Raw genomic sequence first — 72,089 nt, forward strand, 5'->3', positions numbered from 1 at the left:
GAAACCATAAAAGGCTCAATCTCCACAAAGTCTTTGCAAGCTCAAACTGGGTACGCAGCTTGAGCAGGCCATGTATTGGCACCCTTACAATTGAGATTATTTGAAAATTGAATGCCAAGGAACTCTCTAATAGCTTTCATGAACCACATTATATTCCCAGATAGCAAGGATAACTTGCCACAAATTTGAGGCAGTGTTAAATTGTAAGTCTTTTAACTTGCTGCACATTTTCACTGGCAAGTTGTACACTTGCAGAGCACTTAAAGCACACCTTCTAGTCAATACTTTTCCTAATTTGTAGAAAATTTACATGGCAAGTTTTTAGCAAGATCAAAGTTGCAGTGGTGAGTCTACAGCAAGAGCTCTGCAAGTCTACAGCATGAAAAATCAGCCACAGTGAACCCTGTGGTGGGATGACTATTGCACAACATAACTGAATCAGAACTTGCAGCAGAATTGCAGAATTTTTGCAAAGAAAATTGATCTGGAGTCATGCAATGCCGACTTGCTGCAATTGTGCAACAAACTTCTGAAGTCTAGCAATGGCTTAGCAAGTAATTTACAAACTCGCTGCATAATTCCTTTCTATCTGGGTATAGTTATACCCCCTGAGACTCAGAGCCACATTTATAGTTCTTGTCCCCCCCCCCACTCAACCAAAATTCTTGTGTTCTTCATATGCTTCTACACCTATTGACTAAGTCTTAATTTAACAGTCAGTTTTCCCACTCTGCATAGGGGAGAACTGTCACTCAATTCTGCTAGCAATTTATTTCAAGATGTACTGAGCCAGAATGGGTGACCTGTATGCACTATTTTGCTATTTTGGAGAGTGGATGACCTGCAGTGCACCATTTCAGGTTTTTAGGCTATTTGTGCGCAGACTGTGCAAGAACACCAACAATAAGGACTGGGACAGGCAGGGTGGCGGTCTAACCTTTTATTACACATGGTAATGTGTAAATGACAGCCATTATGTACAGACAGCTGTGTGTCGTGCCACCTTAGGTCATAGCCCGTGTTGGACTACACAGAAAAGTGGTCCTGTTAACAACATGAATGGCAAATAAAATTCAAATCTATGCTGCATGCGTTTTTGGGCAAAACACAGGTTAACTTTACAATTAATAAAGGATGCAGCATCTGTGGCTACTGATGATGCAGTCATAGATCACTTTTAATGTTCAAACTAGCAAGTCCCGCTACTGCCTTGGTGCCTAATCTGCAGCCCTTGGGCCCCAGCAGCAAGTGTGTCCCCTGCCTGCTTACTCAGGTCTCATCAGCATGTGACCTGGAATGGTATGAGAACATTCCTGGGCATCATGTGACCTAAAGCATTGCATCATGTGACCTAAGAGGTAAGTCTGGGAATTCGACCTTTAGTTTGCGCTAGATCCTGCGGTAATAAGGAGGTCAGAGAAAGTACTCTCTGTAGCACCAGAATTGCACTAAAAGAAATGCGGCAAAGTACTACAGTCCCTATAGTACTAGAGCTGCTGCTCCATGCTGCGGTATTAGCACTGCCAGGAACGGGACTACAGGCCAGTGAAGGAAATAATAGGAATTTTGACTTGCCTGCAAACTCCTTGTCTTGGAATACTGTACAGGACTGTTCATAGACCATGGGTTATATGTAGGCTACCTACATACTGCAAGCAATAAAGAGTGAATAAGACAGAGATGGGAGGGGTCTCTCAGATAACAGCTTGAAGCTTCTAAAACTGGCATCAGCTGAAGCATGAACGTCTACTTTTGAGAATGTGTGAACAGAAGACCAGGTGATAGCTTTGCAAATCTGGAATATAGATGGTTGATGCTTAAAAGCCCAAAAGGCACCAACAGCCCTGATGGAATGAGCTCTTATGGGGAAGGGAGGAACCCTCTCCCTAAGGACATAGGCCCTTAAAATAAGTTATCTGATCCAGCTGGCAATGGTGGAACAGGAAGCAGGATGCCCTTTATCAGAAGTTGGTAGGTAGACCCTGACAGCCCTGACCACAACTAAGCAGTGTACAGCCAATTCCTTGTCCACTTCCTCATAGAAGTGGAAAGAAAATACCATCTTGGGGTAAAAAGGAGATTTGGGTCTCAAGACCACATTGTCTATATACAAAACAAGACACTGCTTTCCTCTAATAATTTTCAAGACATGGCTCAATGAACACACAGAGCCTGGCTCGGCATTAGGCCTGCACAAGTGCCCCATAGCAAGTGGCTTACTATGAGGGCACTCGAAAGGGGAAAGGAGCCAGGAGCACCGTCAGTAGACTTCAGAACAAAAGGATTAGGGCTGCTCTGTGCAAAACCACTGCATAGAGCAAGAAAGTATTACATGTTTGTTATTGAAAAAAAATTACCTTTACAATCATTTTAAGCCTCTTCTTGGGGAGTGGAGATGGCTTTCCCTTACTGACTTCCTTGTTGAATTTATCAAAGAATTCACCAAATAGGCATTTAACATTAAAAGGCATATGTGAAGGATACTTCTTACAAGCAGGTTCAGCAGACCAAGCTTTTATCCTCAAAATCCTGCGCATATTTTCTAGAGCATCAAGAGCGCAGAATGGTCCTCAAGACAAATTTCTGGTCTCTGTTTATTTGGCTTGTCCAGTTAGCAATGGTCTAGCAAATAGACAAGGCAGCAGGGTTAGACCTGCAAGGGCAAAGATTGCTTTTAAAAGAGCTCATAAACACCTATCCACAGAATCCTTAAAATAGAGAACATCCTGAATAGGATCAATAGGAAGTGTAAGGTTTTTATTGAGAACTTAAAGGGCAATATCCACTACTGGATACATTGATTTCTCTTAAAATCTGTTTCCATAGGACACATTTCTGCAAAAAGCTTAGGAGAAGTAAATACCCACTTTAAGGATTGGAACAGTCATCATCAAGTGCCCATAGTGACTTGTTTTGGCAGTAGAGAATCAGATGCTGCTAGACAAAGACTAGTGTGCACTGCATCAATTAGTGTGTCCAGTAGCTTGAGTTTAATAAAATGCAGGGGAAGGAAAATTATCTGTGTTCCCCCCTACAAAATCAGTGTCCCCAATACTGTCCTCCAACCTGCAGTAAAGATAATTCTGCCTCTGATTCCTGAACAGGAAGTGTGGTGTTTCTGGCCTCCGGAAACCAAAGGCTCTAGAAGTGCTGAATGTTTTCCAAAGGATTTGGGGCAAATAAATGCTTTTACCCTGACCAATCACTTGCGGAAGCCCTACTGGTGTTTTTTTTTTTTTTTTATACAACTACATATATATATATATATATATATATATATATATATCTACACCTTTTTTCCTGCCATCTTCTTGCCGGTCCAATGATGTCACCAGAACTTATTCTTCCTCTGGCGGCAGTGGTGGGGGAGGATCGGGCATTCTTTCAGGACTGAGTGGCACTTAGTTCTGAAGTACTGTGTGCCCAGCCTGTGTGATGACACCTGACTTGGTCAGCAGTCTCTGACATTGCGCTACAGCAAATCCCCAGTTTCTTACCATGACTGTGGCATGTTTATAGCCTCTGATCAGTTCCTGCAGGATGTCCCAGTCTTTGGCAACAACACATATGATGAACATTATGTGTGGCCTTACAGTGATGTCAGGATACAACACACTTGAGTCCTCCTATATTACTGCCCGAGGTGAGAGTATGAACAACTAGTTAATGCATCATTGACAAAGCATGTGCGTTACTCAAAACTAAGCGAGAATCTCCCTCCGTTTCCCATTTCCAGTAAAGTTCACATGAAAGTCTATGTATTTCTTAACCTGTCATCCTACAGGAGGGGGGTGGGGGTGTGTTACATAAATGTATATACATGTGTGGGTTGGGCTGTGTGCTCAGCAGTTCTCAAAGAGAAGGACACATCTCCTATTAACTGCGAAAGTTATTGATTAACTCCTATACCATCAAAGATCAGGCTTCCGAATGAATTTGTCAGAAATATCTGAGAAGGGCAGCAGGTTCATTCACACATTCATCTTTCCATATGGGTCTTGCATTCTCCTTTTGGTATTCTGACCATACAAATTTTATTTTTTATGGATTCTTTATAATAATTTTAACCTAGATTGCATTTACTTACTCCAATTATTGTCACTGGGTTGAATTTTTCTCAAAATCTGACAACTGATGACTTTTTCTCTCCTCCCTCTTGTCTCTTCTGCCCTTTAAATTACATCATACATTGAATCCTTATCAAGTTGAACTGTGGGCTACTCACAACTAGTAGTGACAGGCTGGCATTTTGTAGCAGAAGAGACAACACAGAATCAAATGACCCTGGAGTTACACAACATATACTACACGCAGTCACATTATGAATAGTAAACGGACAAGACTCAACTAATACATCCTGGATGGACTAATTATTGGAGACACTAAATGTTACCAACACTTTGTATGTAGCACACATAGAGCACTCTTCAGACAAGAAAAGCTACGCTGTATACACATTGGAAACTGTTGACAAGGTGACAGTGTCACACACCTAAGTGTCTTGGTTGACCTCCCTGCATGGAAGACATGGAAAACAAACTGCATCCTGATGTAAGTTTTCGGATAAGATTTGTTAAGAAAATGATGGGGATGGAGGAGGGTAGTCGAACAATATTCTGTGACCTGTCTGAGATAGGATCCTTTTGTTCATTTGATATAACTTGTATAACACCAAGTGTAATACATGGTATAATAAATAATGTCTTGCTCTGTTATTTTATATTACAATCATACAATGCATGTGCCATTGAAAGTTCTTTTATTATTATTGGTGTTTTTTCTTATAAATACTAAAGTGTAAATCCAAAATCAATTCTAGTATGATTTTCATGATGTCACGCTATACAATTGTTTTTGTTAAAGCTGATCTTCATTGCATCTGAGCACCAAAAAACCAAAAACACGATTTATTTCATTTTTAATACTCCCCCATCCTTCCATGTCTCCATGCTTTATTTTGGTGAGAAATCACTTTGAAAAACACCCCCCTAGCAATTCTGCCCATGGCCATCTTGAGAAAGGGCAAATGATTCATGTAGCATTTACTTCCTGCCCTTAGCTCAAGTATGCATGCAGGAAAGTGTGCTGAGCTGTGAAACCCCTCCTTCCCTCCTAAAGACTCCTGGGATGTATGGCATAATTTGCCTAGGCATGAAACCAGGAAGTAACTAAAGAAATGTAAAAGAAAAGGTTTAAAACAAGTAAATATGATATACTTTCCTATCTATTTACTAATGCTAGCAGCATTGGGATACAAAATAATCAATGTTGATTGGAAGAGTGAAGTTCCACTTTAATCTGTTGCAACATTCCTTGACTGGAGAACAGGATTCCTTCTAGTAACAGCCCTTCCTATTGCAGACTGACACCGTTAACTACTGTTTTTACAATTAGCAGAAGCACTGTCGGTCTGCTATGTGCACTGCACTGCTTTGCTTGGCTCTTGGGCTGCCTATTAGGTCTATCAGGTTGACAGCTTAATGGCCAACTGATAGAGCTAGCAAGGCAGACTGACAACACTGCTGCTAATTGTGAGGCAGTGGCGTAGTGTTGTCAATCTTCACCAGGAAGTGCTGTTACTGCCAGGATCCCTAGGCAAGACACTTTGTAACAGATTAAAAAAAGAAAACAGCTGCTTAAAAAAATGTAGAGAGTGAGTGAGTGCCAAACATACTGTAAAATATACTTTTAAACTCACATACACTTTAAAGTAAGCCCATCATAGCTCATGGCAGTTTGTACTGTACTGCAAAAATCAGAGTTTACATTCGGAAAAATGTCAACATGTGAAAAATCTGAGCAAATCTAAAGATATAAGCTACAGAATATAAATGCAAATTCCACCGTTTCTTACGAAAACCTACTGTACGTAGGTACTGTACTGTACTGTACACAGTATATTCTGAAATTGTTCAAGTCTTTTATGACCTGCAGAATTTTGGTAGATTTAGAGTCTATTGCTGTCAGTTGCCATTGCTGTGAATGCACACGGGTATAGGATAACTGAAAAGTTTACCGCTCTTCTAGCTACACTGTAAAAGTGCGGGTGCACATCAAAAGGAATATTGGGAAAGCCCTTTGCAATGTATGAAATACAAAACAAGTAAAAATTATTCTGACATGCAGTCAGATTTAGGATCTTAATTTTTCTTTTCAGTGCCTAGTTTCCAGTTTGCTGTCTAAGCTGGCCATAGATGAATCAAATCTCAACTGGTTCAGCAGGGACAGGCCAAGGTTCAATCCATCTATGGGCAGGCAGTACAACCGGCCTGTTGGATTTTCTGCATGCGATCTCTGCCAGCAGGTATTGCCACTAGCAGTGACCATTGTGTTCTGCGGACCGGGAAATGCTCCCCAGAACACAATATCAACATCAACACTTACTATGTTGATTGTGGAATCAAGCAATTTTCTTTCCTTCCATCCGTGATGCACTTAGTATACACCACATTTGTGTACTATATGGAGGTTGTGTGTTCGTGCAGCAGCGTCTGGGCACCACAAACTGCCCACTAGAAAGCTGCTACTGCTTCAGATCTCTATTATTTCTTTAAAGTGTGTGTGACACCAAAACTTTTTTCTTAACCACTTTACCACTAGAGGATTTTGCTGTCTTACGTCTGGGCCACTTTTTGCGATTCGGCGCTGTGCGACTTTAACGGACAATTGCGCGGTTGTGGGACGCTGTACCCAAACAAAATTTACTTCCTTTTTTTCCCACAAACAGAGCTTTCTTTTGGTGGTATTTGATCACCTGTGCGATTTTTACTTTTTGCGCTATAAACAAAAAAAGAGCGTTTATTTTGAAAAAATAACAATATTTTTAACATTTTTTTTATATGAAATTCCCTCAAAAAAAAATGTAAAAATCAAAATTTTTTTAAATTTTTGGGCAATTTGTTTTCTGCTACCTATGTTTGGTAATGTTTGGTAAAAAAAATCACAATAAGTGTATTTTGATTGGTTTGTGCAAAAGTTATTGCGTTTACTAACTAAGGGAAAGATTTTTGTCATTTTTGGTGTTTTTTTATTTAACGAGTAATGGCGGCGATCTGCGATTTTTTTTGCGGGACTGCGACATTGCGGCGGACAGATCGGACCCTTGACTGACATTTTTTACACTTTTGGGGGTACCAGTGACATCACTGCAGTAATCAGTGCTATATATATGCACTGTTACTGTAAAAATGACACTGGCAGGGAAGGGGTTAATTTTATTGGAGAGGGAGGGGTTAATGTATGCCTGGTGCTTACTGACGTGTGTGGGGGGAAGGTGACTGAGTGAGTCAGGGACAGATCGGATGTTCAGCTATGCTGAACACTGCGATCTGTCACTCCCTGTCACTTAGGAGATCCGCCCGCTCTGTTTACACTGGCGGGCGGATCTCCAAACTAGATTCCCCGACAATCGGGGAAGAGCAGCGGCAATCGCCACCGCTCCTCCCCTGGCCCGACTCCCGCTGTGACTGAAAACAGTGGGAGCGCGCCTCCGGCGGCACGCGAGCGCCGCCTACAGGGGGAGAAGTCTAGCGACGTAGTACTATGTCGCTAGACGATAAAGAGCCACATTGCTGCAGTAGCAGCAACGTGAGCAGACGGCAAGTGGTTAAAGTGGTTGTAAACCTCTGAAATGAAAAATGAACAAAGCATATTGTTTTATAGTGTGTCTCCATCCAAAGCACATATCTGTGTATCATCTGGGGCTCTTCACTTCAGAAGTATGTGTAAGGGTTTACAACCAAGTTAGTCTTCAAATTGAATTGGGAAGGGCAAAATCCTTATCAGGTAATATGTACTTGCCTGTGTCCCACTGGAGAGATTTCCCCTAATTTCCTATTCTGAAGATGCAATTAGATCCTTTCATAGTGAACAGAATTTCAATCAAAAGTTGACCATAAATGTTTTGTTTTTTGCTCAGTAAATTGGGTTTCTAAAACAAATATACTCTATAATGGATCAATTTCCTTCTCTGCAAACAAAGGCCAAACACTGACTTTGTTGATGGGGGAATCCTTCCCGTGGAGCCATTGTGGTCTCCTGGTGGGAGGAGCTCTCCCCGCTGGGAGAACACAGTACATACTGCTACCGGCGATGACATCATATAAGATTTCTCTAGCCCCCAGGGCCCAATGAGAGATGTCCACCAATTCCCCCATCCATGCTAGGAACCCTCCCTGCCAGCGACTACTCAGCAGTCACTGCTCCAGTGACTGCTGAATATCTGTGTTTGTTTGATAGGTTTGTGCAATTTGAAGTTATCCATATTATCTAAGTAGATTTCAGTTTATGGCAGCAGTAGGGTTTTCACTCATACTTCTATGTTCTGCATCTCCGATTAAATGAAAATAGGAATAATAGACACCATCACAATGGCTGTGGCCTTTGGGCAGATATAATTACTGAGGTCCCATTACAAACCAGTGGGTGGGTCTGCCAGACAAAACTAATATAATAGTTTTAGTTAAAGTGAAATTTGAATATGAAGAAAAAAACTTATTGATGGGTTTTGAACCATGTACCCATCTAGATTTTCTTCTAAGTGTTGTCCTCGACATTGCTGCAAGTTTATCCTAACAGCCAACTGACAGTAATTGATCACACCCAGACGACGTCTTTTAATGACGAAATGCGTCGGTGGCACCAGACGCAATGTCCACACACCCCCCACCTATGCCGGCCCAATGCTTACATGCTGATTGGATACACTCGGGATGCCGCGATTGGACTCTCAGACACCATTTTTACATGCCTGCTTATATCGTCCTTTTGTGAGTAGTTTTTTTTAATAAATTCCTTTTATATGTTTACGGGATTAGGCTATGGTCTTCTGTTTATTTCCTTCATATATCCACTTGACCACCACGGAAATTGCTATGATGAATTCATCTGTTATGATACTGGCTTATTTCCCCTTGGAAGTCATTGATGCCTGTATGGATTGTTCCATTGCTTGGTGAGGCTTTCTCATTAAGTTGAGTAGCCATGGCGCTCTGGTAAGCTGCTTACTTACACCTGTGCACTGTGGTGTCTCCATTTATACACTTCCTTGGGTGTCATAAGAAGGATTTCTTCACGTTATTCCAGCTTGGATATCTTCTCCACAATTTTCTTTTGGACCTTTATTATTATTTTTATTACCTTTTGGGACTTTATTCACTATATTTCCCTAAGGTTTTTTCTCATTATTTATGGTTATATACTGTTATTGTATATCATTATTTTTATAATTAGCGCTACACTTCTATATTTTTGTTGTATTTTGATCATTGTCTGTTGATCTTGTGTTAGCTGCTTTTTTGCCTTTTTCACACTCATATTGATTATCACCCCTTTGCGCAGAAATTTCCCCCTTTTTTATTTCGTAATTGACCTTTATCTGGTTCTGTAAATGGTGCTTCAACTACATGTCATCTATTTCCTATTATCTGGTACTGAGTATAGTATGGAGGTTGTGACACTTGGCAAATTTAGCATTGAAATAGCTGCAAAGAGTGATCATTTCACTAAAAGAACCAGAATTCCTCATCTGGATAGGAAGCCCTTTAACATGTGCCTCAAACAAAAAAAAGAGAAGAAGGATTTAGTTTACTTTTATCCCAAAACTGAACTGCAGTCTTTTTGTTTGGCACTGTGAACTGCCACCTTAGGCATTCAATGTAACAAGCGATTTCACAGAAGTAATACAATAACCATGATTACCTTTATATAAATGATGAGAGTGTAGATTCATAAAGCTGAACTTGCACTTAGTATACACCACATTTGTGTACTATATGGAGGTTGTGTGTTCGTGCAGCAGCATTTGGGCACCAAAAACTACCTACCAGAAAGCTGCTACTGCTTCAGATCTGGATGTTTACAGCTAGCATCGTAATCATGTCACAAACCATTGATGGTTAGATGAACCACAAAGCCTAAGCATTCTCTACTGCATGGTATGCTTTAAAAGCATGCACACAGTGATGTTATTATTCTTATATAACCAAAAATATATTTGTAAATACGGTGTTGTATATAGGATTTTACTAGAGGCTACTTTAAAGTTAACCTCTAGGAATTCATCCACTTTCTAGGGTTAAGTCCAATGAGGTGCATGCTACCTCTTGGACTTATCTCTTCAAATTACAATTTTTATTTGTAATGAGAGCTGGGGGCATAGTTATCACTATACTCCCAGCATTCCAAAGCTGGAACATCTGGTCTCAACTCCTACAGCTGTAGAGTCATATGCAGCCACTCTGCCTGCCCCCTTCTCCTACCCAATCACAGAGTGCTTTGTATTCTTTAAATGTGCAGCAGAGGAGAGGGGAAAGGCAGAACCGCTGCTGCATGAGAAGAGTACAAACAAATAGCCACTGCCCCCACCAATTACTGGCTTTTGCAGCAAGGAGCACATGGAAGGGCGACGCATATCAAACAAAGTCAAGAAAAATTCCCAGCTCAACTTACCGACCAGCCTGTACCCAACTGAATTTTCCTGTCTAATAGTGTGGGTTAAAAACAGGGGTTTAGTTTGCACACATTTGCAAATACATGCGTAAGCTAGATGTCATTTCCTTTTTTCCCAGGCTTTACATTGTAGTGGGGCTGGATTGTGCAGCCATAGGGTTACAATGGTAAAATGTAAAAGGGGTTTTATATGAAGATGTGAGGCATCACAGTGCTGTGATATCTGCACATTTATAAATTGTTCACATATATATTAACTTTATTGAGATGGGTAGTACCACTACAGCCACCACAGTGAAGGGAAATTAAAGGGCTATCGGCATCTTAAAATAAAACTGGCCTAACCTCCTAAAAGATAAGGGCAATCAGCATCTTAAAATAAAACTTGCCTAACCTCCTAAAAGATAACAGAGACTTTCTGTTGTGTGCAAGTACTTGTTTAAATCTAAAGATTGACCCTTGTGTACAGAGGGGCTACCCTTTAATTGTAATCTTAGACTGTACATGGGGCGAAGTCAGTTAACTTTCAAATACCTGAGCCTTCACTGCCCACTGCCATTCTGGAAATTGACATTCCAGAGACCATATGGTGCATGAAATCTACACCAACAACTTCTCATGTGGATGAGATATGAATTATAAAACAGTGGTAAACTTAAATTATATGATGTTTGATCTGTCTTGATAGAGGCTTCCACAATTCAAAATGTAGCTGTATTTAGAGTTATCATCTTGATTTCACTATGTTAATTTAACAAAAGAATCAGTAAGCCTAAGAGGAGCCTGCAAAAAAAAAAAAATGCCCATTGATGGTCTGATCAGAAGAGTGCCCGGAGTGATAAGTCTCTGCAGATCGGACCACTGACTGTCTTTTTTCACAGATTCCTCTTGCACTTACTGATTCCTTTTACCCACCCGAGAACCCTACAGAGAACCCAGGATGGGAACTACAAAGGTATAAAGAGCGATCCTTGATCCTGCATGGAGACAGGTTTTCTCCATCCTTGTACTTGGAGTGATGCATTTTTCCACCCTTTTGGGTGCTCGCGGCCTCAACAGATGTAAGTAACTTTTCATCTCACCCCCTTCCCATTGTGGAACTACTTCCCATAGTTTTTACCTGTTTGAAACAATGTAACCTTTTTTTGAAGCAATTTACTAAACTATAGGACACGAGGCGATTGGGGGGAGAGGGCGGCGAGGGTAACAATGGCTCTAGGAAAGGTTATTTGGGGGGGGATTTGTGTTGAGAGGGTTGTGCTAGAAAAGGTGATATGGTAGAGGGGGAGGGGGATTTATGCTTGGAAGGTAATTTTTTTTGGGGGGGGGGGGATTTTGTTAGTAGGAATGATTGGGGGTATTTGTGCTAGGAAAGGAACTTACAAGGGGGAGGGGGTTTGTGCTAGGATGGGAAATTAGGGGAGGGAAATTCGTGTTCGGGGGGATTTGGAGTGAGGAGGTAGAGGATTTGTATTTTAGGAGGACATTTGAGGGGTGGTGGATTTATGCTAGGAGGGGGATAATGTTTTGGGGGGTAGGATTTATGTCAATATAAGGGTCAATATTAGCATGTGGTCCTAAAAGTATAAATAAAGATAGCTAAATGACAGGGGAGGAGATTTAATCTTCACGTGCAGAGAATTTGAGGCTCCTTGACCAGTCTGAACCCAGGAACCAAGGGGTTCCACAGGGACCAGAAGAAAGACCGACAAAGGTACTTGCAGGCACCAGCCTAGCTCTGCTGTTACCTTTTAAATGCTTTAGGCTAGGTTCACTTTAAGACTTGTCTCTGTTTGATTTGAGCCCTCTGTGCTGATTCCTCATAACACCTAACTGTAATATATACATTTTGTGACATAAGGAGATTACCAATTTTTTTACTCTATCCCACAGTGATCTATACACTGGTGAAGAATATGAGCGTTGATCTTGCTAGCTGTCAATAACGCATTTGATTTAATTTCTTCTGATGTGACTTACTGCTTTGGCAACATCTCCATTTTCCTCCAGTTTCGATAAATCAGGTGCTTTATGTCGAGAGCAATGGCCTGCAGTATTACACAACAACCAGCTTTCGGGTGAAAAAAAGATGATTTCTTATTAGCTACTATGGGATATTGCAGAATGCCCTTCTACACTAAAAACCTGCATTTCATGTATGCATTTATGCTATAAAAGGCAAAAATATGGTGATGTGTCAGCTTTTCTTCTAGCCAATGTGTTTGCACACTGTGCTGTGTCAATAGAGAAAAGTGGAGTGACAACTCTTATGTAAGAGCTTTTACTGTGGCCACATATACTTGAATTTAAGAGAAAATGAACAGTTACATTAACAGTATAGGTTGTATTTAATATATACCGTACATAGCTCTGTGATATATATATATTATGGATTCCAATGGCTTTGCAAGAAAATGCAAATGGTCTCCTATTTTAATTCTGTTAGAAGGCCTGTCAACTCCTATTACTAGATGTAACCCTAACTAAATGACATTTTGTTAGCTAAAGCTATGTGTATAATAAACAACTGCCATTTTTAAATTAAATATTTGTTTTAGTTTATATTATCCTTTTTACATCTTGCAGCCATTAATCTCCTGCAGCCTCTTTGCATCCTCATCTTGTCCACATGCTGTCTGGTGATGGTTACATGGCATTTCTCAGGAGGGTTCCTGATAGTGGCAAGAGTGGGCCATGCCAGAATAATGTTTGTAGCAATAGTCTTCATGACAGTTGATTGAGAAGCACAATTGTGAAAATGGGACAGAGCTCAGTAACATTATCCCAGGAAGTACCTTAATATCACTAGGGATTATTTTAGTTAAAGCTACAGATTGAAAAAGTCTGAGAATGAGCTTTGAAATCTGAAAGCTTTTATAAGATTTTATTGATTGGTTTACATATACTTTAGATCTCTGCCTAATTAGACAGAGTTTTTTTTTTTTTTTCATTTTAGTTAGATTAAGGGAGGTTTGTAGCCCCTGCCAGGTTTTTTGTCATCGGTGTCCCATTGGGGAGATTTCCCCCTCACTCCCTGTCCCATAGGATGTAAAAGGAAATCCCTGCAGGAAAAAGGAAGTAAAAGGAAATCCCTGCAAATTAAGGGAATCCCTCGGCGTCCCCAAATCACCAGAACTAGTGTTCCTATTGGAAGATTTACCCTCTCTTCCTGTTCTGGGGACAACCCAGAATTTGGGATTTTCTTTTACTTTTATTTTTAAATGATTCCAGTAAACAGGACAAATAGAGAGGGACACAGACAGCTATAAAAATCTGAAAGGGGTTCTAATTTATCTCCCCTCTGTCCAAACATTTTGCCTTTAGGTATGCTTTAGATTATTTTCAAAGCCAAACAAATATTGATAAGGAATTATAACAGTACATTTCTGGCATAGGGAAGGCTCACTGCAGACGAGAACCTTCCAATTACCATTTTTGACATGTTTAAAATTATCATCTTTATTACAAGTTACAGTGATTTTTAATAGATTATATTTTTTGGTATTTTAACATTTCTGTATTTCTATTTTAGGTGGAGCAGATGCTGGCGGAGTTCAGGCTTCATGAAGAGGACTTGCAGGTATTAGTGGGCAGGTTGCAGGCAGAGATGGAACGAGGCCTTCATCTGGAGACCAATGAAGAAGCTAGTGTGAAAATGCTGCCTACCTATGTACGATCTACACCTGATGGCTCCGGTGAGAAACCTAGGGTAGTTCCACACAGAAACTGCATGTCAATGCATAAATAAGTGTATTTATTGGTATGTACAGTTTATATCATGTACAATGACCTTAATTCAAAGGACCACTATATTTTATACAATTCCCAACTATGCACAGATAAGCCCCACTTTTGTAAAAAAAATTTATTTGACATTTATCATCATTAACATCAAGCAAAATGGCACCAGAAAGCTATGGGCATTTCATCTACTTGTTTACAGTACAGGAAGTCAACTATGTGTATTAAAAACAAAAAAACAACTTGCCATGCACCTTCATTTTAAAAGAGAAGTATGGCCAAAGCTATTTTAGGACTACGTCAGCCCTAAAGATCTCCTTGTATACTCCACAGCCTAAAGGCTTGCATTACCTGAGGAGAAAATTTGAACGAAGAGGATGGAAAAGTTTTCTTGAACAAACAAATTTCTATCAGTGAACGTGGTTTCTTTTGGGAAAGTCTATTAACTCCAAAATCAATTGTTAACCACTTGCCTTCTGTGCACTTACCCCCTTCCCATCCAGACCAATTTTTAGCTTTCAGCGCTCTCACATTTTGAATAACAATTGCACGGTCATGCTACACTGTACCCATATGAAATTTTTATCATTTTTTTCACACACATAGAGCTTTCTTTTGGTGGTATTTAATCATCTCTGGGTTTTTTATTTTTTACAAAAAAAAAGAAAAAAGACAGAAAATTTTGAAAAAAAAAAAAGTTTTTCTTATTTTCTGCGAGTAAATTTTAAAAATAAATACATTTTTCTCCTTCACTGATGTGCGCTGATGAGGCGGCACTGATAGGCTGCACTGATGAGGTGGCACTTATGGGCACTGATGAGGTGGCACTGATGAGGAGGTACTAATATGCCGCACTGATGAGCACTGATAGGCGGCACTGATGAGCACTGATAGGCGGCACTGCTGGGCACTGAGAGGTGGCACTGCTGGGCACTGAGAGGTGGCACTGATGGGCACTGACGGGCGGCACTGATGGGCACTGGCGGGTGTCACTGATTGACACTGACGGGTGGCACTGATGAGCACTGATGTTTAAAGACGGCCTCCCGAAAATGTGAGTCCGCGCTGCAGCTGTACATATGGAAAGAAGGGTACATTATGGCTACAGCGGACGTAGCGTCCCTGTATACCATAATTGACCACGAACAGGGATTAGAGGCTGTACAGTATTATCTAGATCTATGGAGCTCTCTACCCAGAGAACAGAAGAGGTTTATAGTAGACATTATCAAATTTGCGATGTCTCATAACCTCTTCTGGTTTAACAACACTTATTACCTGCAGAATAGGGGGGTCGCGATGGGGGCAAAATTTGCACCCAGCTTGGCCAACCTATTTATGGCCAAGTGGGAGGAGGATGTCGTCTTTGCGAACCGACCGCCACAGTTGATCCTGTGGTGGCGTTACATTGATGACATCCTCCTCCTATGGGATGGCAATGCCCCCTCGCTTGATTCCTTTATCTCCAACTTAAACATCAACAATAGAGGTATTAAACTAGATTATACTAGTAGCTCTACACAAATCATGTTTCTTGATCTGAATCTGGTGGTACAGGAGGACAAAATCATTACCACCACTCATTTCAAGAAAACGGACCGGAACAGCTTCATTCCACATGATAGTTGTCATCACCAATCATGGCTCAGTGCTGTTCCAAAGGGACAGTTCCTGCGACTACGCAGAAACTGCACCCAATTAAACGATTTCTTTCAACAGGCTAATACCCTTAAAATGAAATTTTTAGAGAAAGGGTACAACGTTTCCCAATTAGACACCACAATTAGGGACGTAGCGGCTGTTGACAGATCCTCGCTACTTCGTCCAAGTCTAAAGGGTAATGACAACCAAAGTTTTAGAAATTCTTTTATTACTTCATATTCTACCCAGCATTTTTTAATTAAAAATATTATTAAAAAACACTGGCCGGTCCTCAAAAATGACCGGATTCTGGGCCCTGTTTTATCTGAACATCCCAAGGTTATTTTCAGGGGAGTCCCATCTTTGAGACATAAAATAGCTCAAAACGTTGTTGAAAGACCAATCCAGCCCACTTTCTTTGGAGACTTTAGAGGTTTCTATCCCTGTCACAGATGCCAGATCTGCTCCCTCAATTCATTCAAAGGGAGAAAAATTTAAAAATTTGTTTCCTCCACGACTGGGCGAGAATACAAGATAGATTCTTTCATCACTTGCTCATCCACCAACGTCGTTTACATGTTACAATGTAAATGCGGTCAACAATACGTTGGACGTACCACGAGGAAATTACAGGTCAGGCTAGGAGAACACGTGGGCAATATTAGGAAAGGCTTCCCTGGTCATAGTGTCTCTAAACACTATGACCAATGCCACCACAATAACCCAAAAAATACACTCTTTATAGGGATAGATAGGTTTAAAGCTCATTGGCGAGGATCCAACGTGAGACGAGAGATTTCCAGGATGGAAACTCGTTGGATCTATTGCCTCAAATCCTACATTCCCTATGGGTTAAATGTGGAATGGGATGTAAACTGTTTTATTAATAATAGCTGATCTTAATTTTTTTAGCCGTTTATACCCTTTCTAATAAGTGGATGTTCATCTTGATTTATACAGGCTGGTTTTAAATTGTGAGGCTACATGTGATACACATTCCATTTAATATTTCACATTTTTCACATATTTTATTTTTATAATTTCACATATATTTATCACTATTTTTATTTTTATTTATTCACTTAATTAATTTTTTATGTAATTTTGGATACAGGGAGAGTAAGTAATGGGTTAATCACCTCACTATGTGTTCATTCACATGTTAATTCATATTATTCGACTAAAATTCACATTTTAATTTAACCCACTCCCATTCTCACTGTTTTCATTAACAGTGTGTTTTCATATTTTCTAATATAATTTATTCTTTCTCCTTTTTTGTGTCTTTATCACTTTCAGTGGTGTCACACTTATTTGGCCACTAGATAGCGTTTTACATTTATGGAATGAAATATCACAATGGCTAATTACTAAATGTGTAAAAGGAATTTGGTAAAATGTAGAAGGAATTAGACATCAATTCCTTTGCCTGTTTTTATGACCATTCAATATTCCATCTCACCCTTAGAGAGTTCTCAGTCTTAGTTATATACTTTGGTATATAGCTCTGTTTTTAATTGTATTGTGCTGTCAGAGCCTGCACCCTATACACCGGGATGTCAGAATAATAACGATGCTGTTAGACATACTCTGCTGACACCATCACCACTCCCTATTATAAGGGGTGTGTCTCCATTGACGATCGTACCTCCGACTCCGCCCTCGCCCTCATACCCTATCAGCTATGGGCGCGAGTGTGTCACTTCCGCCCGGATGACGATGAGTCATCAGAGGATACTGATCGTCACTTCCTGTTTACATCACGTGATGTGCATCACGTGACGTCCGTCTCCCCGCCCCTCTTACATGCTGGACGAATGGGCATTGAGAGAGACGGTGTAACGTGAGAATTACCTACCCCGTGAGAAAAACCTACCCTTGTCACTTCCGGCCAGAAATAGCTGAGCAGCGCAGCAGTGCGCATGCTCAGAGCCCAGGAAACATAATGGAAGAACTGAGGAGCTTACTAGTGCGCATGTGCACTAGTATGAAACGATCACGGTGTACCGTGAAAAAAACCTACCGACGCGGCGGTTACATAAAACAGCTGTGCTGAAATACGAGTCATCTCCGCTCCTGTCCCGGTCACTACCCTGCTCTCGGCTAGTAAATATAAAAGCGGCTCTCGGCTCTGTGATTTATGTTCTCATACACCTGCTGCCGCTTTTATATTTACTAGCCGAGAGCAGGGAAGTGGCAGGCACAGGAGCGGAGATGACTCGTATTTCAGCACAGCTGTTTTAATGTAACCGCTGCGTTACATACAGTGCCGAGCACCGGAAGGGACGAGGGGTAGGTTTTTCTCACGGGTAGGTAATTCTCACGGAACACCGGATTGTCACTTCCTAATCAGCATTACACCATGTGATGTGCATCACGTGATGATCGTCTTCCTGCCCTTTTTTGCCTGTTGGACGAATGGGCATTAAGGAAGACAGATCATCATTTCCTGTTAGCATCCAGTGTTAGCATCCAGTGTTACCTATCTCCAGACGGTCTCCTTTGACCTTTTACCTATGCATATTGGGCTACAAATATATCACTTCCGCCTTTCTGGGACTGAATACCAATTGGTTGAGGGGACTGTCATGAGACATAGGTGTGGGGGTATATAGGCGTGTGAGTTACGTCTGGGGTCACGCCCAGAAGAAGTCTTTCTTATGACGAAACGTTGGCGATCCCAGACGTAAACGTCCACACGCCCCCAAACGAAGCCGGCTGTTTATCTACATGCTGATCTGGAGACCTGCGGGACGCCGTGGTTAGACCCATGACCGGCGCATACTACATGCCTGTTTTTGTCTTTTAAATTGTAAGTAGTTTTTTAATAAATTTTACCTATTTGGTTTACGGGATTACGCTATGGGCCTCTGTTTCTTTCTACATATGGCTCTACGTTCATTGGAGTAAATGAAAAGTTCCAAGTGTGCCACATACTAATGAGATTGGTTTAACAACACACGGGAAACGTTTGTCAGCTTTGGAAGCCTTTGGAAACATCTGAGCTTGATATTGGTTGACCTACTGTTTTACTATCAGCTGGGAGAGGCTGTCTCATTAAATTGAGCAGCCACGGATTTCCGGTAAGCTGCTTGTTATACCTGAGCACAAGGGTGTCCCCTTCCTACACTTTTCCCTGGTGTCATTGGAAGAAAGTTATTTTGCACGTGGATTCACATTCCTGCACTCTAATATTGGGACTATTTATTTGGACACTACCCCTTCCTCCTGTTTTTTGTTTTCTTTGTACGTGCTTTTTAATTGTACACTGATTTAGCGCTGCACTTTTTGTTTTTATTGTATTTTTTGAATCACTGTTAGTTGATTTTGTGTCAGCTGCTCACTACTGCTTTTAATCATTTTGTTTTTCATCACTTTTAGCGCGGAAATTTTCTTTTATTTATAGCTGTACATAGGCTATAGCGCGGATGGGAGGAATTTAAAAGCAAACAAAATCCTTTGAATGACAAACAAATGTTCTGAAAATGTTCTGAGAATTTTTGTACAATTGTCCTAAGAATTTTCGTTCAAAATTCTGTCCATCTATGGCCAGCTTTAGCTCTAAAGAACGATATAATCATTAGACAGGATTTGACAGTGAATCTATCACTGGGCACAAGGCTTGTCACCACTGTAAAAACAAACACTGGCCTTGGTCAAACAGTGACTGCACTTCTACCTGTGTCCTTCACCCCCCCCCCCCCCCACCAGCACAGCGCCCTAATGATTCCTGTCCTCTTTATTCTTTACAAATCTTTTATTTACTGATGGGAAATGTGCTCGGCTGTGCAGTGGGAGTGCAGCCAGCAACTGAGGTTACACAATGTCACAGGTAAATAGCTGTGGGAGAAGTACAAGCATAGATTATAAACACTGGAATATAGAAAATAGTTGTTAGTCAATACTATATAGCATACTAAATGCAAGATAATATTTATGCACTTGCAAAAAAACAGTAACCTTAGTAAACCTTAGTGACCAAAAACATTACAATAAAAACTCAATTACATCTAATTATACAGTAGAGCAGCCTTTTTTCAGCCAGGGTGTCCAGGAATCCTGGGGTGCCTTGAGGTTTCTTCGGGAGTGCCTTGGCAAAATTTATAAAAAATTGTATACAAGCCAGCAGGTGGATCAAGCCTGCCTTTTGGTTACACAAAACCACAGGTTTTCATTTTGGTTCAATACGACTTTCAAAAGTGTTTTGAAGAAATACAAAAACACCATCAATCGCCCCTGGTCTGGAGCACCATGCAAGATTTGGCCTCATGGGGTAAGGATGATCATGAGAAAAGTGAAGGATCAGCCCAGAACTTCATGGGAGGAGCTTGTGAATGATTTCAAGCCAGTTGGGACCACAGTCACCAAACAAACCATTGGTTACACAATACGCCGCCATAGATTAAAATCCTGCAGCATCTGAAAGGTCCCCTCCTCAAGCAGGCACATGTATAGGCCTGTCTGAAGTTTGCTAACGAACATCTAAATGATTCAGAGAAGGATTGGGAGAAAGCGCTGTAGTCAGATGAGACCAAAATTTAAATCTTTGGCATTAACTCGACTCGCGTGTTTGGAGGAAGAAAAATGCTGACTTTGACCTAAAGTACACCATCCCTACAGTCAAGCATGGAAGTGGAAACATTATGGCAAGGGGTTAATGAACCCCTAATGTTCTTAAGCACTTGTATTCAACAGTTTTTGGGGCATATTGCAGTATATTTCCTTATATAATTTTGCATATGCAATTGTAACTTTTTCCTTGTCTGATTTGTTTAGAGGTTGGCGATTTTCTGGCATTGGATCTCGGTGGCACAAATTTCCGTGTAATGCTGGTGAAAGTCGGAGAGGATCTGGATGGAGAGTGGAGAGTAGAGACAAAGCACAAAATGTATTCAATTCCTGAGGATGCCATGACAGGAACTGCAGAGATGGTGAGAAAGAAGTATTTTGTTGCAGTCTGTCCCTATTGAGGAGATCTATTTTCACTTCCTGTCCCAACAGTAAAAAAGGGGAGATCTAATTGGGTTATATCGCAATCTCACTCTCAAAAAAAGAAGTTTGGGCTTAGGTTGGGCATGCGATTCTGTAAAGTGCATATTTGCATTTTATCGCCGAACGCTACGATGCAGCTGTATTGCAGTATGAATAGGATCACAGAAAAAACATTGTTTTCTGCATGTCCTACTGGTGACAGGTGTTTACACTGCAGTAAAGCACCAATCAGTGCACAGCAGATAGTGTAAATTGACCCTAATGGTGGCTAAACCTGCTTTCAGGCACCATGCACCCTGGATGTTTAGCCCTGATGCATAGGGATCTGACGTTTTGCATCAGGTGGAGAGAACAAATGTGCAGTCCAGCCCTGCTACAGGCAGACTGTAAGGGCTGATTCACACCAGCTGCTGTATTGCAGTACAGTGGTTGGTGTGCACTGCAGTGCGATTGGACTGAGATCAGGACAGTAATGGTGTGTTGAGCTCTGCAGATCACACGATTTTCTTTTTTTAAACAAACTTTATTGAGATGTCACACAGACAGTGGATTGCCTTGCGCTGTACGTAAATACTGCATGCGGTACTTTCTTTCAGCCCATTGTGCCTGCACATCACTGCATTGCAGTGGTGTATCCCAGGCACATAGGAGACAAGGCATTTTGCCTTGTCCATGTAGTGGGCCTGCACTGGAATAGCCGCCAAATACAGTCCCACCACATCTGGTGTGAATCTACCCCCAAGCACAATGAGAAACAGACAGCTGCTGTGGTTGGACAAGGCTTAACAGCACATCTAGCGGTATCTACATTTAGAGCAGTATGCACCCAGGGACAAACATCTAAAACACAGACTTAAGCTTGCCATACATGGGTCAAATTCTGAAATAATTTTCCTTTGAAAATTGTAACAAAGAATTTTCGTTCAAATTTCGCAGTTAGTGGGCCACAAATTTGAATGATCGGGCATGTTGGAAATTTTTAAAAAATGAAATTATTTTCTGTAACATGAGGTGAAAATGAAGGCTTGGTTGGTTACATTTCAAAATCAATGGTGCCACCATTGGATCACAAAATGCATGAAATTTCTGATTTTCAAAAGAAAAACCCATGTATGGCCTGTATTATTTCAACGCATGAAAATAGATTATACTTTGTTTTTAAAAATGCAGCACAATGAAATGCACAGAGCAATTGTTGACTGATAAAGTTGATGCTGTGCAGCCTTGAAACACTGCATGTCTTGTGTTGCGACTAAATGACTAAATAAAAAGCTCTTGTTTAGTAATCTCTGATGGGTAGAAGAAATATCTTGTCTTGGATGTACAGAAAAATGCCATTACCCAATAAATACAAGGTCTGAACATCATATGGAACGCAGATGGTGATTTTTCCTTCTCAGTATGTAAAAATAAATCTCCTGGACCTTTGGGGGCTCATGTATGGAAGATTATGAAAAAACGATTTTCTTTATAGAAAGCAGTCAATGTGTGAATAAATTAAACATTACAGGTTCCTATAGGCAACACAGACAGATTCGTAGTTATCACATTGACCAATTTCTCTCTTCCCAGCTGTTTGATTACATTGCTGAATGTATCTCGGATTACCTGGACCATCAGAATATGAAGCACAAGAAGCTCCCATTGGGCTTTACTTTCTCCTTTCCTGTCAGACATGAAGACATTGACAAGGTAACAAAACTAGAGCGAGACAACTACCTAAAATAGCAGAAACACTACAGTGTGCACAGGGTGTATGGATAGGCCTATTCAATAAAACATCACAAGAAGCAAAGTACAGAACGAACAGCATACCCAGACTGTGGGTTCAAACCCCTAAGCAAGACCTGGAATATATCCTGTGGTTCTTTAGAATCCAAAACAATATTTTATGAACTATATTTCTAAGGTCCCAAGGCAAAAAAACTATTGGTAGATACAGTATACATGAATGGATGCAGCTAATAATCAGTACATCAATAAATGTATTTTTTTTTTGTTTCCAATAATTTTTATTGGCAGAATTTAAAAGGTACATACAAAACAATTATAAATGGTTGAAAAAGCCGCTATCACGCATAATCAGCCAACAGAAAAATTCATAGTAGTAAATGACATATAAAGGATCGTTGCTTCTACAGCCCATTGATGGTAATTTTCCCTCGACTCCTCAGATCATTATCCATAGCTCATACGGGAGTACAAAACATCACATCCAAGAAGGATAGGAAAGAAGAAAGAGAGTATATAGAGTATTCTGTGCAATGGAAAAAGCTTAACACCAAGGTTCCAGGAACGAACTCTAAGTGTTTCCTTTAAAGATAGTTGATCCAGGGTTCCCATATCTTTTCAAACCAGGGTATTTTATCATTGAAGATGGCTGAAAGTTTCTCCTTGACCATTATCCAGGGGAGTTCGGTCTTAACCAAATCAAAGGGTACTATGGGAGATTTCCACAATCTAACTCTCGCAATACGAGCTGCTAAAAACACAAAAGAAATCAGCCTTCTTACATGACAAAAGTATTTTTTTTTAGTGCACAGAGTGCAAGGTACCGGAATTTGACCTTGTATGAGAATCTTGCAAACCCTGTATAGCAGAGCCGGAGTGTGTGAGGAAGTAGCAACACAACAAGCCAATCATTTAATGTGCTGACAAGAAGAATGCTGATAGAAGGAGCACAGGCGCGTGTACAGGGTGTGCCAGATGTGCCTGGGCACACCCTAATTCCTCCTGTTTAGACCCCTGATATTTCACCAAAGCCCCCTAACGGGGCTCCTAAAAATATTGTAAAAAAAATGTAAAAAACTGCCCTACTGACACCAATCTCTGCCCTACTGATACTGTCCATTGCTCTACCGACACTGTCAGTATATATACGCATGCACACACACATATTTGTTTGAGCTTTAGGGTGCCATCCTTAATGCAATAGGCTGTGCACACCTATGAGGAAGAGAAAGCATAGTGACAGAGAAATGAGCTTATCACTGTGTTACTTCTCTTTTCACTGTCCAGTAACCAGATGGGACAGGTCCTAGATGACCTGGGCTCAGAGGCAGTGGGTTGAATGGTGCTAGCTATTAGACTAAGGATATCTAGTGACAGAAAAAAATATTGTTGGGAAAATCTTTGCATTGAAACAAAATATTGCAGCAAAAGCTGGTTTTGTTCTTTTAACTTTTAATGGACTATTCAATTTATGTTGATACTTTTGGCTGGAATTCTACTTTAAATGGTTTAGAATAAAGACATACTAACATCTGCTCATTGTTCATGATAGTAACCATTCATTCTCTGTAGGGCATCCTCCTGAACTGGACCAAAGGCTTTAAAGCATCAGGAGCAGAGGGAAACAATGTGGTCGGACTGCTAAGAGAAGCCATCAAGAGAAGAGGGGTAAGAGACAATATTGTTATCCAATGCCATTGGCACCCAGTCATATTTTACATATATCACACATCTGCAATCACTTAGAAATGAAAACAAACTTCTCACTGGTTGGTGTGAAATAGCTCATGCAAGGGATCTTTAACAGTTTTTTAAAACTTTGTCAAGCTTTTATTGCTGTCTGCATCCACTCTGGTGAGATTTGCCCTCACTTCTTTTGTGGTCAGCAGGTTAGAAAGTGAAGGGATATCTCCAGTTCAGCATACAGCAACTAAAGCACTATTTTAGGTAAAGCAGGGAATGATCAGTTCTGGATATTTTTACTGTCTGTGTTCCCATTGGGTGTTCCTGAGGATTAACAGAACAGGAAGTAAGGGGGAATCTCTCAACAGGCATACAGTATCTCACAAAAGTGAGTACACCCCTCACATTTTTGTAATTATTTTATTATATCTTTTCATAAGACAACACTGAAGAAATAAAACTTTGCTACAATGTAGAGTAGTGAGTGTATAGCTTGTATAACAGTGTAAAAATAACTCAACACACAGCCATTAATGTCTAAACCGCTGGCAACAAAAGTGAGTACACCCCTAAGTCAAAATGTCCAAATTGGCCCAAAGTGTCAATATTTTGTGTGGCCGCCAATATTTTCCAGCACTGCCTTAACCCACTTGGGCATTGAGTTCACCAGAGCTTCACAGGTTGCCACTGGAGTCCTCTTCCACTCCTCCATGACAACATCATGGAGCTGGTGGATGTTAGAGACCTTGCTCTCCTCCACCCTCTATTTGAGGATGCCCTACAGATGCTCAATAGGGTTTAGGTGTGGAGACATGCTTGGCCAGTCCATCTCCTTTACCCTCAGCTTCTTTAGCAAGGCAGTGGTAGTCTTGAAGGTGTGTTTTGGGTCATTATGTTGAAATAATGCCTGTGGCCCAGTCTCTGAAGGGAGGGGATCATGCTCTACTTCAGTATGCAGGGCCGCCATCAGGGGGGTACAGCCCATACACATGTAGGGGGCCCGGGCATCCTGAGGGGCCCCAAACAGGGAATGGTTGCCACCTGTCCTCGCAATGCCATTCAATTGTATTCTCCGCCGTTCCCTTGCAGACTGGCACTATGTTGTGGGTCCTGTCCCTCACTAGCCCTCACACACAGCTGTAGGCCCTGCCCTCCCCTGTTCTACAGTTGTTCACCCCTGGACAGGAGGGGCGGCATTTACTAGAACCATTCACCTTTATTTTCCTGGGATGGAGAAGATGGGACTGGCAGAGGAGGAGGACATGGAATGCAGGAGGACATGGGACTGTAGGAGGACAACGACACGGTAGGTGGGCCCTGTGGAATGTTGGTGGTCAGGCCCGGGGGGGGGGGGGCCAGGCCAAAAACTGTGTAAGGGGCCCCAAAATTTCTGATGGCTGCCCTGTCAGTATGTCACAGTACATGTTGGCATTTATGGTTCTCTCAATGAACTGTAGCACCCCAGTGCTGACAGCAATTATGCAGCCCAAGACCATGACACTTCCACCATCATGCTTGACTGTAGGCAAGACACATTTTGCTACACTTTATATTGAAGCAAAGTGTCATTTCTTCAGTGTTGTCACATGAAAAGATATGATAAAATATTTACAAAAATGTGAGGGGTGTACTCACTTTTGTGAGATACTGTATGTATAAACAACAATAAATATCCAGGAAGGTTTATAACCACTTTCAAAAACTGATATGAAAAAAACAATTTTGTTTGGAAATCAACTTTAAAGCAGACCTAAATTTTAAACATGCCCTTGGGTCTGTAGATTCCCCTTTCTAAATACCAGTTACGCCCCTCTTCATCTTCACTTGGCGCCATGTGAGGCAAAGGAACTAATTGGCTGCTTAGAAAGAGGCTTAAAGTCTACATAAATCATATAGGAAATGTGCTACCAAGTCATAGTCAGTTGCTGCTTACTGTTTAATAGAATATGTTGTCTTTGCAACATATTGTATGTGTTATTGAAACACATATGTAGCACTTCACTTGTCCTAACATCTATTGGTAGCAGTAAAGCTTTGTTTACTGGTAATTATCATCCAGTCTATCAGTAACTTCATAATCTCATAATCAATAATCGTCCTCTGCTCTTTTCAGGATTTTGAGATGGATGTTGTTGCCATGGTAAATGATACTGTTGCTACTATGATCTCTTGTTACTATGAAGATCATTGCTGTGAAGTCGGCTTGATAGTGGGTAAGTGTACACTCACACTGAATTTCATGTGGGATTCCTGTTCGGGATATATGGCATAGTTTTTTTTTTTTTTATTGTATGAAAGCCACCTAACTTAGGGAAAACATAAAACTGCGTAGCTACATAGCTGCATTACTGCAGAACTAATAGTATAAAAACTTATGAACCCCCAAATAAGAAAATGCAAATTATATATATTCGGTGGAAAATGTGGTGTATTTTGAGTGATGACCCATTATGAGTTGGTTATTATAACCTTTGCTTAACTAGTTGCAAATTTTGGAGATGCTACACACCAAAAAGAAATGCCATCATTGTACACAAGACATATGTAGTATGTTCAGTTTCTCTGCCCTGCTTCTGGGACCCCCCTCCCCGCATACAGCAATTGTTGGCTTTGATTAATCAAAGCCAGCATTAAAGTGTTACTAAACCACAACAGTAAAATCAGTTTGTATATGCAGTACAGCATGCTTGCTATACTCACTGTGGAACCTAAGAGGCTAATCCTGCGCATTGTGTATAACGGCTGTTTGATCCTGTCTTCTCTGTCTCCCCCCCCCCCCTTCTTCCAATGTCCACAAACCATCTCCTGATAGAACCTGAGGATAGAGGACAAGCTGCACATGCTCAGTTTGGTGTGTATTGCTAGAGAGTTTTTTTTTTTTCTTGGGAGAGTGCATGTAATCAGCACAGGGCCAATCAGCACTATCCAGACAGAGGGTCAGGGGTCCTGCAGCCTTATAGTCAGAGGAGAATGAAAACTCCTCCTACAAGCTTTAATCAGACACTGATAGAAGTCACAAGACTGCTCTAACTGCTGATGTAAAAAGGTATTGAGCAGTTTATATTTACTAAACTACTGCATTTCCATGTTCTGTCTACTGTGGGAGACCAAATATAGTGAATGCAGGGTCCTGGGTTTAGTAACACTTTAATGTATACTCAGAGAAGGTGTCCCAGCTGTAGATGTCAACTGAATCACTGAATCAGTGTTTTTAAATAACACAGGTCCGAAGCCAATATAAAAAGATACAAAGTAATAGAGGTGCGCATCGTCACTGGTCTCACGAGTCGATTCGATTACGATTATCCTGTCAACGATTCAATTTGATTTGATTCGATTCCGCAATGCATCACAAAGCATCACAATTACTGCCTTTGGTTTTCGTAAAAAAATTCAAGCAATCAGATGAACTCCAGAACTCCTGCATGTAGCAAAGTCTGAACACAAAAGACAACAACAGTATTTATTTAGAACAGTAAATACTAAATGGCACAGCCCCCTTTACAATTCACAGCCCCCTGCACATTAAACAGCCCCCTGCACATTAAACAGCCCCCCTGCACAATCCACAGCCCCCCATTTACATTCTACAGCCCCGCATTTACATTACACAGCCCTTCCATTTACATTACACGGCTCCCCATTTTCATTACACATTCCATTTACATTACACAGCCCATCTATATTACACAGCCCCTCATTTACATTACACAGCCCATTTACATTACACAGCCCCCCATTTACATTACACGGCCTATTTTACATTACATAGCCGATTTACATTATATAGCCCCCACCCCCCTGCACTCCCAGGACAGCCCAGCCAGCGCACCCTAAAGTTAAAACAAATCATTGCCAGTCCCTCTGTTTCACGGATTCCTTCCTACAGTGTCAGGGTGCCAGGAAACCAGACCACATGGCGATGCAGGTATAATAAGGCAGTTTATTGGAGCAAACAACAATAAACGCACAGCAAGAGAAAGAAGCGAGATCAGGAACAGCCGGGGTCAAGTCCTGAAGCAAGTAGTCATCCAAGCCGGGGTCGAGTCAAGAAGTGGGTAGTCTGCCGATGCCGGGTCTTCTGTCGATGCCGGGTCATCTGACGATGCCCGGTGAAGAGCCAGGAGAGTCATCAGCCAAGCCAGGTCATACACGGAGGAACACAGTGAACAGAAGACTGCTAGCAGAGATTGAAGCACAAACACAAGGGAAAGGACTGCAACCCATCAGGTGATAGATATAGTCAGGTGTGCAGCATCATCACTGTGTGACACCCAGGCAGCAGGCAAGTGATGATGCAATCAGAGTTTATAGGAGGCAGCAGTCTGCACATGTCCAAGATTGCTGCCAACAGAAGGGCAAGGTAAGATCTTGACAGTACCCTCCACTCAATGGCCCCTCCTCCACAGGGCAAAAAACAGTTTCTGAGGAAAGCGAGCATGGAAAGCATGGAGAAGGGCGGCAGCATGAACATCAGCAGAATTAAACCCAGGAACGCTACTCAGGACCATAACCCTTCCAGTGCCCCAGGTATTGAACCTGACCTCGGAACAGACGAGAATCCAGGATGATGCTAACCTCATACTCCTTCCTCCTGATTTCCCACAGGAATGGGACGAGAATAAGGGAAGCGTGGAAGTATAGTGATTGCAAACCAGTGGCTTCAAAAGTGACACGTGAAAGACTTTAGAGATATGCATGCCAGGGGGAAGACCAGGGGGAATAGGCCACCGGGTTCACCTTACAGGGGATGCGAAAAGGCCCAACAAAACCCTGGGGTTGAGATTACGGGTCGAAAACCACAACCTCTCCCTGACCTAGTACGAAGGAGCAGATAAACGTCTCTGTTCTGCCTGGAGCTTCTGACGCTGTGCAGAGACCTGTAAAGACTCTTGAATCTGCACCAAAGAGGAACAGAGCACAAAGTTGATCCTCCACAGCTGGAATGTCCTGTGATAGGAATGACTCAGGCAACACAGCGGGTTGGAACCCATAATTATTCATAAATCTAGACATTCCGGAAGATGAGTTGATGGCAGAGTTCCTGGCAAATTCCGCCCAGGGTAGCAGATCAACCCAATTGTTCTGATGGTCAGAGATATAGCAGCAGAGAAATTGCTCCAGAGCTTGGTTGGAACGCTCAGCGGCATCATTGGACTGCAGATGGTAGGCCAAGGAGAAGGAGAGTCGAATACCCAACTGGGGGCAAAAGGCGCGCCAGAACCTAGAGACAAACTGGCTACCATTGTCCGAGACAATCTCCTTAGGCAACCCGTGTAAACGGAAGACCTGCCTGGCAAACATCAAGGCAAGCTCCTGAGTGGTAGGCAGCATCTTAAACTGAACACAGTGGCACATCTTGGAGAACCAGTCGACCACCATGAGGATAACTGTGTAACCTCGAGACGCAGGAAGATCCACAATAAAATCCATGGCCAGGTGAGATCAGGGACACTCCCCATTGGGAATGGGATGCAGTAAGCCCAATGGAAGGTGCCGAGGGAATTTGTTCTGGGCACAGACCGAAAAAGCAGCCACATACACTGCAACATCAGTGCAAAGAGGCAGCTACCAGAATTGACGGGAAATTGCCCAGGACATCTAGTTCTTACCAGGATGACCGGCAGTCTTGGAATTGTGGTATGTGTTCAACAGTCTGGTGCACAACCCACCAGGTACAAAACATTTTCCAGTAGGTCTCTCTGTGGGAGCATCAGGTTGAGCAGCCAAGATCTGCTCCCCAAGAGGAGAGGGTAAGTTGGAGCGGGTGGCAGCCAGGATATGATCTGAAGGTATGACCGATGTCGGCACAGAGTCCTCCCTGGACAACTCAGAATACTGGCGAGACAAGGCATCAGCCTTAACATTCTTGAAGTCGGGCAAATAGGAGACCACATAGTAAAAAAGAGACAAGAATAAGGCCCATCTGGCCTGACAGTGTGTAAGCCGCATGGACTCTGAGATATACATCAGTCTCTTATGATCTGTGGGAATGAGAACTGGAACCACAGAACCTTTGAGCAAGTGTCTCCACTCTTTGAGAGCCAGGATAATGGCCAAGAGCTCTCTGTCTCCAATCTTGTAAGTGTATGTATACTAGTGCACTTTAAGAAATATATAAGATAAAAAACATATAAATATGTGCAATCTTAAAAGATAAAAAAATAAATAATGAAAACATTAGTGCAACCATATGCAATTAGCAATAAAAAAGTGCATTGTGCTAAAGTGCATGACAATAATATCCCGGTGACACAAGTGATGACAGTATATAACAATACATAAATCTAAAACGTCATGGAATTCACTCCACCTTTACGTGAAAGTGCGTGATGCTTAAAAGTGTACGCAAAACAAAAAGTCTCTGAGTCCTTAATATTTTCAATTATATAACAATACAAGTTTGTTGATGTTGAATGGATTCACACTGCATGTGATATTCAGTGCTGCATGCAACCCCAAGGTGTCCACACACAAAGGTCAGGTGGCAGCTTATCAGAAAGAGGCGTTCTAATCAGCATGTATATCACAAGAACCCTTTATGTTGGATTGGCCCCCGGTATATGGAAAGATCTCTTTCAGAAACCAAAACCCTTCAGTTCAGTATGATAGATACAGGTTCCAGACATGGCAAATCGACCCGCTGCTCAAAACAAAGTATTAGACCATGGACACCCAGATGAAGATAGGCTCAAGCAGCATGTAATCCCCCTATCTGGAATGGTTCTTCAATATGCTCCAAACAATATCCGGTTCACATGTAAATAAATGAGAAGCTGGATAGTGCATTACCCTAAAACCACTTTATTAGAAGTAAATTGCACTTACACTTGAGATGAAAAGTTCCAGCATGTACAAGCCTGCGCTATCGCCTGCAGCACAGACCACGCAAAGTGACGATTCGGCTACTCTCCCCAACGCGTTTTCCCTCAGAAGGCGTCAACTGAGATTGGAGGACAATTGTAAATGCACTCAGCTGGACACAGCTTCCTGGAGTAGAACCCACAAGGAAGTAAAGGTCCATCAGGTGTCTGAGGCTGAGACAGGAGGGCACCTACTCCGGTCTCAGATGCATCCACCTCTAGGACAAAGGGCCAACTAAGACTGGGATAAGATAGAATAGGAGCCGAAGGGAAAGCAGACTTGAGGACCCCGAAATCTTGGATTGCAGCAGGTGTCCAATTGTGGGAATCGCTGCCCTTCTTGGTCAGATCAGAGATAGTTTTGGGCAAAGAGGAAAAGTTCCTGATAAATTTCCGATAGTAGTTGGCAAACCCAAGGAAGCGCTGAATGGAACGGAGACCACTGGGGCGAGGCCATTGTAGAACAGCTGAAACCTTCTGAGAGTCCATGGACAACCCTTCAGCAGAAGTGATGTATCCCAAGAAGGCAACCTGAGACAGGTGAAATTCACATTTCTCAAGCTTACAGAAAAACCCATTCTCACGTAACCCTTGCAGCACCCATCTGACATCTAGGTAGTGAGATTCAATGGAGTCCAAGCAAATCAAGATGTCGTCCAAATAGACTACCAAGTATTGCTGCAACATATCATGAAAGACATCACTGATGAACTCCTGGAAGACAGCGGACGCATTACACAAGCCAAAAGGCATAACCAGAGATTCGTAATGATCAGTTCTGGTATCAAAAGCAGTCTTCCACTCGTCGCCCTCCTTGATCCTTACGAGGTTATATGCGGCCTTTAGGTCTAGTTTGCTAAAGACTGTTTCTCCCCTGAGGCAGTCGAACAACTCAGTAATCAACGGAATCGGGTATGCATTCTTAACCGTGATGCGATTGAGGCCCCTATAATCAATGCAACTCACCCCCCTTTTTCTTTACGAAAAACGGAGGGACAAACACCAAAATTTTTATCGTCCATCCCCAGACGACCAATTTTAGTTTAATGTGTATGCAGTACGCCCGTGAAAAATCGGATACGAAAGACTGCGCATGATCTGAAGTTGCTGACAACCTGGAAGTCTAGGAACAAATGTCCCAAAAAAAAAAAAAAAATAAATCGGACGAGAAATGAACATTTATGCACTGTCAACTAAAAATGGTTATGAACGCTGAGCAAGAGAGAGAAAAATCGGAGGATATTTTGTCAGATTTCCGTCAAGTGTGTACGGGCCTTTAGTCTCCGCAAAAGAGGATAAACCCTGCCACGAGGGTGAATAGCACCAGGTTGCAAGTCTATAGTACAATCATACGGACAATGAGGAGTACCAGCGCGCACGTTGTCAAATACATCTTGATATTCACTATATAGGCAACACTAAATCCGAGGAGATACAAAGTACCTTAACAGGCCCACGGATAAAAACAGCCCCACACTGTGGAGACCAAGAGAATATTTCGACTGACTGCCAATCAAAGGTTGGATTGTGTTTCTGAAGCCAGGGGTACCCCAAAACAAGGGAGTAATGCGGGGACGAAATAACTTGGGAGTCGACCTGTGCCGACATCGATCAAAATCAGGAAGGAAATTAGAACCTCAAGCTCATCAGGGAGATCCTTGGTCACAATCTCGTCCTTCAGTGCATCAGAGAGACCATAAGAGAAGACAGCCACCAGAGCCTCATTATTCCAGCCCACCTCTGCTGCCAGAGTATGAAACTCAATGGCATACTCGGCAATGGTTCTTATACCCTGTTGAATGGACAGGAGCTGCTTTGCAGCAGAGGCAGAGTGAGCAGGCACATAGAGTACCCTACAAAAGGAGGCAACAAAACCCAGGTATCACAGGATTATCGTTCTCCCCAAGAATCCCCAAGGATTCCCCAAGGCCAAGGCCTTGTCCGAGAGCAACGAGAAGCCCACCTTGGAACTATCAGAAGGAAACGCCTGAGGAACCATCTTATAATAAATGCCCACTTGGTTTAGGAAGCCATGACACGGACTCGGTTCAACCCAGTCATCCCTCTGGTAACAGTGACTTCAGCTGCAACTGCAGAAACAGGAGTGGCAACAGGAGCAGCAGCAGTAGCAACTACAGGAGGAACCACTGGCCTAGCAGCACAAGGAGCAGTGGCGGCTGGTGCTCAAAATTGTTGGGGGGGGGGGCCGCAAAAAGAAAAAAATGTAATAGGTATTGCTTCGTGGCAAAAAACGCGGTAAAAAATTGCGTGACTTAGAGGTCATGGTACAGGCATGGCACAGGTGATGGTACAGGCATGGCACAGATGGTATAGGCATGGCACAGGTGATGGTACAGGCATGGCACAGGCATGGCACAGATGATGGTACAGGTATGGCACAGGTGATGGTACAGGCATGGCACAGGTGATGGTACAGGCATGTCACAGGTCATGGTACAGGAGATGGTATAGGCATGGCACAGGTCATGGTAAGGGCATGTCACAGGTCATGGTACAGGCATGGCACAGGTGATGGTATAGGCATGTCACAGGTGATGGTACAGGCATGTCATAGGTCATGGTACAGGCATGGCACAGGTGATGGTACAGGCATGGCACAGGTGATGGTACAGGCATGTCACAGGTGATGGTACAGGCATGTCACAGGTGATGGTACAGGCATGGCACAGGTGATGGTACAGGCATGGCACAGGTGATGGTACAGGCATGGCACAGGTGATGGTATAGGCATGGCACAGGTGATGGTACAGGCATGTCATAGGTCATGGTACAGGCATGTCACAGGGGATGGTATAGGCATGTCACAGGTCATGGTACAGGCATGGCACAGATGGTATAGGCATGGCACAGGTGATGGTACAGGCATGGCACAGGTGATGGAATAGGCATGGCACAGGTGATGGTATAGGCATGGCACAGGTGATGGAATAGGCATGGCACAGGTGATGGTATAGGCACGGCACAGGTCATGGTATAGGCATGGCACTGGTGATATAATAGGCATGGCACAAGTGATGGAATAGGCATGGCACAGGTGATGGTATAGGCATGGCACAGGTGATGGAATAGGCATTGCACAGGTGATGGAATAGGCATGGCACAGGTGATGGTATAGGCATGGCACAGGTGATGGTATAGGCATGGCACAGGTGATGGAATAGGCATGGCACAGATGATGGTATAGGCATGGCACAGGTGATGGTAAGGTCATGGCACAGGTCATTGTACACAGGTACATGCATGTCACAGGCATGTAACACGGCCCCCCCCCCAATCAATGCATAGAGAGACCAGCGTGCGTGCGTGCCCCCTTCAAAGCACCAGACTGTGACAGTGTGCGGGCCAGCCCGTTCCCCCCCCCCCCCCCGAGGCATCACTTACCGGCTCAGTCTCACTGCTGCTGCGGGTCTGTCTGCGGCCTGCGGGAGTAGCGTCTCTGGGCTGGCTCTGCCTGCGGAGTCTGCGGACTGTCTGAAGACTGAAGAAGTGTGTGGGGACTCGGAGTCTGGGACCGAACGTTCTCTCACAGCGGCGTCGGAGTGTTACTCCACTCAAGTCTGTCAGGTCAGGTGGTCACACCTGTAGACTTCTTCTGCGGACTGCGAACGAGCTAGCTGCTTTCTTCCACGGAGTCGTCTCAGTCAGTCGAGTCCTCACGCGCTCTCGCTCTCTTCTCTCTCAGCAGGGCGAGAACAGAAGGTGATCACGACATGACGCCGGGGTGGTGCACGGCCCCTACGTGTCACGTCCCGGGATGTCCTCCTGTGATTGGTCCAGGCTGGAGTCTGGACCAATCACAGCCAGGAGTCTAGGAAAGTGGGGAGTGTCGGGGCGCATTGCTCTGCGCCCCGATGACCCCCAGAAGGCCGCCAATCGGCGCCTCTATCTGCCTCATGTGGGAGGCAAACCCCCCCCCATACCCAGCACTAAGTCCGGCGCCCCTAGTGGGCGAAAAATAGACATTTCTTTTTTATTTAATCTTTTTTTCTTCTTCATTTTTTTGGGGGGCGGCCGCCACTGACCAGGAGCAAGGTGTGCTGTGCATGCAAGCAACATCTGCTATGCCTGAGCAAACTGACCCAAAAGGTGATCTTGTTGATCGAGCCTGGTAACTAGCATGGGGAGTGTGGGAGTACCTGCATTGTCAGGAATAATGGCCCTTGAGTACTGTCAGGGTGCCAGGAAACCAGACCACATGGAGATGCAGGTAAAATAAGGCAGTTTTTTTGGAGCAAACAACAATAAACACACAGCAAGAGAAAGGAGCGAGATCAGGAACAGTCGGGGTCAAGCCCAGAAGCAGGTGGTCATCCAAGCCGGAGTCGAGTCCAGAAGCTGGTAGTTATCCAAGCCGGGGTTGAGTCCAGAAGTGGGTAGTCATCCAAGCCGGGGTCGAGTCCAGAAGCGGGTAGTCTGCCGATGCCAGGTCATCTACCGATGCGAGGTCGAGAGCCAGGAGAGTCGTCAGCCAAGCCTGGTCAGACATGGAGGAACACAGAGAACAGAAGACTGCTAGCAGTGATGCACCTTGGAGCACAAACGCAAGGGCAAGGACTGCAACCCATCAGGTAATTGATATAGTCAGGTGTGCAGCATATCATCACTGTGCCACACCCAAGCAGCAGACAAGTGATGATGCAATCAGAGTTTATAGGAGGCAGCAGTCTGCACATGTCCAAGATGGCTGCCAACAGGAGGGCTAGGTAAGACCTTGACAAAAAGGATTCATGTAAACCAATGCCTCTACCTTATTATCTCCGATCTTTCATCGCCGGTCACGTGCCCTCTGGCCAGCCGTTCTCCTCCTCCCAGCCTGAGGGCATGTGACCCGCGATCAAAGATCGGAGATAATAGGGTAGAGACATCCATTTACATTAACCCTTAGAGAAAAAAAAACTAAAGGTAGGTACTCAAAGATCTATCCCTAATGATAAAAGATCTATCCCACACATAAAATGTGTGAAAAGCGTAAATACGCCACAAAAAGGGGGTGGGAGTATACCGGTAAGGGGCCAATAGGTAAAACTGAATTTAAAAACCTGATTTAATACTCAACCACCCAACCAATGCAAATGTATAATAGAACACTCACTGGCTATGAAAATGTAATCTTTAATGATCAAAAAACAGAAAAATACAAGCCAAAGAGTCTGTGCAGGATATTTGCGTTGGTTGGGTGGTTGAGTATTAAATCAGGTTTTTCAATTCAGTGTTCTCTTACATTACCCTTACACACTGTAGGAAGGCATCCATGAAACAGAGGGACTGACAGTAATTTGTTTTAACTTTGGAGTGCGCAGGCAGGTTGAATTGTTCAAGGCTGCATCAAGATGTGTCGATTCGAGATGTGTTGGCCTCCCCACCCTCGTTCATCAATTATTTTCAACACCCCTACAAAGTAACATATTGTTACTTATGTATCATTGTGTTCATATTGTTACTTTTGTATCATTCTGTTCATTTATCTGCATATCAAAGGAATGAACTTAAGCCCCGTACACACGCGTCGATAATTGGCGTGAATTTTCGGCCAACGTCCGATCGGCCGATTTTCGGCTTGTTAGTATGATGCTTCCGACAACCGACTCTGACTTTTCGGCCGAAAAAAATTTGGTGTGCAGGCTACAAAATTTTTGTTGGCCGTCAACACAACGGCCGATTTTCCGTCAGTCAGTACAGATTTCGGCAGACAAAAATCTGATGAGCAAGACTGGGCATGCTCAGAGAAGAAAAAACACACGCAAAGTAAACCAGCACATGACATCACTTCTGAAGTAGATTTTTGTTGGCTGAGAAAATTTGTGTGCAGTCTAGGCACATTCCAACCAACAAAACACCACTCTGGACAAAAGTCGGAAGATCGGTCGGCCGATAATCGTTGCGTATGTACGAGGCATTAGAATGAATCTGCAAATGTCAGATGTCAGTTAAAGCAACCTAACAAGTAAAAAGAAAAGAAGCTTTTTTTAAAAAAAAAAAATGTTCCTTTGTTTAACCCCTTATTAACCCTTAGTTTACTCTAATCAGCCCTAATTAACTCCTTATTCTCCTTCTCCCTTCAACTTTTACTTTCCTGTTGATTTTTTTGGTTTTTTCTATTTTTTAAATACTGTATTAATATAGTTATATTAATATAAACTTTTTTTTCTGTTTTGCTTGTTAATTTCTTTTACACATTTAACTTAGTATTTATGAATTTCCCATTTTAAAAAGCGCAGAATTAAAAAAAAAAAAAAACAGCACTTTATTTAATTTGTAAATAACTTTGCAATGCTCTCTACCAGAATCATAATATTAGTGCCATTTTAAATAGGACAAATTACAGAATAAAATGTACACTTTTTATGTGCACTAACACTATTTATTTTTAAGCTAACATTGCTCAAAAAAAGGACAAGTGCGTTTCGATTCGTTTTGTTGAGATTGACTAAGGATTGCAAAAAAAATAAAAAAATCATTGTTTCAAGACCATATTATGAAAATAAAGTCTTGTTTGTTCTTTAAAATAATATATGACTTCATCTTAAAGTAGTTCTAAAGGCTAAAGTTTCATATAAAACTTTATGCATTCTATGCATGAAGGTAAAAAAAACTTTGTGTGCAGCTCCCTCACCCCCCCAGCCCCCCTTATATTTACCTGAGCCCGATCTCGATCTATAGATTTGCACGAGAGCAGTGGCTTCCTCCTCACTTTAAGTAATGACAAAGTTATTGCCGCATAAACAGGTCTTTGCAGAAGTGTAAAAATTGGTCTGGTCCATAGGAAGGTTAAACTTTTATTTACAACCTTAGCATTCCATGTTTTTATGGCTGTAGGAATAATTCACAAAGATAAAAGGCATGAGCTGACCAACAATCGTTATTTAGAGCAAATAATAGTACTATATTAATACTAATGGTAAAAATTGCTTTATATAACAATAACGGTGGTAAATAGCACATGCAATATAGCCCTATTCGTTGAGCTTTTTAATTGCTTATACAGATTATAAATAGTGTCCAATATTACACTGTATACTAGCAGGCTGACCCTATTGTAAGGAAAGTAATCAAAGGCGGCATTTGGTTGTATTTAGTGACATCAGCAGCTGTTCTGTAATTAGACTAGAGTTCTTTAAACCTAATGATGTTTTAACATCTATTTCCATTTCAACTATCTAGGCACTGGCTGCAATGCCTGCTACATGGAAGAGATGTGCAATGTGGAATTGGTAGAAGGAGAAGAGGGGCGCATGTGTGTCAACACGGAATGGGGAGCGTTCGGGGACACAGGGGAACTGGAAGATTTCCGACTGGAATATGACCGAGTGATAGATGAAGGCTCACTAAATCCTGGTCAGCAACTGTAAGGATGCAGAATCTTGTCCTCTTTGTCTCTGCAAGTGGTAGACATATAGCTTTTTCCCGTTGTTTAAAGAGGTTGTAAACTCGTTTGTTTGTTTTTTTTTTGTTTTTTTTTACATCCTGCAAGAGAAAGACATAATGAGCTAGTATGCATCGCATACTAGCTCAATATGCAATACTTACCTTAGAACGAGCCCCCGCCGTGCCGCTCACTCACCTCTATGACGGGCGACATGTCCAGTCGCCCGTCTTCCGGGATCGCGGCATCCGGCCATCTGATTGGCCGGAGCCGCGGTGACGTCACTCCCGCGCACGCGCGCGGGAGCTGACAGTCACGGCACGGGACTCTGAAGGAACGGCACGATCGGCCGTTCCTTCAGAGCGCATGCGCCAGTGACGTCACTGGCGGCATGTAAGGTAAATATCTCCTAAACGGTACATGTTTAGGAGATATTTACAGTACCTATAGGTAAGCCTTATCATAGGCTTACCTATAGGTACAAGTTGTAGAGGAGGGTTTACTTCCTCTTTAAAGTGTTACTAAACCCAGGACCCTGCATTCATTTATTTTAGTAAATATAAACTGATAAACACCTTTTTACATCAGCAGTATGTAGCAGAATTGTGACTTCTATCACTGTCCAACCAAGCACTGTAACCGCTTCTGGACCGGATGGCTTTACCCCCTTAATGACCAGGCCATTTTTTTGCAATTTGGCACTGCGTAACTTTACCTGGTAATTGCGCGGTCATGCAATGCTGTACCCAAACAAAATGTATATCCTTCTTTTTCCCCACAAATAGAGCTTTCTTTTGGTGGTATTTGATCACCTCTGTGGTTTATATTTTTTGCGATATAAACCAAAGATTTTGAGAAAAAATGACATTTTCTACTTTTTCTTATATAAAATATCCAATAAACCAAATTTTTGTCATACATTTAGGCCAAAATGTATTTAGCTACATGTCTTTGATAAAAAAAAATCTCAATAAGTGTATATTTATTTGTTTGCGTAAAAGTTATAGAGTTTACAAACTATGGTGTACAGTATATACTGGAACTTAAGCAGCTCTTACTTTCTGACTGCCTACCTCATTTCTTGAAGTGCTAAAATTGCAGTTCAACCCCCCCCCCAATTACTCTTTCTGGAAAGTAGACACCCCAAGGAATTTCCTGAGAGGCATGTTGAGCCCAAAGAATATAAAAAAGATTTTCCACAGGTGTTTGAAATATGACAAAAAAAAAAATTGTGTTTAACACAAAGTTGAAATGATATATTGCTCACGCATGCCATGGGTATATGTGGAATTACACCCCAAAATACATTCTGCTGCTTCTCCTGAGTATGAGGATACCCATGTGTGAGACTTTTTGGCAGTCTAGCCGCATACAGGACCCTGAAAACAATCACTGCCTTCAGGCTTTCTAAGGGCAAAAATTGTTGATTTCACTCCTCCCTACCTATCACAGTTTTGGAGGCCATGAAATGCCAAGACAGCACAAAACCCCCGAAATTACCCCTTTTCGCAAAGTAGACACCCTAAGCTATTTGCTGAGAGGCGATTTGAGCATTTTGCAGATCTCGCTTTTTGTCAAAAATTTTGGAAAAATTGAAAAAATAAAAAAAATGTCCTTCTCTTTCTTCATTTTCCAAAACAAATGAGAATTGCAAAATACTCACCATGCCTCTTAACAAATACCTTGGGGTGTCTACTTTCTGAGTTTTGTGCTATCTTGGCCTGAAAAAAGTGATTGGTTTGCAGGGTCCTGTATGCGGCTAGGCTGCCAAAAAGTCTCACACATGTGGTATCCCCGTACTGAGGAGAAGCAGCAGAATGTATTTTGGGGTGTCATTTCACATATACCCATGGCGTGTGTGAGCAATATATCATTTAAATGACAACTTTGTGTAAAATAAATAAATAAATAAATACAAAATTTTTGTCATTTTCCTGAAACTTGTGTCAAAATATAAAATGTTCCATGGATTTAACATGCCTCTCAGCAAATAGCGTGGAGTGTCTACTTTGAAAAATTGAGTTATTTGGGGGGGGGGGGGGAGAGTTGTGCTATCTTGACATTTCAGGTCCTTCCAAACTGTGATAGGTAGTGAGGAAGTGAAATAAGCAATTTGCGCCCTTAAAAAATCTGTAGGCGGTGATTGGTTTTCCGGGTCCCGTGCACAGCTAGGCTCCCAAAAAGTCACACACATGTGGTATCCCTATACTCAGGAAAAGCAGCAGAATGTATTTTGGGGTGTTATTCCACATATACCCATGGTATGTGTAAGCAATATATAATTTAGTGACAACTTTTGTGTAAAAAAAAAAAACAAATTAAAAATTTTTACTTTTCCCAAAACTTGTGGCAAAATATAAAATGTTCCATGGACTCAACATGCCTCTCAGCTAATAGCTTGGGGTGTCTACTTTCCAAAAAGGTGTCATTTGGGGGGGTGTTTAAATGTCCTGGCATTTTATGCCCAATATTAGAAGCTTATGTCACACATCACCCACTCTTCTAACCAGTTGAAGACCAAGCCTTTTCTCACACTTTTTGTTTACATGAAAATTTTTTATTTTTTTTTACTAGAAAATTACTTTGAACCCCCAAACATTATATATTTTTTTAAAGCAGAGGCCCTACAGAACAAAATGGTGGGTGTTGCAAATTTTTTTGTCACACGTTTTTTTTGCACAGAGATTTTCCAAATGGGCTGAACGAAAAAAAAAAGAATATAGCAGATTCCTCCATTCGCATCGATCGATGTGGATGAAGAAAACTCTGCCAAGAAAAGTGTTAAAAATATATGACGAAGCACAGGGAAGATCTGTCCTCCGTGTCCACCCCGCACCCTATGCTTTGCCATATATGCTTTTTTTTTAACTGCGGTGGTGAAATCACCTCCTACAGTGCTGCAATCATTGATTTACATATATGCTGAGAGCAAACGCTGTTGCTGTCAGAATAAAAAATTAGTGCTGCAGCTTATGGGCGTACCTGCAAAGCAAACAATGGTTAACAATAAAACACAGTAACAATAAAACATTACAATATAATAGTATACCGTGCAGAAAAACAGTAGAATGGTGGTTTCTGTAAAGAAAACTATGGTTAACAATGAAAAACACAGCAACAATAAAACATTACATTATAATAGCATACAGTACAGTAGAATGGTGGTATCTGCAAAGAAAACTATGGTTAACAATGAAAAACAGTAACAATAAAACATTACAGTATAACAAAAAGTACAGTAAAAATAGAAAAGTAGAGTAAGAACAGAAAATGAACTCAATAAAACGCCAACTATTTTTGGCTTTTTTACATTTTTTTTACTTTTACTTACTTTTTTGTAACTGTAAAAAAACTGTTCCAGGCTAGGGTCTCTCAAAATGCGATAGCCAACATCTTTCGAGACCCTGTGTGAAAGTGTGCCCTAGACTGTGCCATGCTGTACCCTATACTAATACTCTACTAGTGTGTGGTAGCGACAGAAACAGTCCCTGATGCAGAGACCAAGTTGGCCAGGACAGGAGGGACAAAAATAGCGGGAATCACTCCTATATCTGCGCTTTCTACAGACATGACATCTTCTTTGGGTAGGGATACTAGAGAGGACATCTGGAAAATGGCTCTCATGCAGCTGGCTCGCTGCATCTGGATTGTGAATTTGGGCCACAGGACCTTCTGGCTACAGAAGGGCTATGATGATCTCTTCCTGGAATTTTAGGAAGGATCCACTTCCTCCTAACGCTTTGTATAGGATATAAGCGTTCAGCAGAGCCAATTGGAAAATGTATACAGACACATTTTTGTCCAGCGTCTGGCCTTTTGGGCAATTAGGTAAGACGTCATCATCTGGTCGTTGAAGTCCACCCCTACCATGTTAAGGTTGTATTCGTGGACACAAAGGGGCTTCCCAACAACACCAGTCACCTTTGCAATTTGGACTGTCGTATCTGCGTAAATGGAGGACAGAAGGAAAACATTCCGTGTGTCCCTCCACTTCACTGCAAGCAATTTATTATACTTCAAGCAGGCTCTCTCCCCCCGTCCAAGTCGGGAATCTACAAAACATTGGGGGAGGCCCCGGGGATTAGGTTGCACGGTGCCACATGTGCCAATTCCAAAATCAAAAAGGTGACTAAAAACTGGCGCGCTTGTGTAATATTTGTCCACGTATAAATGGAACCCCTTTCCAAATAAGGGTGACACCAAGTCCCAAACAATCTGGCCCTCTTCCCCATGTAGTCTGAGCAGTTGGCAGGCTTCACATTGCTATCTTTTCCCTCATAAATCCGGAAACTACATGTATAGCTTGTTGCCCTGTCACAGAGCTTATACATCTTGGCCCCATATCTGGCACGCTTGCTGGGGAGAAACTGTGTGAAAGCAAGGCGGCCAGAAAATTTAATCAGGGACTCATCAATGCAGACAGCTTGTTGGGGCATACACAAGGTTGCAAACCTCTGGTTGAAGTGGTTTACGAGGGGCCGAATTTTGTGGAGCCGGTCATATTCAGGGTCACCCTGAGGACGACAGAGTTCATTGTCACTGAAGTGCATGAACCGCACAATTTGCTTGTATCTAGTCCTGGCCATGGCAGCAGAGAACAGGGGCATATGATGAATTGGGTCAGTGGACCAAAATGACTGCAACTCACTCTTTTTAGTAATGCCCATGAGGAGGGATAGGCCAGAAAGGTTTTCAATTCGGAAACAGTGATACATTTCCATGCAAATTCTCTGGCAAGGGTCAAATTTGGATTTGCGGGGATTAATTGATCGGCCTATAAATTGCTTTGGTCCACAATAGATCTGTACAGATCTTGTTTGAAAAACAGCTCATAAAAAAAACAAGGGGAGTAAAATCGCCTGTTTCCACCTGAATTCCGGGTTGGCCAGTGAATGGGGGATGTACGGGCACTGTAGAAGTGGTGGGCTCCCAATCAGGATTAGAAAGTGCATCAGGAAGGACACTATGGGCTCTACGGGCCTGTCTTCGAATTCTTGGTGGCTGCGGGACCCTACTTGTGCTAGCCATGGCACTAGCTTGAACTGCACTTATGGGACTCGCCACGTCACCAAGTGTTACTGCACTGCTGGTTTGACTACGACCAGGATGTACTAGGCCGCTGGTGCTTGCCAGTTCACCAGAAGGTTGAGCGGCACTAGTACCGACACTCTGCTGCACACGAGAACCCTGCAAAAGTTGCACCTCAGCAATGGAAGAATTGAGTCGGGTACGCCTAACCTTAGCAGGGACCACTACTCCGTCGTCAGAGCTATCTGTCAGAATGCCGCTGCTCTCTTCAGGTTCGAATACTGAGCCTGATTCTGACAGTGAGGCTTCCCCATCGGTCTCCTCTGTCATGGTCAGCATCGTGTGGGCCTCTGTTTGGACATTTTGGCCAATTAATTCATAGGTATCTAGTGTGACTCACAAGTAAAAAAGCACCTGGTTGTCAAAGACTGTTTGAACCGCTACCAAAAAATGTAACTGCTAGTGCTAGCAGAGATCAGGCCTGACTCTGCTAACGCTGCGGTTTAGTGTGCTGTGTATTGGAAGTGACAGTAATCTGTTGATTCTGCACTTCTTGGGGGGGGAGGGGCTAAACACAGGTGCTGGCAGGTGTCAGGGCTGATCCTGCTAACACTGTGTTTTGAGAACACTATGCTAAAGTTTTGGGGACACTAGTATAGTTCTGATCACATCAAAGATATTGATCTGTTCAGACACTATACTAGTAATTGAGGAGTTTAGTGTGTGTGTCACTGGCAATCAAAGGGTTAAAATGTATTACTAAATACGTAGCGGGCAATCTGACACTATCCTGTATTGAGGCTAACTAATGTTAATGCTAACTGATGTCACCTGTGACACTAATACAGTGATCAGAAAAAAGATCTGTACACTATAATAGTGACAATGTGACATGGCAATGAAGGGGTTAACTGGGGGTGATCATGGGGTTAAATATTTATTAGGGGATATATGGCAGGTACCCTAAACCTATCTGGAACAGACACTAACTACAACTAACTGTCTCTCAAACTAACTGAAGTCACAAGTGACACTAATACAGTGATCAGTAAATGATCTGTATACTGTATATAGTGTACACTGTGACAGGGAATGAAAGGGTTAACTGGGGGGGGGTGAATAGGGAGTTAAATATGATGCTTCCACTGTGGAGACTCTCATAAATTTACAGGAGTTAGGACTGCAGGTAATACAGAGTGCCGTGAAGTGTTCCTGCAGCTTACACATGTGTGCTAACTAAACCCCTGTTTTACTTATACTGTTAGACAGGTTAATTCGGTTGGTAAGCAAACTGGTTGGCAAATTGAGCTGGGATTTTTTTCTGTTTTTGTCTTACATGCGTTTCCCTTCCATGTTCTCTTTGCTATGTAGGTCAGTTATAAGTGGGGGCAGGGCCCATTTTGTTTCTGGTTAAATATGTGCCTACATGTACTGGTGTCAGTGTAGTGCTTGTGTACTTACAGTTGATGTTCTCTCTTCTCACGCTGGAACCCAAAAAGGGCTCCAGGAGAGAAGATTGCATCATTTTTGTGCCTGTGTTTACATTACAAAGGCATAGGACGTTCTGTCATTGGTCAGAACCGATCACCAGGTCCAGGCCGAAAATCATTGACCTGTACCTGACTGATTGGTTCTGAACTGAATCAGAACATTGCAGAGACAGCGGGAGCGTGTGCGCCCCCCTAGTCCCATGCGCAAATAAAGTAAAGTTACTTTGGTTCGCGCAGCCGAGCCACTTTGCCATAGTAAAACTGCGACGGGCGGTTAGCAACTGGTTAAAGCTTGTAGGAGGAGTCCAATGAGACTGCAAGAGCCCTGACCCTCTGTGTGGACAGCGCCGATTGGCCCTGTGCTGATCAAATGCACTCGCCCAAAAAAAAAAAGTCTCTCTAGCAATACACACCAAATTGAGCATGTGCAGCCTGACTTCATAGGCTCTGTGTTATCGGGCAACGATCAGGGGACAGGGGAAGAAAGGGAGGATATGCATAGCTTTACTGCATATACAGACTGATTTTACTGTTGTGGGTTTAGTAACACTTTAATTATGCAAGCAAACTGGTGTAGAATGCAACACTGTTGGACACACATAACATGACATCAGTACTTACTCCCCTTCTCCTCCAAACTCCTTGAACGATTGGTCTACAACCAACTGAGTGACCATCTGACTAAGAACAATCTTCTTGATCCCCTTCAGTCCGGATTTCGCCCTCAACATTCCACTGAAACTGTTCTCCTTAAACTCACAAACGACCTACTAACAGCGAACACCAATGGACACTATCCTGTACTACTCCTCCTGCAACTCTCTGCTGCCTTTGACACAGTAGACTATCCCCTCCTCCTCAAAAAACTCCACTCCTTTGGCCTCCGTGACCGTACTCTTCACTGGTTCTCATCCTACCTATCCCAACACACCTTCAGTGCTATTTACAACTCTACTACCTCCTCTCCTCTTCCTTTCTCTGTTGGGGTCCCCCAAGGTTCTGTCCTTGGATCACTCCCCCCTGGGTCAGCTGATTGCCTCCCATGGCTTTCAATATCATCTCTACGCTGATGACACCCAAATCTATCTCTCCACCCCTCAGCTCACTCCTTCAGTCTCCTCACGCATCACCAGCTTACTAACAGACATATCAGCCTGGATGTCACATCACTTCCTCAAACTCAACCTATCCGAAACCGAGCTCATGATATTTCTTCCCCCACTGTCCTCTTCCCCTGATTTCTCTGTCAACATCAACGGCACAACTATCAACCTGTCCACCCATGCCAAGGTCCTAGGTATAATCCTGGACTCTGAACTATCCTTTCAGCCACACATCCAGTCACTGTCCAAAGCTTGCCGCCTCAACCTCCGCAACATCTCCAAGATACGTCCCTTCCTAACCAATGATGCCACAAAGCTTTTAATCCACTCCCTGGTCTTCTCTCGTCTCGAATACTGCAACTCCATTCTCATTGGCTTACCTTTAAAAAGACTATTCCCCCTTCAGTCCATCATGAACACTGCTGCCAGGCTCATCCACCTTGCAAACCGCTCTGTGTCTGCTACCCCTCTTTGCCAATCCCTCTATTGGCTGCCACTCAACCAACGAAATCAATTCAAGTTACTAACCATAACTTACAAAGCCATCCATAACTTGGCGCCCAGCTACATCACTAATTTGGTCTCAAAATACCGACCAACTCGTTCTCTTCGTTCCTCCCAGGACCTCCTGCTCTCTAGCTCCCTTGTAACCACTTCCCATGCTCGCCTACAGGACTTCTCCTGAGCTTCTCCCATCCTCTGGAATGCTCTATCCTCATCTGTCCGACTATCTCCTACTTTGTCTACTTTCAAACGATCTCTGAAAACACATCTCTTCAGAGAAACCTATCTTGCAACCACCTAACAACTGTACTTTTATTTTCTCCATCAGCCCATCCCCCACAGTTATTACCTCATGTATCTCTTGACCATCCCTCTTAGATTGTAAGCTCTAATGAGCAGGGCCCTCTGATTCCTACTGTAATAAAGTGTATTGTATTTGTACTGTCTACCCTCAAGTTGTAAAGCGCTGCGTAAATTGTCAGCGCTATATAAATACTACAGGCATACCCCGCTTTTAAAGCGGAGTTCCGGGCACAAAATTCAATTTCTAATAATTACTGCATTGTATTCCTTACTCTCCGCTGAGTCAGAATTGGATATTGCCATAGTTTTTTTTTTTTTCACTTACCTGTTTACAGAGGTTTGTATACTCACCTTTCAAAGGACTTCCTCCCTCCTGTGCCTCGGCTCTCCTCGTCACTTCCTGCCGCAATGCGTCCTGGGAGCTCTTCCTCGGCCATCCCATGATGCACTTTGCAGTCACATGGGCGGCCGACCACTGTTCTCATTTCTTGACTCACAGGCCTACGCCCACTGGAATCAGGAAGAAGGGAAGACATTTCCCCACAACGGACTCGGCAATCCACAACAAAGATGGCGCCGCACATCAGAAATTATATAAAGTAAGATTTTATTCTTGCAAACTCATTATTTCACCATTCTAACCAGGATTAGCGGATGTATCGATGTGTAAGGGTGATTGTTAGGGGGAGATTGAAAAAAAAAAAACGATTCTGTGCCCGGAACTCCGCTTTAAGTACACAATGGGACCAGAGCATGTATGTAAAACGAAAATGTACTTAAAGTGAAGCAATACCTTTTTTCATTTCCTAGGCAAGCTAATAGGATATGTTGTAGTCCTGGGTCCCCTCACATTGCTCCCTAAGTTTGGTATCCCTGTCACTTATGGTTTGGGAGTAGTGCCATGTCAAGCTGACCACGATTCCCCATAGACGCCAATGTTAAAAACTGGGAGTAATGCCATGCCAAGCTGACCAAGCTGTGTCCTTACTCGCGAGTGTACGTAAAGTGAGTGTACTTAAAACGGGGTATGCCTGTATATAATAATAATCAGTACTGAAATTATACCTTTGGCCTGGAAACACCTTTGAACATTTAGTCAAAGAGTGACTTGCATAATACTGTAAACCTTAGCAACCAATCAGAATATATAATTTACTAGTCTGACTTCAACAAACTAAAAAATTATGTGGTTTCTACTGATCTCATAATGAGTATATCAGCAATGTTCGTTGTACTGTGTTTGCAAGATTGCAAATACCGTAGGATGCAAATTGATATGAATAATACAGTAGTGACTGAAAGAAGGGTCTCTAGGTAGTAATTTGTGGCCTAGTCAAGGTGGTATTAATCTTTATTTGACTACTTTTTTCTAACCCGGTACAGCTACGAGAAGATGATTGGTGGAAAGTACATGGGAGAGCTGGTCAGGCTGGTCCTGATGAAAATGGTGAATGAAAATCTAGTGTTTGGTGGAGAGGCCTCTGAAAAACTGAAGACAAAGGGAAGTTTCGAATCACAGTTTGTCTCTCAAGTAGAAGGGTAAGGACACTACAACCACCTTATTCTAGAAACTGTATTAACATCAAAACGAATGACAAACAGAACCATAATATAGGAGCAAATATGCATTTTTCCATTTGTTATTTAAATTGGTAAATCATCAATTACTTGCTTCCAAACTATTGCTAATGCCTCAGTCAACATGTTATACAGATTTTCCCTTCTCTATTAGTGAAAGGCTGGTTATATTTGGCTTAGAGGTAATGAACATTTAGTGCATTGAAAAACTAGTAGTAGTATAATATTTATTTACATTGTATTTTTTTTTTTTAATTGTTATTAGGGAATAGAATACAGAGAAAGTAATCAATACTGCTGTCCCTCCAACAATACTGCGACCGCTCGGCTTCAAGGCCCGGCCACAAGAGGCCACATATTTGCATGCGCTCAGCGCCAACAGGTCGATAACAGACTTAAAAAGCAGCAGCAATATTTCGTAGCTCAGAATAATCCTTTTATCAGACAGACAATGACATTTACTCTGACTTTCTTTAGAAATCTAGCAGATAACCCATGAGCTCTACCAGATCTGTCCCAAGGGCCAGTTTACCACTCTGCTTCACGTTTACTGACTTTGAGGGCATGATATAGTCACACAATTAGTATAGTGTGGTTCTTACTGCGCTAAGAATCAACAATCCCTCCAATATGACACTTCAGTCGGTACAGATCACTCTGCTCTAAATCATCTTTCTGCCTTTCTGATTACTATCACCTAACCCTTTTTTAGACTGTTAACAAGTGTTCATTGACTAAGCTGAGGTTAGTGCAATCAGAAAAGGAGATGAGTGGTATAGTCAGGAACGTTTTTTACAGGTTGCAAAAATAGTATATTTTTTTTAAAAATGGTCCAGGAACATTATTTACATGCCTTCTATAGCATATTGTAATTATATTCCTCTTCTGTCTCTTGCAGCCCTCAATTATCACCTATAGTTCTTAATTGTTCATCAAAGGACACAGGATCAGTTGGTTTTGAGACCATTGGGTTATACTGTTGCCTTCAGTAGGAATTTGGACACTGGCAAACAATAATGCTGTTGGCCTGCCAAATATAACTCCTCCCATTTCAATAACTCTTCATTTTTTTTGCTAATGCACTAGGAGGAGGAACGTCTATTCTTTTTAGAGAAAGGTTCACCAATTTATACTATATATTTTATTGTTGTCCAAAAAATGTTATGGCAATAAAGATACTTCTTTAAAGAGGTTCTAAAGCCTAAACATTTTCTAAAGCCTAAACATTTTTTACCTTAAAGCATTATTTGCCTCAGCAAAGCCAGAGAGACCCGGAAGTGAGGGGAGAGAGGAGCTGCAGACATGCACATTCTCTCTCCCCTCACTTCCGGGTCTCTCTGGCTTTGCTGAGGCAGCAGGAGACATTGGCTCCCGCTGCTGTCAATCAAAGTCAGTGACGAGGGAGCAGGGGGTTTCAACAGACACAGACAGCGAGGCTCCGGAGTGAGCCTGTATGAGTGCCCCTATAGAAAACAGCTTTCTGTGAGGGCGTTCGCTGGGGAGGAGGAGCCAGGAGCACCAGCGGGGGGGGGGGGGGCCAAGAAAAGGAGGTTCCGGGCCGCTCTGTGCAATTACGCTGCACAAAACAGGTATGTATAACATGTTTGTTATGTTTTTGGATTTTTAAAAAAAAATTTACAATCACTTTAAGTAGCTGAGCTGGGCTTCCTTTGCAGTAATCTGGAATGATTGATCCTCTGTGCTGCCTGGAGGCCATACCTGGACCCTGCAGAACTGAAGATTGCAGGGTTAACCTGTAATGTGACCTTTGGGCACTGGGCTCTGCTTTTGAAACTCTCCAGACACATGGGGGTCAACGGGGGAGATTTACTAAAACTGGTGCACACAGAATTTGGTGCAGCTGTACATAGTAACCAATCAGTTTCTATTTTTTTTTTTTTTTATCAAAGCTTAATTGAACATTCTAAAAGGTTAGAAGCGGATTGGTTACTTTGCACAGCTGCACCAGATTTTGTGTGCACCAGTTTTAGTATAATTCTTCCAATGTATAAAACATTTTCTGTACAGTACATTCTTCACCCCGACCACAGGGATCAGGTGTTACAGCTCTGGACCTGTAAAGTGCTCTGTGGCTAACAAATACACTATGGAGTCTATGTATAAAAAAAAATGGCTGCACAAATGTGACAAGCATCTACACAGCCCAAACGAGACTTGCTGTATTTCATGTAATATACTATAGTTATCACCATCATTATTATTAAAGATTTATATTAGATTTTATAATTATAGATAAATATATTACACAAAATATTGCAGGTTTTGTTTAGGCTGTGCGAATGTTCACATTTATACAGCAATTTTTTTATACATAGACACAGGTCCAGGGCCATACCACAGCTGCTGGTGTGATTTTGATTTCTAAAGACTATCTTGGGAGCATGTCTATGGTTGGGGAGAAGATGGCCCATAATGTGACACATGGTTGTGCATATGGCATTCTACAGTACCTTTTACATTACTATGTGTGTTTGCTACAGAACACTTTCTGGACATGTTATTATAGCAAGTCTGGGACATAGCCTCACATAAGCATGGCACACCAACTCTCTTCTGCTGCATTGCTGCGTCACTCTCAGCTATGTAGCACTCAAAATAATATTGCCTCTTCCTGCCTTTCAGCGTGAGGTGGTTTCCTGCCACTGCTCGACTCGCAAGGGTCTATAGTAGGGCTGAGTTAAACATATCTGGGTTGTTTGAGGAGTGTTCAAATAATTACATGTGCCAAATCTCAACCTCTCGAAAGTCAATATAAAAAGTTCAGCTTGGCAGCTCCATAGATTTAAAACAAATATTCTTTCATCATAACAACGGAAGCCTCATGCTGGTTAAACTTCTTTAGACTCTGAGACCAAAAAGAGTTTATCCATAGACCTGTAAATCCAGCCCCAAATTTGGCATCTAGTTCATTTGTAACTCCTTGACTCCTAAATCCTCCTCTGTCCGATGCTGCATCTGTCCCCTGCCGGCTCCAGACCAAAAAATTAGTGATCAAACACAGCTGATCGCTCAGCTGTTGGTCTTCAGGATGCAGAGAGCAGGTAACTGTCAGTCACCAGCTCCCCGCTCTGTCCCTCCAGAGCTCACTGGAACGCTGGGCTGTGGAGTCGGTGGGAGCGGCTGGCTCAGGCACTCAGTGGCTTGCTGAGAGGCTGAGCCAGCTGCCGCTCCAGGCATCTGGGTGGATCCCAACCATATGGTCGGATCTTTGCAGAGCCTGGACTATCTCTGTGACATCTAAAGCCTGCTGTCGATTGAAACTGGGTCTTAGGGGTGCAAACCGTACTGCACTCCTGTGATCCAATAGAGAAGTACAGCCAAAAAAGCTTTGTCTATACTACTCCTTTAACATTCTAGCTGCCTGGGACAAGAGGGTTCAGTCTTTGGACCTATGTATACACCCGACACCCAAAACTATGTTCTCTCTGGCCTGGTGGCTCACTAACCCAGCCCTGGTGTCCGGTAAGCCCTTCCTTCTACCAGATACCATCCTTACAGGCCAGCGGCATGGGGGTAAAGTCCTAGACACCATGACTTGGTTGGCAGGCAAATATGTGACTGCCGTGATTGGCTGTCACGTTGGTCACATGTTCTGAAAACTCAAGCAGCAAGCGGCGATAGGGAGCTTTCTGTGAGCCTTCGGTCACTGTTCCTGTTCTGTTGGGCTCGCAAATACGCGACCGCTCGGCCTCAAGGTCGGCCGCAAGAGGCCACATATCTGCGTGTGCTCAGGGCCAACAGGTCAATAACAGACATAAAAACCAGCAGCTATATTTCGGAGCTCAGGATAATCCCTTTATCAGACAGACAATGACATTTACTCCGACTTTCATCAGAAATCTAGCAGACAACCCATGAGCTCTATCAGATCTGTCCCAAGGGCCAGTATACCACTCTGCTTTAGGTTTACTGGCTTTGAGGGCATGATATATTCACACAATTCCCTAAATATTACCAGGTTGATTTTTAAGCATCTACTAATGCTAGCTTGTAGGTAGCCCCTAGTGTTTACATTGTATTTCTGTTTGTGGGCTGTTAGCAGTGATGTTTGCTATTTTGTCCACCCCTCTGTTGGGCTGCTTTGGGACATTCCAATGGCCTCAGATTCAACTGATCCATTGTCCCTTGCTGAAAAATTTTCATACTGTAAAAATAAAACTTTTCCTCAAGTTCATCAAGGGACACAGGTCCCATTCCTCTAGGATTATGATTTTTTTGATACAGGTACTAGCACCGTCAATTTTACACTGTGCTTTACATATCTATTGTACATTTAAATCAGTCCCTGCCCTCAAGGAGCTTACAATGTAAGGTCCCTAACTCACATTCATACATATGATCTACTCCTAATGCTGCTTTTCCAAAAACTGAAGCATCATGGGTATGGGACTGGTTCAATTTGGCTGGCCAACAGCTTTTATGTTTGCCTGTGTCCAATTCTTCATAAGGTCAGAAGTATAACCAAATGGTTTCAGATTCAACTGATCCTGTGTGCCTATAGGAAGTCCAAGAAAAGTATTTTGTAGTGAGTAAAAAATCCTGTTATTCTCTTCCCCAGGGATTCTTCAGACTTTAGACAGACTTGCAACATCCTGCGGACACTGGGCATGCAGCCTACACTGGCAGATTGTCAGGCCGTGCGCATGGCCTGTGAAAGTGTGTCCACACGAGCTGCTGCTATGTGTGGTTCTGGCCTGGCTGCTGTTCTCCATCGAATGCATAAGAACCAAGGAGACGACATCCTGAAGATTACAGTGGGAGTGGATGGATCTGTTTACAAGCTCCACCCTGCGTAAGATAACTTTTGTACTTTTTATAATAAGGTATACAGGTGCATCTCATAAAATTAGAATATCATCAAAAAGTTAATTTATTTCAGTAATTCAATTAACCACTTGCCGACTGCTTAACGATGATTTACGTCTGCAGTCAGCCCCTCACAGGCAAAGTGACGTAGATCTACGTCGCTAGCCTGTGAGGGTCTAGGGAGCGAGCGCGCGCCGCCGGAGGCGCGCTCCCGCTTGGTCACGGACCCCCCCGCGCGTGTGACCGGCGGACCCGATGTCCGCCGGTCACTCTGCGATCGCCGCTGCAGAGGGAGAAAGTCAGGCAGCTAGTGTAAACAAGCCGCCTGTCATTCTCCCCTGTGTAGAAACTGTGATCACACGGTTCTACTATGTAGGACCGTTGATCACTGTTTCTACAGCTCAACCCACAGCCAATCACAGCTAGAATCACGCCCCTAGGGACACACACAGCCCCTCCCTCTCAAAGTTAACCCCTTCACTACCAGTGTAATTTTGCAGTAACAGTGCATATATATAGCACGGATTACTGCAGTAATGTCACTGGTAACCCCAAAAGTGTCAAAAATGTCAGTCAAGGGTCCGATCTGTCCGCCGCAATGTCGCAGTACCACAAAAACAATTGCAGATCGCCGCCATTACGCGTTAAAAAAAAAAACAACAAAAATTACAAAAATCTTTCCCTTTGTTAGTAAACGCGATAACTTTTGCGCAAACCAATCAAAATACACTTTTTGCGATTTTTTTTTACCAAACATAGGTAGCATAAAACAAATTGGCCGAAAATGTTAAAAAAATTTTGATTTTTACATTTTTTTGGGGGGGAATTTCATATAAAAAAATTTGAAAAATATTGCTATTTTTGCAAAATTGGCGCTCTTTTTTTGTTTATAGCGCATGATCAAAAAATCGCACAGGTGAACAAATACCACCAAAAGAAAGCTCTGTTTGTGGGAAAAAAAGGACGTCAAATTCGTTTAGGTACAGCGTCGCACTACCGCGCAATTGTCCGTTAAAGTCACGCAGTGCCGAATCGCAAAATACCCCCTAGTCAGGAAGGGGGTAAAATCTTCCGGGGCTTAAGTGGTTAAAAAGTGAAACTCATATATTTTATATAGATGTGTTACAAACAGAGTGATATATTTTAGGCATTTCTTTCTTTTAAGTTTGATGATTATGGCTTACAGCTAGTGAAAACTCCAAATTCAGTATCTCAGAAAATTTGAAAAAAAAAAAAAAAAAAAGGATTTTTAATACAGAACTGTTGGCTTACTGAAAAGTGTGTACAGTAGAGTATGCACTCAATACTTGGTGGGGCTCAATGCAGCATGGTATGGAGGCGAACAGTCTGTGGCACTGCTGAGGGGTTATGGAAGCCCAGGTTGCTTTAATAGCGGCTGGATAAAACGCAGTGGACCAAAACCAGCAGATGACATGGCTCCCAAAATCATCACTAACTCTGGAGACTTCACACTGCACCTCATTCAACTAAAATAAAATAAAGAAAAAAACGGCATGGGGTCCCCCCCCCCAGTCAACACCAGGCACTAACAGGAACCCCACGCCAAAATTAAACTTTTGGGTCCCCCCCCCCAAAATCCATACCAGACCCTTATTCCAGCATGCAGTCTGGCAGGTCAGGAAAGGGGAGAGAGGAGGATCCCGCCCCCCCCCCCCCTATGTGAATGGGTATCGGGTACATCATACCCCTACTCATTCACCAAAAAAGTGTCAAAAAGTAATAACCACAAGAAACTGTTGTTGGCATGTCAGAGGGCAGTGCCACCGGATGACGTAGCGGGGTGGCCTCGCCTCTTGCCTAAATAAAAACTGTCAAATCACAGAATGGGCATACGGCGAGGGTGGGGGCTCCCAAGTGGGGAGATCATTTTTTTTCTATTTTTCGGGTCTGGCGGGCGTCGTAATTTACCATGGATTTACATTGAGGGACACTATGTTTTAATAAAGAACTTAAATAAAGAACTTGTTTCTTGTGGTTATTACTTTTTGACACTTTTTTGGTAAATGGGTAGGGGTACAATGCACCTGATACCCATTCACATAGGTGGAGGTGGCATCTGGGGGCTTCCAGATTCCGATAAGCCCCCCACCCGCAGACCCTGACAACCACAGTCTAGGGTTGTCGGGAAGGGGCGTCCTCCCCTAAAGCACTCAACCCCCCAGGTTGAGGGAATGTGGCTTGGTATGGTTCAGGGGGTGGGGGGTGCTAGCTCATCCCCTCCCCTTTCCTTAACCTGCCGGGCTGCATTCTCGGATAAGGGTCTGGTATGGAATTTGGGGGGGGACTGTTTTTTTGCTCATTTTTGTGTGGGGTTCCCCTTAAAATCCACACCATACCTGAAGGGCCTGTTATGGACTGGGGGGGGGGGGGATTCATGTAATTTCTTTCTTTGTTCTTTTTACCATCACTTTTTTTATTTTTTTATTATTCAGCTGTCAGTGGGGAAAACTATTGACAGCTGATGATTAATCGGTTGTTAAGAATGCCGTGGCTGGCTTCCTGGCCTTGCTCCCTAACAACCAGCTTACACAAAGCTTTGCCCAATCATGATGCAGAATGCACTGCAGAGAGATTAGTGCATTGCTGGGTGTTCCTTTGGGCGAACACCCTGCAAATTCGGGTGTTCGGTTTACGGCCAAACAGGTTAATTTTCGGCCCAAACTCATGCTCAGGCCATACTGTTCGCCCATCCCTAGTCTTATGTAATATTCTAATTTTCTGAGATACTGAATTCTGGGTTTTCACTAGCTGTAAGCCATAATCATCAAAATTAAATGAAAGAAATACTTGAAATATATCACTTTGTGTGTGACACATCTATATAAAATATATGAGGTTCACTTTTTAAATTGAATTACTGAAATAAATTAACTTTTTGATGATATTCAAATTCTATAAGATGCACCTGTATACCTGAAACCACACTGTAGGCTAAAATGTCAGCCTAACATGCCTCCATATTTTCTGAGATGCCAAAGATGAATGCCTTTTAGCACAAAGTGTAAAGGCATATAGCCTTTAGTAGCTCATGATACACCATTGTCGTAAGATGGTTACCATAGTTTTATCAAGCAGGTCATAAATCTACTAAGATCAGATACTAGTGGGCTAATGCTATATTATTTTTTCTTTTTCAGTTTCAAAGAGAGGTTTCATGCTACAGTGCGCAAACTGGCCCCTTCTTGTGAAGTCACCTTCATCCAATCAGAAGAAGGCAGTGGTAGAGGAGCTGCTCTGATATCTGCAGTGGCCCACAAAATGGCTTCTTTTATTGGACATTAGCCATTGTACCACTCTCTCTCCCTGGACACCTGTTTCCATGCCACCTTCTAAGATCTACTGAGTCTCTGCAAACCTGTTAACCAGAGCCCAAACCCATAGAGGCTCCAGCCAAGAGTTCCATAAATATGAAGGATGGCTACTGAACTGCTACAGAACAGAATTTTGTTTCCAGCTTAAGTGCCACCTGATTCACGTGTAGAACAATGTTGTATCATTCAGTCCTACCAGAATGATAAAGTCACATCTGCAGTGACTAACATTTACCAATCGACATTCAGATATGGCCTCCTAGACTGTGTTGAATTTACAGTGTTTTTAGAAAGAATTTATTTCAAAATTCTGCAGCACCCTACAATGGCCATCTGGACAGACTCACATAAGTAATGGTCCTTTACCTCAAGAAAAGTGGATAACATGAATCTTTATACTTACAGATTTAAAGCAAACCGGGACAAAACACTACACGTTGGAAATGTTTTAAAGAAAAAAGATTAGTATATTGACTCAATTTCGGTGGTATGAATGACTGACTTCTCTTTATAAGTAGTATCCCTCCAGTGGAAATTCTCAGGTTACAGTTGGTCTATCCTCATGTACCACCCTGACAGAACACAACCAAATGACCAGTTTACAGACAATGAAGGTCTGATGAACATTATTTTTAGCATCCCACCACGAAGGACGGACAAGAAATTATCTCATGCTGCATGCATCCACCTCTTTGCATTATTATTGCAGCTTCAGACTGAAAGTTATAAAGCAGGGTGTGTGTCATACAGACTGACACAATCAAGGGCAAGAACATAGGAATGACTGCAGCCAAGAATTCAATTTTAAGTATGCCTCATCCCTAAAGCCACATGCACACTTGTAAACTTGCAAATTGGCTTGACAGCATTTCCATGTGAGAACTACAGCAGGGAGTTCTGACGATTAGCTGTGGGAGGCAGCCCCATTGAGTGCAATAGGATGCTGCCAGCTCCTGCAGCTAGGTATGGCTGCCCGCATGTAATCGCTATGCAGCAATCACCTGTGAGTGATCAGCCCTGGACACAAACAGTTTGCACCCAGCCAGGACCGATCACTTGCAGGTGATCGCTGTATAGTGATTACATGCAAATGGCCACAATAAGCTACAGGAGCCAGCATCCTCCCATTGCTTTCAATGGGGCTGCCTCCCAGAGTTAATTGCCCAGGACCCCCCACTTGGATTCTTGCGTGTAAACACTGTTGGGCCAATTTGCACGAATTTAGCCTGAAAAGCAGAATTATAACTGTGATACAACAACCATGGAATGCATAAACACCATCACTGTCTTCTAGGACTTAAAATTAGATTTATCTATTATATATTATAAATAGTGATCGACCGATATCGTTTTTTTTATTGCCGATACCGATATTTTGATCATCGCATATCGTACTGAGCAATATTGGCCGATATTTTCGTACATTAAAAAAAAATGTTTTTTTGATTTATTTATTTTTTTACAGGTACTCTTGTGGAGGGATCTGGGGGGTCTAAAAGACCCCAAACCCCTCCTCTGCACTTAAAAGCATTCAAAACGCCAAGTTCGGCTGTTTTGAATGCTGTAATTTTTTTGAATTTGGCGCAGAGTACCCGGAAGTGATGTCATGACATAACTTTCGGGTTTTTACATGGAGACCTGATCAGAGCCGAATGCGGCTTCGATCGGGTCTTCTCTTCAGCGGCCGTGCAGGCTGGTTGCCCGGGTCTCCCAGTGGGACAGGAGAACTGGGCGAGCTGCGGAAGGCAGCGGGAGACATGGAGACATCCCCTCCCACTCCTTGTAATGACAACCGAGCAGCTTCTCAGCCGCATTGGTTGTCATTACAAGACAACCGACCGTCGGCTATAGACGCCAGTACCGGGTGATGCCTCTAGCTGCAGGCATCACTCCGGTACAAGCACTTTCCCCGAAATTTTGGCAATATCTGTAACATCAGGGGCTGATTCCGATATATCGGGGAAAGTGCATATCGGCCCCCGATATATATTGGCTTTGCCAATAATTGGTCGATCCCTAATTATAAATAGTGTATTTCTTTATACTTTAGGTTAGTACCAGAGCTACACTATGGTCTGCAACAGTTTAAAGAAATAGAATGAAAAGAAAAAAAGTATTGTATTGAACTCTAGGCAAGCAAGGATTTGTATTTCTTTCTAACCTGTTCTGACTTATACAATTCTCTGCCACGCTGCACAGCCCTATCTGGGAGGTAAGGAGATTTGATTTCTCTCTACCAGAGTACAGTAACACTCACAGGTGCTCTCCCTACCCCTACACTGGACAGTGAAAGGAGAAGCAGCACACTTGTGAGTTCAGGTTATGTTAAAGCCTAAAACACGAATGCTGGCCCTCATCGGCCGGTTCAATAGAAACCGGCTGATATTCAGCCTGTGTGTACGGCAGCTGTTCCGACAGAAGCTGGCTCATGACAGAAAAAGGTCTGCCGACCAACTCCTGTTCAGCGTCTCAGCCAATAGTTAAGAGCGCTGACTGGAGTGTTATGGGGGGGGGGGGTTGGCGAGAGGGGGCGTCCCCCTGCCAGAACAAAATAGCACAGCAGGGGAGATCACTGTACTAACATTGAATTGTTAGTACAGTGGCTCCGACCTGAGACGTCATTTTTTTTTCGTTCGACCTGCTGGGTTGAATGGAAAAAAGCTAGCAGTGTGTACGAGGCTTAACTATCATTCTCCTTTAACATGTCCCTTGCATCACAGCACCCACCTCTCCCCCAGTCTTAGCTCTGCTGTACAGGGACTGCTAGAGGATGACGCCAAGTCAAATTCAAGTACTTACACTGCTTGCATTTATAAAATACATGTAGGATGTATTATTAAATGCAAAGCGGCAAATCTGGCTGGAGTTTAGCTAATATCCAAACCTATCAGTGTCCAGCTGGATTGGTGTTTTTAAGTATGTTTTTGTGCATTAACATTAATTTATGTTAATCTTAATGGTAGCGCAATGTGATCTTTTGTGATGGTCATGCCATTATTTTGTCCTCACCGTACAAAACTCAACAGAAGATATACTGTACAGTATAAGTACATTTTTTTCAGCTGACCAACACAAAAAAGCATTTTTTTCAGTTCTCTAAATCCTTGCCTGGAACATCTCTAGTGATAACCTCAGAGAAGGCGTCCAATTGGCAAAGTTCAAACCACCTGAACTGGTCCTCAAGTTGTAGGCCTCATGCACATGGGCATTTGAAAAAACGAGCTGCAAAGCCACTTCTGACGCCAGGAAAAAGCAGCTGTAAAAACGTGCTTTTAGAAGCGTTTTGTATTGGAGTTTTATCCACATTTGGCAGCGTTAGTGTTTAGCAGCCTTTCTGTGCCTTTCTTCTATTATCCAACCTCAAATCCCACTACTACGGCTTAAAAACGTTTGATGTGGCCTAACGCTGTATGCAGCTTTTAGCAGTGTCAGGCGTTTTTCCAGCTTAACGCTGCTGTTCCAGAACGCACTGGCCATGTTTTTTTTTTTTTACAGCTTAAAAACTCCTATGCCACATACAGCTCCTAAAAGCCTGTGTGTTCACGAGGCCATACAATAACATGGAGGGGCGTTTTTAAGCTGCAAAAAAAAAAAAAAAAAAACGTCTGATGCTCCTAAAAGCAGCTGTAAAAACGCCTTGTGTGCATGAGGCCCTTAAGCCCCGTACACACGCAACGATTATCGGCCGACCGATCGTCCGTCTTTTGTCCAGAGTTGTGTTTTGTTGGTTGGAATGTGCCTAGACTGCACACTAATTTTATCGCCCAACAAAATTCTACTTCAGAAGTGATGTCATGTGTTGGTTTGCTTTCTTTGTGTTCTTTCTTCACTGAGCATGCCCAGACTTGCTCATCAGATTTTTCCCTGTCAAAATCTGTACTGACTGCAGGAAAATCGGCCGTTGTGTTGACGGCCAACAAAAGTTTTATAGTCTGCACACCAGATTTTTTTCGGCCGAAAAGTCGGAGTTGGTTGTCGGAAGCATCATACTAACAAGCCGAAAATCGGCAGATCAGACGTTGGACGAAAATTCCCTGCCAATTTTCGACGCGTGTGTACGGGGCTTTAGGAGCAGCAGATCTACTTCTGTGCCAAACCTCTAGCCCTACTTTACATAATACATCCATCAACCACTGCCAGAAACCCGATTTCTGTTTGTTGTACTCATTCTCTAGTTCACTGTCAGAACCTATGACCACAGAAGTGCGATATAGAATGACCATTCTGATTTATAGTTTCATGTTACTTGTGAACATTATCCCTTCACAAATAGCAACATTGCTCCCTTCAAAATTAGTTGTGTATTTAATAGCAAACAATCAGTATTATTTTTTTTATTAAGCTGGCTTCTGTAATCTAAGTTGAGTTATATTAGCCTTTAGTAGTCTGTTGTGCATCAATTTTGACACGTTTTCCTGAATTAGAGAATATGTGCAAATTCCTGGTAGGTATCCCATCAGTCTGTCAGCTCCAGGACAAGTAAGAATTGAAAGAGAGCATGGTCTTCAGCAAGCCAGTTTTTGGGTCTATCTATAAACTTACACCCGGAATTCACTCATTTTTCTAATTTAATCATTTAAAAAATGTTTGAGTTTGGGTGGAAGTTGTGTGAATGTATGTGAAAATATATATATATATCTGGAGAAAAAAAAAGTAAAACACTTGAAATTGATGCCCATAGCAACCAATCACAATTATTCTACAAGTAAAACTTGTAGGCAAACAGCTAAATACAAAGCTTAAATTTATATACAGTATGTTAACTGTTTTACCTATCTGAGGAATTTGTAATTCTGGTCCCCAGTACTATGAGTTATACTCATCTGCCACACTGCACAGACAGGTGACATACTTATTTCCTAGTTCAGCAATTCAGTTGTCTGGTTCAGCTTTGTGGCTTCCTATTTCAACTCTCAAGCATTGTTACCTATGACTAATGTGCAGGAAGCTGACTTGAAAAATAGTAAAGCTGACTCTGATGACCATTATGGTAAACCATGAAAAAGAGGGGTCATCTAACAGAAGTGCGTGTATCAGAAGAATGGCTGATCAAACTAACAAAAACTTTGGCAGGTAATACAGTAAGCACATATTTACTTCAACCATGAATATAGCGATTTGCCTACAATTAGCGATGAATAAAATGACAGGTTGCGAAGGACGAGATATATCGTTTTCTGCTCAGTTCAGGACTTTTTTTTCTTTTAATCCTACTGCCAAACTAATATTCTTGGGTCACCAGGTTCATTGTTGGTGTACAGACTATAGACTATACCTCTTATAAATGATGCTGCTTAATGTCAAGCCAGACTTACAATGGATACCTGTGTGAAAGTGTATTATGTACATTAAAGTGACGTGAATACAGTGACTGTGTCATTATTATGGTAATTTTATTGTATACATCGAAGGGAAAGATGGAAAGATGTAACGGTTTTTATATGTATGCAGTTTCTTCAGACATCAAAACTTTTTCTGTCTTTCTAATTTGAGACCTGAATCTTGGGCTTGAATGGTACAAACTACCTATAATTTGTTCGCATTGGCTAAAGCCCCCAGTGTGACAATGTACATTCTACACATCTTTTCAGTTTGTTTTTTTTTTAAATTCATAGTGGTATAGCCTAAGGTAGGGTGACTAGACGCCCCCCGTTTCTGGGGACGATCACAGGATTGAGAGCACTGTCCCCAGTCCAAGTCTGTCCACGGATTCAGAGCCGGATTAATGTAGACAGGGCATCCCATGCTGGCTGAGAAACAGCCTGGTGGTTGGTTCAGATGCAGACACCCCTTGCTGAATGATCTCACTGCTGCTGTTCAGTGGAGGAGAGGCAGAACCAAAAATGTACTGTGTGGAGGGCTGAGAACGGGAGATGAGTAGATGGGGGGGGGGTCTGTATGTACACAGGTGAGGGCAGGGGTCTGTTTGTACACAGGTGAGGGCAGTGAGGGAGCAAGGGTCAGAGCTGATGAAGCTGCATGGAGAGATTGAGAGATTATCGGTTGTGGGGGAAGGGCTAAGAGATGGCTGCAGAGATAATCTGTGAGAGAAGGGTGCAGAGGTGAGTTATCGATGTGGGGGCAGAAGTGTCCTCTGTGCATAGCAAACCTCTAAACCCTGTACTCTATGCCCAACACCATCCTGTATATTATGTAGTCCTGTGCCCAGTGCTGTGTATTATGCAGTCCTGTGCCCAGCGCTCTGTATATTATGTAGTCCTGTGCCCAGCGCTCTGTATATTATGTAGTCCTGTGCCCAGTGCTCTGTGTATGATGCAGTCCTGTGCCCAGTTCTCTGTGTATTATGTAGTCCTGTACCCAGTGCTCTGTGTATTATGCAGTCCTGTACCCAACGCTCTGTGTATTATTTAGTCCTGTGCCCAGCGCTCTGTGTATTATGTAGTCCTGTGCCATTTGCCAATAAAAAAAATAAAAAATATGTCCCCCGGATTTAATTTTGAAAATTTTGGTCACCTTAGCCTAAGGCCTAACTATATGCCTAACTATAGCCTAAAGAACTATATGGCAGCTATATTTTAGATAACCTTAAAAAAAACCAGTAGGGGTATGATAAATATTGATGAGGCTCAGCCCAGGCCCCAAGCAGTAATTTTTTGGGGGTAAAATATCCCACCAATTTTGCGGTGTGATTGGTTTGGTTGCTGGAGTACTGGCTATAGTACAGTCTCAAAGGGATGAGAAAGTACTTGGAAGAATCAGCATTGGAAACATGGAGAGAAAAACACAAAACCTGGAACTTGTAACTTTGAGATGCAATGTTGCATAAGAGCACTTTTCTCTTTTGTTCATTGACGGACACAGCGACATATCCTCATTAGTCGAATGTGTTATGCTGCTCTTCCTAGGAGTAGGACACTAGGTGGAAAAGGGTTAACAAAGTTAACAGAGCTTTAATCCCACCCATGGGGCAGTCCCAGGTGGTATACTCCCACTTCCTGCTTCTAGGATTCAGCTTTTTCCTGCCTAGTCAAGAGTAAGGACCTAGTTCCTTGCTGGGATCTCTGGTCCTGGCCTTTTTTTCCTTTTAAACTGAATTTTTTCTTCTTTTATTATTATTTTCTGTTCCTGTGAGAACTACAATCAATTTGGTTCCTGTGAGAACTACAATCAACTACGGGACTGGGCGACGGACTGGATATTCTAATTCCTTAAGGTCTCCCCAGTCTGGCCAGGGAGCGCATGCAGGCCTCAGCTCCGCGCTAGGTCGGCCGTGACATAGTCCCACTGGACAGGGACTGGTCTGCGAGTAAAACACCTCGCGAGGACGCACACAATGGTCGCGACCTGAGTCGCAGCATACCTCTAGCCCACAACACCCCCCATTCCAGGATATGGAGGTGGTTTGCCCGGAGTGGTGCCCATCCGGTTCCATGGTGTGGTAAGTAGTATCCCCCCCTCTCCCTTTGTGGTCCCTCGGGGTGGACGTGGGCCCCTCCTTGGGATGGCCGGACCCCCCCGGTTCCCTTCCATTCCCCCCAGCCCCTCTAACAGTCACGGTGGTCTTTTGGCCCCAACCTATTCCCACTCCCCCCCCCCCTCCTGGGTGAGGTAAGAGCTGGCTTTGCCACTTGTTTCAGTATGGAGAGGTGGATGTGGTTGTTGCTGACCAGGCTGTCCGGATCACACACGAGAGCCTTTGAGCAAGTTCCCGGCCCCCTGGGGGTTAGTGACTGGGGCAGGCATGTCCTTTGGGCTCCCTGCAGTGGTTATAGTATGGGGGGAGCGGATGTTCCATCATCCACGGGTCTGCGCCTCATGTGGCTGGATCGGGCTGAAAATTTAGTCCCCGGCTTTGTTACCTACTCGCGACTGTCCGGGTACCTGGCCAAGCTGTCCGAGGGCCTGACCAACCTGTCTGAGTGCCTGACCAAGCTGACCGAAGCCTGACCGAGCTGAGCAGACAGTACTGCTGACGGAGCGCCTCACGTGGTCGGATCAGGCCAAAAATTGAGGCCGCAGCTTTGCAGCCTAACCGCGGCTGACGGAGCTTGCTGTCCGAGTGCCTGACCAAGCTGGCCAAGGCCTGACCAAGCTGAGCAGAAAGTACTGCCGACGGCAGTTGACCAGGCTGTTCGAGCTGCTGACTGGGGTGATAGAGCAGCAAACGGGCATCCGTTCCCCCCCTTTGTGGACATATGGACTGCCTGGCGCCCCCCTAGATCCGCAGGGGCGCCGTGGAGGCTGCATCTTCTTGAGAGAAGTGAAGCAGCAACTATTGTGTGGGGGTACTCTGCCTGCGTGTCTACGTCACGGTGGGCCCCCCCTTTCCCTTTCTAGGGGGCTATGTCCTTTTATGACCTTTATGGTGGGCGACCCTCAGGTCTAATGGGTGGTCCTTTCTGGACCGTCCCCTTGTGGGACTGTGGTCGTTGACCTCCCCTGCTGGTTATGTTCTTAGGACGAGCTTAGCACATAGCGACTCTACTGGGCCTGCGTCCACGCACTTCAGGTGCTCTGCAGTGAGGATGATTCTGCTTTTTACTGTAGCTGCCTTCTGCAGATGCATGGGGGTGCCATTAATTCATCATAGTCCCCCCGACGCAGCTGGCAAACACGCATGTGTTCGCAGCTGGCAAAATGCAGGACATCGCAGTACCATGTGGTTCGGGGCAGCAAGATTTTCGAAATTGTGTCTGCACTATTTTTGCATGCGCATGCAAGGGCGCTGGTGAATGCACTGATTGTATTGGTGCAGGAAACTTTACGATGGGGGATGCAGCTGCTGTTGTGTCAGAGGCGCTGGCCCCCTCTGGGCCCTCAGATCCCCTTAAAGCGGCAAGGTATTTCCTTTTCCCACCTACCGTGACAAAATTGTCGCGAGTAAGTGGAGTTGTTCTAAATGTAATATGGTGGTGTCTGAACATTTCAGGTAGATGTTATCCCTTGAAGAGTCTCTGTTGAGTACGTGGGCAGTCTCACCTGTGGTGGACTCTCAGGTTTCCATGCTGGATAATTCAGTCCTATTTTAGATAGAGGGACTTGAAAAAAGTAATTTTAATCTTTTTCAGATTTATTTGGCCTAAAAAAGACAGTGATAAATTCTCCCATGCTTTCAACTAAGCCTTGGTAGTCTGATACACTTGTAAAAGGTTAAGACCGACATAGTCCGTTGCGCTGCCAGATATGATCACACCAAAAATATCTAATTTCTTCAACCCATTGCAGATGTAGTGTCGATGAGGCAGATTTACTTGCCTCAGAGTCAATCAGAAACAGTAAAGACTTGGACCAGTTGACCTTCAGGCCTGTGATAGAAGAGAACACATTCAAAGTCTGGAGGGACCCGCATCATTAAGGAAAAACAACAAGTCATCCACATAAAAGGCTACCCTCTCCTCCAGCCAAACTTTAAGCCCCGGATGAGTGGAGAAACTCACAAAGCCTCATCTACAGGTTCCATGGTGATGGCAAAAACAGCCGGAGAGAGAGGGCCCCCCAATCTAATTACAGCTGTAGGGCTCTGGTATATCATTTTTAACCAGCATATATAAATTAGGGAGACCCCATCATTCCACAAGTAAGGCTATTCAACCGTGTCCAAAGCCTTCTCCATATTGAGAGAGGTGACCACTCTTGTACCTATATTAGAATGTTGGGCATGAATATTTGTGAATATCCTACATAGGTTGATATCCGTGGCTTTATAAGCCATGAACCCAGTTTAATCTGTATCAACCACAGAGTGCAAGAGACTGTTCAATCTGCAAGTAAGGAGCTTAGTAAGAATCTTGAGGTCACAATTCAATAAGGCAGTTGGCCTATAAGAGGCAGAAAACATGGGATCTTTAGGAGGTTTGTAAATAAGGACCACATGGGCCTCACTCATGGAAGAGGGAAGCTTATATACAGCAAGGTATTGGGTGAATAATGATGCCAGTTGCGGGGCGAGGAGTTCCCCATTCGTTTTGTAGAATTCTATGGGTAAACCGTCGGGTCTGGGTGCCTTTCCAGTAGAGAAGGACTGGATAACCATAAGGATTTCCTATGAAGAAACTGGGTGCAGGATCTTTCCTCATCTGAAAGCCAGTCAAGGGCCACAGTATATATGCCTGATGTTTCAAAATTTGGTGGTAGGGAAGAGGTATAGAGGTCATTATAGTACAATCTGAACTAGTCCATTATATCATCCAGGGAAGTGACCACGCTGCAAGAGTGAGATTTAATTTCTGGGATCAATGTAACAGGCGTTTCATGTTGCGACAGCATGGCTAAGGGTCCTGTAAAGTTTTGCTTAAAATTATTGAAAACCCTCTGGCATAATTTGAATATGAGGCGTGAAAAGCCTTTTGGACCCAATGCTTCTTCAATGGCAAAATTTTGCTGCTCATAAGGTGCATTTCTTAAAGCAACATTATTTAGGGGACGTAAAGCTTAAGATATTGGAACAATAAACCCCGTTTGAATTTCAAGTTCAGGCCTCTGACATTCCACAAAATAATTTTCATTGTCTAAAAAGTACTCTAGGCCATGATGGAGAGAGAAATAATGAGATGAAGGCCTGAATAAACCCGGGGTAAGGAAACATCTGATGAGCAGCAAATAGAGCACGAGCCAATGCCATGACACCATAATGGAAATAAAAAACAACAAAAGATCAAAACAACCCATGCACAACTGTGCATTCCCTTTCCACACCTGACCCCATTCAAAAAACATGAAGGACCACAGGTAGGGACCTTGATCGTAGGTAGAAGAAGACACTTTAATGTTCTGGTTGGTATAGTCCAATTGAAGAGAGTTACTGAAGAGGCACCTGGATGGTGCCTATCTGAGCTCTGGTATATGGGGCCTCCTCATGTCAGGATGTAGGAAAGTAACAATGTGGTATAGTGGCACATACGGTATGCAAACATCTTTAAACACAGGCCAGGGTAAGAACCCACTATAAAGCAACAGGAGATGTGCATGTACAAAAACAAGGTGCAAGTAAACAAAAGTGCTGGAAACGTGTGTATTTTGCTGTGGAAATTTTAGGGACATCAACAGGACATCTCAACAACAGGTAAGGAGATCTGGGGTCTAACGAGCAGCCAGGTGAAAGCCACCTTAGATGATTCAAAGAAATGTGCACAGTCGCCATCCACCACCCGGAGCATGCTAGGGTATGACAGGCTGAATTTAATGCATTTCTCTAATCCAGGAGAAGGGAGAATCTTTGAATTCTCATAATGGAGATCCGGTTTGTTCCTTGCTGAAACTAGGATCCTGTCACGATAATTAAGCATTAGGGGCTAAGCTGGAGCACCCGGTACAGGTAACGTAGGGAGGACTATGAGCCCGTTCAACCAAGAAGGTCGGTGGGAGATCTTGCATATCCAGTACCGATGCCAAGAAGGGTTTGGCAAACTCTGCCGGTCTGGACTCTTCCACACGTTCAGGTAGGCCCAAGAATCTTACGTTGTTGCAGTTTTCTCTGTCTATCGCCTTCTCTTAAAGCGTTCTCACCTGTAGGTGCAAGGCATGAAGCTCTATGGAGTCCATCTAGACCATGTCTTTCACCCGCAATATGTGATCTTCCGCCTCACACAAGCGGGAACGGAACTTGTAGAGATCATGTCTGATCAGGCTGATGTCTGTTGCCAGATAATCTATTTTAGCTGTTAGCGTCTCTTTAGAGATGCTGATAGCTGCCTGGATCTTCACATTCGAGGGGCCATTGGCCGCAGAATCCTCAGAGGATGTCTGTGTTGCGACCGTCATGGCTGCAGGCCACGCGTCATGGCTGCAGGCCACGTGTTCATGTTCATGCGAAGGAAGAGGAGCAGGGAGCACTGATCTCTGCTCATGTGGTGCACCGCCTACCGAGATACATGCAGACCACCGGAGATGAACAATTTTGCCTCAGGGGACCCAGTGTGCAGGTAGAAGCAGCAGAAAACTCAGGGAAGGTGCCCGAATGATAAGGTAGGATGTCGGCAGGATTGGAGCTTAAGTGCCATGTGTCTGGACCTGTTCACATCTCATAAACTTACTTAAACTTGTTGTTTTCTTTTCTGAATTTTTTGTAAAAATGCATTGACACTTAGCGAATACATACGGCTGAAGAAAAAGTTTTATCTTCCTAAAGAAAAATTTTTCACTCTTTACAATCATGCCTTATTCCTCATCTCATAAGTTTTTCGGCAGCACCTTTATTTGTGAGCAACTATTTTCAAGGATGAAGAACACAAAGAGCAAAATTAGAACCAAAATATCTGATGAGCAGCTTAAAAATTAATTGAGAATTGTTACTACATCCATCGAACCAAATATTGATGCGTTGGTTTTTAAAAAGTGTCAAATATCGCACTAGTTTTATGTTGCCCTCTTTTACATTTATAATAAAGAATATTACAAAAAATGTTTTATTACTCAGATAGGTACATTATCTATATCAGTGATCTGCCCAACTTTTTATGCTCATCATATTGTTGGTGTATTTTATGTATGGCCCAAGACAATCCCTCTTCTTCCAATCTAGCCCAGGAAAGTCCAAAGGTTGGACCCCTGCTCTATAGATAATATGGTTAAAAAAACTAAGACTCAACACCACTGATTCCAACCTCTTACTGCTCCTTTCAGGTTTACTTAGAGGTAGGCAGTACAAAAACCCTCTGCGAAACTGTTGCCGGATATGCAACACAGGAGCAAAAAAAATGTCTTACTGCTCTCAAGAGGAGTCGGATCATTTCCTTGGGTTCAATATTGCTCATTTAACCTTTAGTTCTTGTTGCTTTTGTTGCGGTCTCTGATCACCACAAACACCATTATAGCATATCTGAGCCCCCACTGATTATCAACAAAAGGCAACACTCACTACTGACCATCAGGTTGAAGGTGCTCTCTAATGTATGGGGACTTACCATTGACTACCAACAAAATGGGGCACTCACCACTGATGTAAGGGGATTTACCAGTAAGCTCCAACTAAATGGACACTCACCACTGACCACCAACAAGTCGGTCCATTTGCCACTGGCCACCAACAAAATGGACATCAAACACTTACCATGAAGTTATATGGGCATTCACCACTGACCACAAGGTTAAAGAGGTTCTAAAGGCAGAAGGTTTTTTACTTTAAATGTGTTGTATGCATTAAGGTAAAAAACCTTCTGTGTGTAGCTCTTTCCCCAGCCCCTCCCCTTATAATTACCTGAGCCCCATCTCGATCCAGTGATGTGCATGAGAGCAGTGGCTCTCCCAGGTCTCTCTCTCGTCATTGGCTCTCAAAGCAGCAGTAGCCATTGGCTCCTGCTGCTGTCAATCACAGTCAGTGAGCCAATGAGGAGAGAAAAGGGGGCAAGGTTGAGCCGTGCTCCCTGTGTGAATGGACAATGTCCATTCGCAAAAGCGTGTTTCGGGATTGAGCCTGCTCAAGTGCCCCCATAGCAAGAGGCTTGCACTGGGGGAACCTGGCAAGGGGGAGGAGCCAGGACTGCTGGCAGGGGGACTCAAAAAGAAGAGGATCGGGGCTGTTGTATACAAAACCATTGCTAAGAGAATGTAAGTATCACATGCAGTGGCGTCGGCAGGGGGGGGCTGACCTGGGCTATAGCCCCGAGTGTGCTCCCCAAAAGCCCCGGGTCTCCTGTTGCTTTTTTAAAATGATTAGCCCCGAGTCCCAAAGCCTGGGTTTGGCCGAGAACCGGGCTACATACATGAAAGATTTCTAAAGCACATCCAATGATTGGTGGGCAATCCGGGGCAGCCGCAACTCTGCAAGGAGAGTGAATGCAGCTGTCAAGTTTCAGCATTGATGTCGGGTGTGGGCGGGGCCGGTATGCCACGCCCACCTTCCTCCCCAGACAGCTTCTGTTTCTCTATGCACGGAACAATGGGGCGGAGCCCCGCATACCGGTCCCGCCCACACCCGAAATCAATGCTACTTGACAGCGGCAATCACTCTCCTTCCTTGCGGCTGCCCCAGATCGCCCACCAATCACTGGATGCAGTGGCGTAAAGGGCACCGTGTAAAGGGCAGGCAGTGGCAGCTCCTTCAGTCCGGGGACTAGCGGGGGCGGAGCCGCGGCGGGAAGGGGGCGGGGCCTCGGCGGGAAGAAGGGGCGGAGCCTCGGCGGGAAGAAGGTGAGTGCCCATTGCCCAAGTGTGTGTGCTGGCTGGGTAGTAGAGGGATGGGGAAGCTGCATATAGAGGAATTCATCTTTCCCTATTCTTTCTGCAGCTGCTGAATAACTGATTCTCCTCCTCTCCCTCCTGCAGGAAGAATAGGGAAAGATCAATTCATCTATATGCAGCTGCCCCATCCCCTCCTATACAACTTCTTTTGCTGGCTCACCAGTGCTCTTAACCCCCCCCCCCTCCAGTGCACTTATCCCCGCCTCAGTGCTCTTATCCCCCCCCCTCGGTGCTCTTATTCCCCCCCCTCGGTGCTCTTATTCCCCCCCACCCTCAGTGCACTTATCCCCGCCTCAGTGCTCTTATCCCCCCCCTCCGTGCTCTTATTTCCCCCCCCACCCTCAGTGCACTTATCCCCGCCTCAGTGCTCTTATCCCCCCCCTCCGTGCTCTTATTCCCCCCCCTCGGTGCTCTTATTCCCCCCCCCACCCTCAGTGCACTTATCCCCGCCTCAGTGCTCTTATCCCCCCCTCCAGTGCACTTATCCCCGCCTCAGTGCTCTTATCCCCCCCCCCCTCGGTGCTCTTATTCCCCCCCACCCTCAGTGCACTTATCCCCGCCTCAGTGCTCTTATCCCCCCCCTCCGTGCTCTTATCCCCCCCCTCCGTGCTCTTATCCCCCCCCTCCGTGCTCTTATTCCCCCCCCTCCGTGCTCTTATTCCCCCCCACCCTCAGTGCACTTATCCCCGCCTCAGTGCTCTTATCCCCCCCTCGGTGCTCTTATTCCCCCCCCCACCCTCAGTGCACTTATCCCCGCCTCAGTGCTCTTATCCCCCCCTCTGTGCTCTTATTCCCCCCCTCGGCGCTCTTATTCCCCCCCCACCCTCAGTGCACTTATCCCCGCCTCAGTGCTCTTATCCCCCCCCTCCGTGCTCTTATTCCCCCCCCTCGGTGCTCTTATTCCCCCCCCACCCTCAGTGCACTTATCCCCGCCTCAGTGCTCTTATCCCCCCCCTCAGTGCTCTTAACCCCCCCACCCAGTGCACTGGACTGCCCCCTGTTCTTTAGCCCTCCCCCGGTGCTCTTCAGCTCCCCACTGTGCTTTTCATCTCCCTCCCCCCTATGCTCCCTGTCCCCCCCAGTGCTCTCCACCCCCTGCGCCTTCCAACCCCCCTGCAATGCTTTCCAAACCCCCTCTTAATACTCTCCAGTCCCCCACCCCACCGTGCCCTTCAGCTCCTCCAGTGCTCTCTGCTTCGCCTGTGCTCTCCGGCCCCCCTAGTGCTCTTCTATCTTCTATCATGTCCTCAGTCTCTGAGCATCTCCTGTATCATGTCTGTAGTCTCTGACCGTCTCCTGAA

At 43.5% G+C, this 72,089-nt stretch overlaps 1 protein-coding gene across 1 annotated transcript; it reads left to right on the plus strand.

The window, feature by feature from the left end:
* Positions 1-4,380: 4,380 nt before the first annotated feature.
* On the plus strand, positions 4,381-57,318 carry GCK (glucokinase). The gene is made up of 10 exons (XM_082255090.1): positions 4,381-4,551; positions 13,982-14,144; positions 20,608-20,762; positions 22,396-22,515; positions 24,127-24,222; positions 26,351-26,450; positions 38,283-38,466; positions 48,296-48,451; positions 53,070-53,303; positions 56,476-57,318. The coding sequence occupies exons 1-10, from the start codon at positions 4,519-4,521 to the stop codon at positions 56,618-56,620; spliced, it is 1,386 nt and encodes a 461-aa protein (XP_082111216.1). The 5' UTR covers positions 4,381-4,518; the 3' UTR covers positions 56,621-57,318.
* The last annotated feature ends 14,771 nt before the right edge of the window (positions 57,319-72,089 follow it).

This window comes from Pelophylax lessonae (assembly GCF_965119305.1).
Source record: "Pelophylax lessonae genome assembly, chromosome: 4".
In the NCBI taxonomy this organism is placed as follows: Eukaryota; Metazoa; Chordata; class Amphibia; order Anura; family Ranidae; genus Pelophylax; species Pelophylax lessonae.

Bases quoted from the DNA above. Each gene is read 5' to 3' on its own strand.
- GCK (XM_082255090.1), top strand. From the start codon at position 4,519: ATGGAAGACATGGAAAACAAACTGCATCCTGAT. The intron at 22,516-24,126 runs GTAACAAAACTA...CATTCTCTGTAG, and splicing joins GACATGAAGACATTGACAAG to GGCATCCTCCTGAACTGGAC. The intron at 53,304-56,475 runs GTAAGATAACTT...TTTCTTTTTCAG, and splicing joins GTTTACAAGCTCCACCCTGC to TTTCAAAGAGAGGTTTCATG.